At 40.5% G+C, this 63,692-nt stretch overlaps 4 protein-coding genes and 1 long non-coding RNA gene across 5 annotated transcripts; 4 read left to right on the top strand and 1 right to left on the bottom strand.

Moving 5' to 3' along the window:
- Positions 1-7,956: 7,956 nt before the first annotated feature.
- Positions 7,957-12,876, top strand: LOC148873801 (malate dehydrogenase, mitochondrial). The gene is made up of 6 exons (XM_088965982.1): positions 7,957-8,668; positions 8,772-8,940; positions 9,076-9,137; positions 9,227-9,348; positions 10,832-10,949; positions 12,456-12,876. The coding sequence occupies exons 1-6, from the start codon at positions 8,228-8,230 to the stop codon at positions 12,594-12,596; spliced, it is 1,053 nt and encodes a 350-aa protein (XP_088822108.1). The 5' UTR covers positions 7,957-8,227; the 3' UTR covers positions 12,597-12,876.
- Positions 12,877-19,831: 6,955 nt separating this feature from the next.
- LOC148873800 (GDSL esterase/lipase At1g28610-like) lies at positions 19,832-22,361 on the top strand. Its single transcript, XM_088942114.1, has 5 exons — positions 19,832-20,264; positions 20,365-20,583; positions 21,317-21,465; positions 21,561-21,837; positions 21,928-22,361. The coding sequence occupies exons 1-5, from the start codon at positions 20,000-20,002 to the stop codon at positions 22,191-22,193; spliced, it is 1,176 nt and encodes a 391-aa protein (XP_088798240.1). The 5' UTR covers positions 19,832-19,999; the 3' UTR covers positions 22,194-22,361.
- Positions 22,362-31,059: 8,698 nt separating this feature from the next.
- Positions 31,060-33,394, top strand: LOC148873799 (GDSL esterase/lipase At1g28570-like). Its single transcript, XM_088944242.1, has 4 exons — positions 31,060-31,395; positions 31,475-31,696; positions 31,890-32,038; positions 33,362-33,394. Exons 1-4 carry the CDS (start codon positions 31,137-31,139, stop codon positions 33,392-33,394), a joined length of 663 nt encoding a protein of 220 aa, XP_088800368.1. The 5' UTR covers positions 31,060-31,136.
- A 321-nt stretch (positions 33,395-33,715) lies between these two features.
- On the top strand, positions 33,716-35,671 carry LOC148873798 (uncharacterized). The gene is made up of 3 exons (XR_016105865.1): positions 33,716-33,778; positions 33,876-34,155; positions 35,255-35,671. It is a non-coding gene; the product is annotated as an uncharacterized LOC148873798 (long non-coding RNA).
- Positions 35,672-38,630: 2,959 nt separating this feature from the next.
- On the bottom strand, positions 38,631-40,320 carry LOC148873797 (phospholipase A1-IIgamma-like). The gene is made up of 2 exons (XM_088964998.1): positions 39,593-40,320; positions 38,631-39,476 (listed from the first exon to the last, which is right to left on the bottom strand). Exons 1-2 carry the CDS (start codon positions 40,175-40,177, stop codon positions 38,865-38,867), a joined length of 1,197 nt encoding a protein of 398 aa, XP_088821124.1. The 5' UTR covers positions 40,178-40,320; the 3' UTR covers positions 38,631-38,864.
- Positions 40,321-63,692: the final 23,372 nt, after the last annotated feature.

The raw sequence follows: 63,692 nt of genomic DNA, 5'->3' as shown, positions 1-63,692 counted from the left end.
CGTGGGACCCAAGCATTGATCTACACATCAGCCACATGGGTTCAGTCCAGCCTTTGTTACAAGGCCTGGCCGAATGCACTGTTAAAGACAGTACACCCCCTGAAACCCATCAAATGGGCTCTATGGGCCCAACACTTACCCTAAGTGGTCCCTGGGCCAAGCCACCTTGTAACACCTAGGGACTGTGGGCAGATGCAAGATTAGCCCATTAGGTATTATCCTCAATGGTCTTACACTTAACCTCTCAGCCCATAATGATCATACACTGCCCGACAAGAGAGGACCTCTCCCTCGGCTGCAAGGAATAGTGTTGCACTCTCCACTTATATGGATCCCGGGAATTAAAACCTTTTGCAAACCTTTTAGAAACCATAATATATATACTTTTATATCTCATATAAAATATACTTTGCAAAAACAAATCTCAACGATTGAAATCGGCTGCCGGCAGTCTTGGTTTCCATCAGTGAGAGTGCACCCCCGATCATTACCTTTGTCCGACAAAGGGGCTGATCCTGTCACTATGATCACCAACTCAGATGAATTCTCAGACTGTCCCAACATACCCAGGTTTTGACCCCCGCTAAGGATCTCACTGATTGGTACATCAAAGATAGCCCAATCCGACACCTAGTGTAGTATCATAATCGAGTCTAGGGGTCGGGTGTAACTTTCCAGTTTTGCCCATCAATCTCCAAGGTCCAGGGCAATACTGGAAATCTGGTCCAGTTCAAAGATTCAATTAATCCTACACTGTATGTGCCTAGGGTCTCACCCTGACAGCTGAGACAGGCCACCCCAACCGACTTGGTGGCACCACAGTGTCAGCCTTGTCAGGATAGGTCTCCCCAGACCGACCCACCGGCTGTGAACATTCTAAACTAACACGAGTCTCATTAAGTGTCCAGTTTAAGGGTATTACACAGAAACATACCAAGGGAACATGAATCAAATATGCACTTTTATTCATTTACAATAAACTCATAAAGTACATCATTCTGATTGAAGCTAAGGGCATACAAAACTGTCTAACACAGCTAGGGGCAGCATGACACTTATAGGTAGCTCAGCATAGGCAGCTCGCCACAAGCAGCTGGCCACTCCGCAGGCAGCCTGGCGTCTTATGAAGAGATCGCCACTTAGGGGCAGCTCGGCACTTATAGGTAGCTCGGCATAGGCAGCTCGCCACAGGAAGCTAACCACTCAGCAGGCAGCCTGGCGTCTTATGAAGAGCTCGCCACTTAGGGGCAGCTCAGCACTTACAGGTAGCTTGGCACTTAGGGGCAGCTCGACTTATCGCAGGAAGATCTCCTGCCTGACAACCGTACCTGACAGATCCGGAGACCTACGCCCACGTCTCTCGCTAGGCGGCGCCGTGCCTGCCAGTCCTGAGAGCTATCCCTTGACTGGTAGAGCCGTACTCTACAGCAGCTGCCTGCACCCGCCACCTCAGCTCTGGCAGTAATGGCTGCGACAGAGAGACAGAGGCGGTTACGCCTGACTTGATAGAGGCTGTTACGCCTGATTTGACAGGACACCACTATATAAGGATTCTGACCCCCAAAGACAAGGGGGAGAGAATGAAAAAATGGAGGTAATCCCTGCTCTCTAGCTCCCTCATTTCTCTCCAAGCTCCCTACAATCAGAATGCTAACTTAGGCATCGGAGAGTCCCCACCGGGAAAATACCCCCGAGTCCTCTGATTTAGTTCTCGCAGGCCCCTCAGCTCCTGCCGCCTACAAAGGAGAGGAGATCACCTCATGTAGAGGGTAATCGGGTCGCGCTACACTAGGGAGCTCCACCATCCTCTGAGTTACAGGCCGCCTAGGAGCATGTCAAATGACGAGTCCACCAAGGTAGCTCACCACCAGGGAGATCAGCATAGCTCTCCCCCGGGTAGTTCGCCATCAGGGAGCTCGACATAGCTCTCCCTAGCTCGGCATAGCTCGGACAGCTCGGCATAGCTCTCCCCAGCTCAGCATAGCTTTCCCCCAGGCAGTTCACCACCAGGGAGCTCCACCATCCTCTCCTGGGAGCAGGTCAAATGACGAGGTACTTAGCCAAAAAATAAAAAATTGGTACATGACCAGAAACGGTTACATCAATTGGCGCCGTTTGTGGTAAAACGCTACAAAAAACTAAGTTCTCATCCTACAAAAGCTAAGTTCTCATCTTACAAAAGCTAAGCCCTCTTCTCCTAGAAAGCTAAGTCCTCACTTTTTAGAAATTGAAGCTCTCGCTTTATAGTTTACATTTATGAACTCAAAGACTACGCAGGGAGCTAACAGACTAAGTTTACTTTCAATTCAGTTAAAGCCTCATCAGTCCTCTTCGCAAGGTCCCCCCTACAAAGATGAGCTCTTCGTGGCTTCCTCGGGAGTTTGCGGCCAACTAACTACATAGGCGCCCTTACTGGTCGAGCCTTCCAAGGCTCCCATGTGAGCTGGCGACCTAAAGTTAGTAGTGCTGCCCCCGAAGGTCGAGCTCCTAGTAGCTTCTTGTAGGAGTGGGTGACCGACATTACGAAGCCGATGCAGCGCAATCATAGCTCGACACCTGGTCAGCTCGGCACCTCACAGGCAGCTCAACACCTGGTCAGTTCGGCACCTCATAGGTAGCTCGACACCTGGTCAGCCCGACACTTCACAGGTAGCTCGGCACCTCACAGGCAAAGCCTACGGGCCACATTACTGCTTAAGACCCGGTCACCTCTTCAGCACGGGCAAAGTGAAAAAAGAGTGGACTACGAGTCACTCCCAAAAGCCTACGGGCCACATTACTACTTAAGACCCAGTCGCCTCTTCGGCACGGGCAAAGTCAAAAAAGAGTGGACTACGAGTCGCTCCCAAAGCCTACGGGCCACATTACTGCTTAAGACCCAGTCGCCTCTTCGGCATGGGCAAAGTCAAGAAGAGTGGACTACGAGTCGCTCCCAAAGCCTACGGGCCACACTATTGCTAAATACCCAGTCGCTTCCTCAGCATGAGCAAAATCAGCAAAAGTGAACTATAAGTTGCCCCTAGAGCCTAAGGGCTACACTACTGAACTGGCGGAGACCTCCTCACCTTATAGGCAACTCGCCATTGGCAGGCAGCTCGCCACATACAAGCAGCTTCCAAAGCCTAAGGAATTGGATCAACACTTACTAGCTCGTCGACTTACAGGCCAATGATGAGGGCGGACTTGGCTCTCCAGTGAAATTGTGACACCTGGCACCTCATGCAAACCAAGTGCAGCCTCTTGACAATTGGGCAGCTCGGCAGAGCTTGCCACAGCTTGCCACTTACAGACAACTCGGCATGGCTTGCCACAGGCAGCTTGGCAGAGCTCGCCACAAGCAGCTCGGCATAGCTCGGGGAGCTCGGTACAGTTAGGGACAGCTCGACACTTACAGGTAGATCGGCATAGGCAGCTCGCCACAGGCAGCTGGCCACTCCGCAGGCAGCCTGGCGTCTTACGAAGAGCTTGCCACTTAGGGGCAGCTCGACACTTACAGGTAGTTCGACATAGACAGCTCGCCAAGGCAGATGGCCACTCCGCAGGCAGCCTGGCGTCTTACGAAGAGCTCGCCACCTAGGGGCAGCTCGGCACTTATAGGTAGCTCGGCATAGGTAGCTCGGCACTTAGGGGCAGCTTGGCGTATCGCAGGAAGATCTCCTGCCTGGCAACCGTACCTGACAGATCCGGAGACCTGCACCCACGTCTCTCGCTAGGCGGCGTCGTGCCTGTCAGTCCTGAGAGTTGTCCCTTGATTGGCAGAGCCGTACTCTGCAGCAGCCGCCTGCACTCGCCACCTCAGCTCTGGCAGTAACGGTTGTGACAGAGAGACAGAGGCGGTTACGCCTGACTTAACAGAGGCTGTTATGCCTGATTTGACAGGACACCACTATATAAGGATTCCGACCCCCAAAGACAAGGGGAGAGAATGAAAAAATGGAGGTAATCCCTGCTCTCTAGCTCTCTCATTTCTCTCCAAGCTCCCTATAATCAGAATGCTAACTTAGGCATCGGAGAGTCCCCGTCGGGAAAACACCCCCGGGTCCTCTGATTCAGTTCTCGCAGGCCCCTCAGCTCCCGTCGCCTACAAAGGAGAGGAGATCACCTCATGCAGAGGGCAATCGAGTCGCGCTACACCAGGGAGCTCCACCATCCTCTGAGTTACAGGCCGCCTAGGAGCAGGTCAAATGACGAGTCCACCAAGGTAGCTCACCACCAGGGAGCTCAGCATAGCTCTCCCCCGGGTAGTTCGCCATCAGGGAGCTCGGCATAGCTCTCCCCAACTCAGCATAGCTCGGACAGCTCGACATAGCTCGGGCAGCTCGACATAGCTCGGGCAGCTCGACATATCTCTCCCCCAGGCAGTTCACCACCAGGGAGCTCCAGCATCCTCTCCTGGGAGCAGGTCAAATGACGAGGTACTTTGCCAAAAAATAAAAAATTGGTATGTGACCAGAAACGGTTACATCAGAAGGTTTATCTCTTCTTCTTTTTCAAGCGGAACATGAAGGAAAGTTGTAGGGCATTTCAATAACCTATTCTTCCCCAAAAATCTCTCACTTGTTTTTCGCTGATGATGTCATGCTTTTCCTCCAAGCTCATAGGGAAGAATTAGATAACCTAACCCAAATTCTTCTTAAATTTCAACAAGCCTCTAGTCAAATGATTAACTTGGAAAAATCTGGTGTCTTTTGTTGTAAAAATATCCATCCAATACATCAACGCATGATCAAGCGGAAATTACATATAGGCCCTCTAAATAAAAATTCTAAATATTTAGGCCTTCCTCTTTTTTGGTCACGTAATAAGCATGATAAAATCAACTATATTCTCGAAAATATGAAGGCCAAATTAAACAATTGGAGAGCCTCAGCAATTACCAGGCTAAGAAAAAAAATTTTGATCCAATAAGTGCTTCAAGCTATCCCTATTCACTCCATGAGTATTACTAAATTTCCCTAAAAAACTATAGATCATATGGATAAAATTATTAGAGATTTCTAATGGGGTGTATCTTCTTCTTGTAAACATCCTTATCGTTGGTGTTCTTGGAATACCCTCATTTTACCCAAGTTTTATGGAGGATTAGGTTATAAGAATTTAAATCTAATAAATCATGCCCTACTAAAAAAAGTAGCCTGGAAATAGTTAAATGAACAACACAAGTTTTGGGCCCAGTTATGGAAATCAAAATATCTTAAAAATCATAACATTATTCCCTATTCAATGGCCTCTATTGGGTCCATCTATTGGAAAGCTGTCTGTCTAAAGATTATGGAATTAGCCTCTGAAGTTGGTTATCTTGTGAATGAAAATTCAGATTTTATTGTCCATCGAGTTCCCTGGATTCAAATAAATTACCGGTTTCAATGAATACCCTTTCCTATAGCCCCTCAGTTTAGGAATATGAATATATCTTCCCTCATTTCTCTAGCACAGTGGAATACTAACTTAATTCATTCTCTATTTTCAAATGAGGAATTTAGGAATATCTTCAAAACACCTACCTTTCCCTCCAACAATGAGGTAAGTTGGATCTAGACTTGTCACTATTCTAGAAAATACATTGTCAAGGAGGAATACAAAAGCAAACAAAGATTCTCCTTCCAAACATTTCTGATGATCTTAAGCTTTGTTTATCTAAAATATGGCGTATTACTATTCCTCTCCATTATCAATGTTTGTTCTAGAGAATTATTAACAATTTTATTCCAATAAAGTCTTCTATATTTGTGGATTCTTCAGACAAATTCTGTGTATTATGCAATGAGGAAGAAGAATCTATCACTCATTTTTTTATCCATTGTCAATTTGCTCAAGCCATTTATTTGTAAATCCTTGGAACCTAAGATTACACAATATCTTTTCAAGATTCTTGGATCTCATGCCTAAAAAATTTATATAACCAACTCTCTAATAATAAATTTTTTCTTAAAATCTTAAGTTGGATAGCTATTGCTTGCTGCTATATATGGCATGCCAGGAACGAAAAATGTTTTAGGAACAAGCAATTTTTGCCACAGAAGATCCTCACTATTGTTAACCAAAATTTTCAACAGCCCATGGAGTTTTGTCATGAATCAAATCCAAATAGTTTTTTCCCTGAGAACCATAGAATACAATTATCCATTTCCAATGCTACTGAGCTAATTATATTCACTGATGTAGGGAAATCTCATATTCTCTTTTCAGTTTTGGCATTATTATACTAACTACAAATTTAACTTCCATCAAAGTTCTTGGAGGAAAAACTTCACAATCTACTTCTATTGACCAAGCTGAATTGTTTGCAATCATGTAGGTCTTAATAGAACTACAAAGTTGGAGTCAAAACAATATTTGCATTTGCTCAGATGCAAAACAAATTGTTCAAGCTTTACAAAAGACTATTGATCTTTCTTGGTTCTGCCACTGGTTTTTGTTGAGAACCAGGAACTTAATTTTCAATATGAACCTTAAATATTACTTTCAATTTTGTAAATAGAACTTTTAATGCCTCGACTCATAAGGTCTCCCAACAGGCAAAAATTCATCCATAGTCTTATTTTGAATTTCAACATTATTCTACTGGAATTCCTACAGTTGAGAACTTTGTAGATATTTTCTCTGTTTAATATATTTTGTTTAACTTTCAAAAAAAAAAAACCAAACTTATGTCAAATAATCTAATTTATCAACTCAAACCTAACCAAATTCCCATTCAACCTCTGCGAAATCCCCTCTATGACATCTATTCAGTGGTCAAATTTGATATTTTGATATTTGCCACATCACGAGGCCCACTCCAAAAATAACAAATTAACAAATTAACAACCAACGAGGGTTGTAGTTGTAGAGTAGAGTAATGAGGACCCAGTCCATAAGAAGAGTAACCCATTCCCCGTCAATAGACCTAGCAATTGGGTTGGGCAGATTGGGTTCGAGTTGGGTCCAGATGTTTTGGGTTGATATTGGGTCAGGTTGAATTTTGTGTTGTGTTGGCAAATGCTATACCTTAACCCTAAATATTTCGGTCAAGATTGATCCATGGGCAAGGTTCAAAGTATCAACATGTACTGACCCGTATCGGCTGATACATATTGTTTCAGGAGCTCCCGGATATGCCCCTATAGAGGGTGTATCAGAGTTCTGACCAGTTCAGGAGTGGAGGAGCCTTAAACCAGTTTTGAAAAAACATAAAAAAACAATATTGATATAGCCCAATACGCCCCTATCGACGTATCAGGCGTATCGATATTTTGAACCTTGCTCATGGATCAATTCAGGTTATCCCTAAAAATGATTGGGATTTTAAAAAATAAAGTATCATTAAAGGAATTAATATTAAAGATCTAAATATAAAATAAAAAAATTTAAACATTCAATAATTTAAAACGTAATATTAAAGAGTAAAGACTATATAATAAAGATTAAATAGTGAAAACTTCTCTCAATTAAACGTACCAATTAGATCAACCAATTGACCCATGACCAACCTAGCCCAGTTTTTTTCAGGTTGGGTCGGGTCAGGTCATTCCCCATTTGTCGCTGCGATGTTATGTGGATAGACGTCGGCCGAGTTCTTGTGGGAAGGGAGATCTGTTTTTTCAGTTATGTCACATGATCAATGGACCATGGTCCACCTGAAAGTAAAAGACTTGCGGTTGGGGTCGTGTCAACTGACGCATGCTGTGACGCTTTACTTTCTGAAAACACAGACCGATCATTATTTTTTATTCATGAGAGATATTCCGAATACACGGCTGAAGGGCTGTTAGAACGGTGTAATCACAATCTGTGAGCATTAAATCCGATTTCTAACACCCAGAGAGATGGAGCAATATATACTATGTATGGTCCTCGTGGAAGCAAAACCTGCTTTCTGAAGTTGATAATGATAGGTCCCACTACAGATTTCCATCAAACGACCCAAATGAACAAATATCTTATATCTATCTCGTGTTTAAGATGTACAAAATACATGCGATAGACACTGTAGTAAAATTAAGCGCAAGGGCCAAGGGGACGGAGTTGATGAGATGTTCTCTGTGTACGGCTAAGATAAACGTGGGCAGGAGATCTGAACTCCTTCGCCCTTCGTTGCTTTTTCTTTTACAAAAAGGCGCCTCTCTGATCTTTATTCAGTGATCCTGTGACTGAAATCTGTGATTCTTCTTCGTTCTTCTTCCCCCGCTCTCACTTTCTATCTCAAATCTCAACTGCAGCAAAGTAGTGGACGAAGGGAAGAAAGATGAGGACGTCGGTGTTGAGATCGGTGGCCGAAGCTGCCCTTAGAAACAGAAGCTCTTCATCTTCCTCTCATCTCCTTCGCCGATGCTATTCGTCCGAATCGGCCCCCGAGCGCAAGGTCGCGATCTTGGGTGCCGCCGGTGGGATCGGCCAGCCCCTCGCTCTCCTCATGAAGCTCAATCCCCTCGTCTCTAAGCTTTCCCTCTATGATATCGCCGGGACTCCTGGTGTCGCCGCCGATGTCAGCCACATCAACACCAGATCTGAGGTTGCTGGCTTCATGGGCGAGGACCAGCTCGGCCAGACTTTGGAGGGATCTGACATCGTCATCATTCCGGCCGGTGTTCCTAGGAAACCTGGCATGACCCGTGATGATCTCTTCAATATTAATGCCGGCATCGTCAAGTCTCTCTGCACTGCCATCGCTAAGTACTGCCCTAATGTGAGCTTCTTCTTTTCCTTCTTTTGTACACCGCGTTTTTTGTTATAAGTCTCTCTCTCTCTCTCTCTCTCTCTCTCTAATTCGTATAAATTTGATGGAACAGGCACTGGTTAACATGATTAGCAACCCTGTGAACTCAACGGTGCCGATTGCTGCCGAGGTTTTCAAGAAGGCGGGAACTTACGATGAGAAGAAGCTTTTTGGAGTCACTACCCTTGACGTTGTTAGGGCTAAGACCTTCTACGCCGGAAAGGCTAAGGTTCCCGTTTCCGGTAAGCTTCCCTGGGAGAAAAAAGGTGTCCTTTTAGTTGTTCTTGTCGTTTCAAAGGGCTTACTTAAAGTTTTTTGGATGTAGAAATAACTGTTCTTGGTTCGTTTTTTAAGCATTTTTCTTTTCTGATTTGCAGAGGTCAATGTCCCTGTCGTTGGTGGTCACGCTGGGATTACTATTCTCCCTCTTTTCTCTCAGGTACTTCCGTTTTTACTGTTTGGGTCTGTGTGTTTGTGTTTTAGAGGAAGTTGTCGTGTTCTAGTAACATTAGATATTAAAAATAATAGGCGACGCCAAAATCCAACTTGGCGGATGATGAGATTGCGGCTCTTACTAAAAGAACACAAGATGGGGGAACGGAGGTCGTGGAAGCAAAGGCTGGAAAGGGCTCTGCAACATTGTCAATGGCGTAAGTCATGGATTGAAAATATCGGTGGATGTTACCTTGTTTCATATTTTTCCTGTTTGGGATGCATGAAATAATTAGTATGGTCTGGCTGGTTGTGCTATTCCTTATAATATAGACATTGAACTATGGTATCGGAATTGAATTTGGGACCTATTTAGGCATTTGGTAAAATTAGTAATATTCTTTGCATCCAAAGACTTGTAGTGTGTATTCGGGTAATCTAACAAACATTATCATCAACTGAACTTAATCTGGAATTTCACTTCAGTGTCATGTTATATGAGCTTTCAGCTACTTCTGTGGCAAAACAAATTTTATTGCTATTTCTGAATTCTTAGTTTTTCCTTGCAAGGATTTTGAACAAGTTCTTATATAGGAATCCTATTCTGGTTGCCACATTCAGGCTTGTGTTCTTTCTTCTTACCTCAATATGATTCATTTGAGCTATTGATGTTTGTGGATTTGACTATGATACCCGGAAAACTTATAACCAATCAACTAGCATCATAAAAGTGGTAACCGGTCAGGTGGTTTTCTTCAAAATTCATGGGGGTTTTGATTGGTTAAATCTCTTCCCCAATATCATACCTTTCTGGCATCTTAGATTTTCCCTGATGTTTGCTTTGATTTATTGGAGATTTGAGAGGTAGGATAAACTTAAACTTGAACAAAGGAACCATGAATAAATTAAGTATTAGTATTCGTATTCTGTATGAATATGAATGACTCATTCCGATTTCAGCTATTTGATTAGGCGGAATGGGATTTTGATTCCCATTATTGGCAGAATGGCATTCCCCTATTTGAGTGAATGGCCATTATGGCCTCCACCGTGGGAATGAGAATCTCATTCCAGCTGACAAAAAAAAGCAAGTGACTTAAAAACCACCAAACCCTATTTTTCTTGATTACAGCCCTCCTTGGGAGTTGTGCATATCTTATGAAATTTGATTTTGATTCCTGTCTGAACCAAACAGGTGGAGGGAACAGCCAATTTTGATTTTGATTCATGGGGATTTCAATTCCAATTCTGATTCTGATTCCAACTGCAAACCAAACAGACCCTTAAACTTGCCTAATTTATGTAATCCAGTGTTTCCCTTATGGTGAAGATTTAAAATTGTTCACATAATATCCAAATGTCAACTAATTTTTGTCATCCCCCAAAAGTTGCTTGCATTGCTCATGAATTATCTGTTTGCTCTCACGCTTTCTTGAAATTGTGAAATTCACTTGGCTGACAAACTTATGTTATGTGGGGAATTGACTTTTGTCTCGTACATATTATTCAACCAATATTTTATACCTTTTGCATTCTCAACCCGTGGTGCTATCTGATTGAATTGAACCTTTTCTATTCTGTATATCATTCGTATTTTATGAACTTTCTTCATTTTCTGCATGCTACATCTGCCTTATCTATCCATTGGTAAGTTAGAAAATTACATACACTGTCTGAGAATAAGCCATCTTGTTTCTGCAGCTATGCTGGAGCCGTTTTTGCTGATGCTTGCTTGAAGGGACTTAATGGGGTTCCAGATGTTGTAGAGTGTTCCTTTGTGCAATCAAACGTCACCGAACTGCCTTTCTTTGCTTCTAAGGTGATTGAATTGATTTATCCTTTGTTTTTCAAATAGCTTTGTAGGGCTGTTATATGGACATTCAGACACGTCCGGGAGTCTGTCTTGGCAAGATGAAGAAACAAGGACTCGTGCAGAGCTAGCTGTCAATGGGTCTGGTCTGATTCAAATCATTGTTGACCCAATCCTGACACAAAGTAACTGCGCAGAACCAGCTACAAACAATATCCTATAGGGTCTGCAATTGGGATTACCTGGTCTGACCCAGTATGACCTGATTATAATTGGTAGCCATACTTTTAACCTGCAAGTAGATACTAATACTAAACTTAATTATTTGTTAAATTAACACATTTGGACATCATAATATGGTTGTTATTATGACTTTATAAGTATGTTATATACATATATGTGATTATATGATTATGTACATATAATTTGATTTGGGTTCTAATTGGTTTGGAGCAATCTAAGCCGTTCCTGGCTCAATTAAACTCGTGACACATAATGCAGAACCAGACTCTACATAATTGGGTTGGTTGGTTTTGGTCTGTAATGTCTGCCTGATCCATTGACAGCCGTAGACTCATGGTCACATCTATGGAAAGGTATAAACTAATAAAATAATCCATATTTTATTGAGTTTTAATGTTATTCTTTAGAAAAAGGTCTCCAAATTATTGTTGTTACTTGCTGACATTTAATAGGAAAAATGTCATTCTTTCTGTACATTAGCTGTTCATTTATGTTGAATATGTAGAAAAAGAAAAATGTCACATAGAAGCATCCTTTGAGAACATCATTATGTGGACACTTTATTTAGGAGAGTCTGTACAAAATGGCTTTGTGGAACACATCATTTTCTTATTTCATATGATGATTTTAAGTTTTCTAATTTACTTCTAATCATTGTTTCTTTTTTGGGTAATGGGGCTATGCAACAGGGGTATAGTTATTTGAATCTAGGACTCGATCCCCCTCAACCTGGGTGAAGGTAGGACAGCTGGGACTCGATCCTAGGAGTCCACTACAACCATCTGTAGACTTTGATGTCTGAATCATTGTTGGTTTTAGTTATTCGAACATCTAAAGTTGCATGTTAAATGAAATTAGAAGTTATGGAGAAGTGATGCCTTTTCTTTTGCTTTTGGCAAGGGAGGTTGGGGGGGGGGGGGGAGGGGAATGAGCTCTCACATTATAGACAGTTGCTTTGATTGTTGAATATGTACTTATCCTTTATTTTTCTTTTATTTTGTTTGGAGAAGAAAACAAATTATATAATAACTAAAGAAACACAAGGACACAACAAACCATGAAGCATAGAAACAACCATGTGACTGCCTTTGTTACTTAAAACCCCATTGCTACGGCAGTATGATCTGCACTGTTATCTTCTACCAACGGAAGAGAGATGAGAGTTTTATAATGCATGGGTGATATCTTAATGTTGCAATGTGGTGATGTGAGACCCTAATTTTTAGCTTCTGTTTATAAATTGTGATACAAATTTGTGCTCAATGCTTACAGGTGAGGCTTGGAAAGAATGGTGTGGAGGAAGTTCTTGGATTGGGTCCCCTCTCTGATTACGAGAAACAAGGCCTGGAAAGCCTAAAGCCTGAACTAAAAGCATCAATTGAAAAGGGAATCAAGTTTGCCAGTGCAAATTAGTTGAAAGTAATGCATGCACAAGCCGTGAAAGTAATACAATTTTGCAGTCAACTGTATTACATTGTTTACCCCATTCATGTTTTCCATTGTTTACATTTTGCTCTGTCTACCGGACTGGGAGACTGGGACTGGGACTGGGACTGGGACTGGTTCTCCCGCAGTTCGCTGCCATCATCGTTGCAGTTGGGAATTTGGAATTGCTGAGTTGGTATTAGATGCCTTAAGGGCCTGCCATAGGAAGAAACATTTTCTAATAAACATTAATTTACCTCTATTTAAATTTCTTGCTGTAGTGTAGGTGGCTTTCATTCTTTGTCTGAAGTCTGAACCCTGAAATGATCGTTTATTTGTTTTACTGGAGACAAATAAACGATAATGGAGACTTAAGACAAATTCGGTTGGAATCCGGATTTGGACCTCACAAAACTTGCAGCCGTGTATTTGGAACATCTCCCCGGGAATGAAATAAAATAAGATGTTCCAAATGCAAGTGCTGATCTCTGTGTAGTCTGGCTCTTGGTCTAGGCGAATCAATCCCTGGATCAAGTGATCAACAACACTGTAGCAAAAGTGGTTTGGCCTTGGCACCCCCAAGTCCCCCAACTAGACAATAGACTGGATTGAAGCACAAATTCAAGACTTGATCAAGTAGGCGTCTAGGTTGACGAAATCCAACTTCTACATGGACCTCCAATGAAAATTAAATTTGACTCTAGGGCTGTTACGGCAGATGCAAGTGCTCTCTTCTTCCTCCCCTCTCCTCTGAAGTCTGAACATAGAGACACAAATCTATCCCAGGAAACTCCAACCCATCATTCTGGCACTTGATCCCTCAAGCGGTCGTTTACACTTTACAGTTCACCACTCACAACAACCATTGAATGGTCGGATGGTTGTTGGTTGCTGTTGCCTGTCAATTATTCCATCTTTTTTCCAATTTCTGGAATAAAATTAAAACCAAACCATTGTATTCGTAATTACAGGCCAGACAGGTTGCTCATTTCTCTGGTTCTCCAGTTCTGAAATTGCATACTGTAGTCTATAGATCACTGCAGTTGCAGCAATGCCAACAAATTAAATGGCAGGGAATCAAGTATATTGGGGTCTCACTCATTGGAACAAATGCTACCATCCTTTGGGTGGGTCTACGGTCTACTACTGCTACCCCTTGTCACTAATCCCATCCACACTAGTTTTGTATTCTGTTGGACGAAGTGCCTCTTTTCACCGTTTTCTCTTGCCCGGCATTAAGCTGTTGTACACTTGCTTGTTTGTAGAAAGCATGGAGAAGAATAGCAAGACTTGCTAATCAAATACTAACATAAGGAAAAGCAATGAAACGGACTTTTTTTATTTTAAAAAACACAACATTTAGCTGAGAAAAGAGAACCTTTTTTCATGCCATTGAGCAGAGGGGTAGTAGAGGGAGACGAAAAACAACACTCAGGCTTTTTATTTTTTTTTTGTGTGTAAATTTTTGAAACCTCCCCTTAAGTTTCTGGTTGTTGTTGCAACCTCGACTGAAGTTTGGTAATTGTCATCACCTCCCCTGAACTTTTTGACATAGTTGCAAATAGACCCCCTCTATCGGAAACAAGGTTCAAAGTATCAGAAACGTAAGGTGTATCGTAAAGGTAATTTTAAGAGACGTGTCGAGATACGCTTTAGAAACGTATAGATATGGATGAAAAATCAAGATATGCATGGATATACTAGAAAAATCTTTAAAAATATGAATAACAATAAAAATGAGTTTTATGTGATTATAACTAAGTTATTTAAACATGAAAACCATTATTTAATGATTTATACAAAGTATAGGATATAATTAGTAACCATTGAAAAACAATAAAAGAACTAATTATAATTAGTAACCATTGAAAAACAATAAAAGAACTAAAATGTATATCTGTGTATATATGCTAATATTTATTAGTTAATATTTTTTAAGTCATTTATTAGTTAATATTTATTATATATAGATTTAGATAATATTTATTATGTAAACAAGTTAATATATACCTTAATTTTTAATAAATAAATATAATCTGTATTCATCTTATTATTATATAAATATTAATAATCAAATTTTAGCATTTGTTGGGAAACATCCACCAAGGCAAGAAAGATTACTTTAATATAAAAAAAATATGTTGTTTTAATAAGCAATTAAGGTTGGCATAATGGTTAATTAATTATTGTTGCAAGCAAATGGTTTGGGTTCTTAATTTGTTACCTTCGATTTGTGCTTTTTAATAAGTTATTTGACTTAAATAACATTTAATGACATATTAACTATCGTAATTAAAGGTAACTCAAATGAGCATTTAATTAAATAATATTAGCATTTAGTGACGTCTTAGACTTTAAGGCTTAGAGAGAGAGAAGAGATAAATTAAATTTAAATTTAAAATTGATAGGGAAATCAAATTCGACTGATAGTGTGTATCGAACCATTTAGGGTATGTGATCATACCCGAAACAGTCCGATATGAGGCTGATACATACCCAAATGGTCTAATACAAGGTCGATACGAATGAAAACATGCAAAACCATCTAATTATATATGTTTCGTGTATTGTAACTCTTCCAAAACGATACGTATCGGCCCGTATCGACCGATACATTGTCAAATTTAAAACCTTGGCTAGAAATCTATACTATATATAAAAGTGTGAATGTGAAACTTTGGACTAAAATTAACCTCTATTTATTTGTTTGAAAAAGGGTATAAAAGGATTTTATTATAGCTTTAATGCCAGCTTTAATGGCTATTAAAATGCCTATATTTGTGTATTTAATCCATTTCTAGTTATAAGAGTTGAAAATGTAACTTCAATTATTAGTTTATTACTTTCCACCTCATTTAATCCCCTCTTATTAAGTTTTATACTTAAGGTATTAAATCCTATTTTCTATTTTTAAATTCTATATTTTTAAATTATTTTTCACTAATAAATGCTACTAATTAGATCTATGTCAATATTTTTAACAATATAAACCCATATACTTTAAAATTGACTAAAAACCAAAACCAATTTTTATCCAAGTGGTGGCTAAGCAGTTCAACCATCTGAATCAAATTGATCAACCTACGAAGTCATAGTTAGGTAATAAACTTTTTAAAATAGAAATAAATATAGAAAATTATAAAAGAAAATGTAGAAAAAATAGGCACTTATGATATTTTTATTAATTAAATTAAAAAATAGGCATAATAAACATGAATTATTTTTATTGATAATGAAAATGAAATACATAATTTAGTACTGGCCAAAAATAAAATATAAAAATTAATAATAAATAGTTCAACTTTTGGGTTAAATGTGTTAACCTTTAATGCCATAAATAAATAATAAAATATAAAAGTACATAAATATAAAAAGCATTGAGGCACATGTATAATATCATGTATTTATCATATTAAACAAAAGTAAGTGTGATATATCCAAATTATTTTTACACACAAAAATACAAAAAAAATTGAACATGTCTATAATTCTATATTTACATTACTATTAAAAATATGAATCAAATTGTAAAACTTTCTTTTGACTAAAATACTTAATTTTGAATTTAGTCCCTATTTAATTGTAAAGTTTAAATTGTAAATTGAATTACTACTTTACACCTCATTTAATTCCCTCTATTTAAATCTTATATTTTTTCTGAAAAATGAACTAAAGAAAAAAAAAGATAGACCAAAAAGACAAAACATTATAAAAAGAAGAGCCTAACTAAGCAGGTGGGTCTGTCAATGATACTTGAAACTTTACAACTCGATCCAATTATCACATTTTGATGAGGTGTTTATGTAATCAGATTTGGATTTTGCAATCTACATTTGTTTTATAATAAAAAATATAAAAATATAAAATAAAATAAAAATACATAAAATTTATAGAAAATTTTGTATATACTATTACTATCATTATTATCATCTAGAATCGCCACATGCAAAGCACGTGCACGGTTACTAGTCTTATAAAAAGAGGCACTAAAATGTCTGAAATACCCATGCAATTACTTCTAACAAAAATGTTTGTTTTCCAAATATTTTCTTTGTATGAATCACTATCCAAACCCTTTCAATCTCTTTTCTGAAATTGATTTATTTTCCTAATTTGCTCTTCATATCAATCACTCAAAAGTAAACTACAACTTTAAATTCTCTTCTCTTTTAATGTTCATAAACTTTATATTGATTTCTTTTCAGTAAAAACAATATTTCCTGATTAGAATCTGATCCGATCTGAAGACCTGAACAGGGGAAATCCAAATCTGACAAAATAGGATCGGATCTCGGATCGGATCAGAATCTGATCCATTGCACCCCTAGTTGAAGGGCTTTGTAATGCTTTCTCATGTCGAACTGCATCTACTATATGCATCACCTGAGTTGGCACCATGTGGCTAGGCATTACTTGGGCATTAAATGAGGTGTGATGTGTATGCGTCGTGAGTTGGTGGTATTAGGTTGGCTTCGCTAGGCCCGATCGATTTGACTAGGTTGATTGGGCTTAGGTGAGCTTGGCTAGGCAGGCTTAGCAAGGCTAGGTTAGTTTGGCCAAGTTATCTAGGCTTGTGTGAGCTTGACTAGGTTGGTTCAACAAGGTTGATTGGGCCTAGGTGAGCTTGGCTAGGCTGGCTTGGTTCGACCGAGTTGATTGGGCTTATGTGAGCTCGACTAGGTTGGTTAGACCAAGCCAATTCGGCTTGGCTCTTGGCCTTCTAAGGTAATGGGAGGTCAATTGGCCACTTTGCCCCTCAGCCTTAGTGTCGCGCGACCATTTTTTATTGGTGGTCGGTTTTGGCTATATTAGTACTTATGTGATAAACATTCACCAAACATTGCAAGACAATACGTAATTAAAATAAGTATAAGTTGTTTGAGGAAAAACTTCCCCAAACACTGTTAGTACTTAAAAACAAGCAGTGCTTTTCCCTTCTTTTCTCGACCTTTTCCGTCATAACAAACACAACCTTATTGAATAAGTATTTGTGTGAACAAACACTTATTTCCCAAACATATGTGGTAATGGTGTTTGGTGGTTCAGTTCACCTTGTTTGAACCATAGACTCTCAACAATTCAAAACATCAAACAAACCCAGGTCGAAGAGTTAAGCCCTAAGATTAGAGGATCCATCTCCCGACATTAGGTATGTTTCATGCATTATTTTTATTTTATTTTTTCACCCTCTCTTCTTTTTCTTCCAAGTAATTAAGCTGGTTTCATGGCATTGGAGTGCAAAGATTTTCCAATTCTAATTCTAATGCAACCCAGACCATTATACATTTATATGCCTAGTTTGTTTGCATTGTGAATTTAATTACACCAGTGTAAAGTATCTAAATCAAATGGTAGGGGGGTCTGAGAAAACGAAACTGATTTATCTATACATCACAAGTAACTGTTCTAGAAATGTTGAACTTTTTAATGAAACCTTAGAATCCAAGTTGAACCCAGGATTTGTAGTTTGAATTTAAGGATATTCTACTTGCTAAGCATTACCACGTTTAAAAGAAGAAGTGATAATAACTTTTATCCCCCAAAGGATATTGATGAGGGATAATTTGGCCCTCCAGTGATGTCGTGTCATGTGGCACCTCTGAACCATTGTATAACACCTTGGTGCCATGTCGGCAGTGATGCGTCCTTACCAAGTCAGTCGGAAACACTTTGTATTCACCTCGAATCCACATCGGATGCACCTTAGATCTACCTCGGATGAACCTCAGATACATTTCAGATGCTCCTCAGATGTACCTTGGATACACCTCGGATGCACTTTGGCACCTTTTCTAGGAACTGAGGAAGGCATGGCATTATGTGATGTATGCACCTTGGCAGAGCAGACTGGCGACGTCCGCAGGATCAGACTAGGGACCTTGGCAATAAGGGCAACCTCCCGTCGAGACAAACATAGCTCACTCTGGTGTGGTGGGTTCTAACCCACTTTTCCACTATTTTCTCTCAGATCTGAGTTTGGAAAAGAGGCAGACATAGCTCACCAACGACAATCACTTTTCCACTATATATATATATATATATATATATAGTTCTATACTATTCCTAGCAATGATTTTTTTATGAAAATGTTAAAATCCAATTTATGCAAGTATAAATTGTGGTTAATTTTCTAGTATTTGGTTATGATTTTAGTTATTATTATTATTATTATTAGAAGAAGAAGAAGAAATTATTCTTTCAATTATTTATTGTATTTCCTTATATAAAATAAATGTTTAATATTGCAATGTGTGTGACACATAGGCCCATGTGTGTTTTGAGGGTAAGAATTGTCATTTGTATCCGTAATTCATAAATTATAAATAATTTTATTATGTGTATATATATTAATTAATTTAGACAAAGAAGGATATAAACTACAAAATAAAATAAACAAAATTTAAAATGAATATATATGTAATGAAGAGAAAATTTGTAAATTTTTTATAAAATGAAGTAAATTGTATGTATAATATAGATAGGCATGCATACATATACATATATTGTATTTATATACATAAATTTCTCGGCATTTAGTGTTTAAAACCTTGATCCAAAATCATTTTTTTTTTATTTTTCAAAAAGATCAAATTTCCGTTTTATGATTGCTGCCAAACAAGTAATAAATTATATCCGATAGTGGAGGCCGGAGGGCGACTTTTTCATGAGATGACCCGCAGGCCGCAGCGGTAGGTGAGACGAAGACATCTTGGTTATCTACCGGACCACCACCAACTCCGGCAAAAACATAGCCATGAAAAGCCGAGAGGCTAATAGCCAAAGGCAGTAGTAGTTGAGGATCAGAAGCCAAAGTGGGTAGTCGACTGCTCCAGAAACGGTTGTTAAATCGCCATACTCTCTACCCCTCACCAACCTCGTTCAAAGATCAAAGGTCTTCCTTCTATTTCTTTTTCTATTAATCCAGAAAATACTTATTAGGGTAATTGTATTTATTTATATTCTTTTATTTTTCATATAAATAATAAAAAAAACTATTGTTATATTTAAAAGAGTTAATTTTGTCCCATTTATCGGATAAGTGATATCTAAAAAAAATAAATTTTACGTAAACCCCACGTAAATATAAAAAAAAAGAATATGAATATCTTAATGAAAATCGAAACCCCAATCACCAACTTTCCCCTCTGAAATTCCAAACAAAGAACCGCCCAATCAAGCATGGTTTTAGGCTTTCATAAGCAAGGATGGAAGTTTCTTTTGATGGATTAGAAGTAATTAACAATTGACCAATGTTTGCTTCACGGGCATGGAGTCTGACGGAGCTTTCATTAAAAAAATAACAATTGGGTTGCTGAAACTGAAAGATTTTTAACTTATTTTGAACATTATAAGTAACTTTTGAGCTGTTCAAGGTTCTCTGTCTCTCTCTCATGGCTCGGCCTGCTCCCATTTCCATATGGAAGATCCTTCTGGTCGCCGTTTTCCTTGCATTGGCTAGTACTAATCAAGTGTTGAGCTGCTACACCTCCATCTTCAGCTTCGGTGACTCGCTCGCCGACACCGGGAACTTGCTCACCCTTCAAGCTCAAGAACATAAACCTTACTCCCGTATCAGCCGAGCCCCATATGGAGAGACATACTTTCATCGTCCCACCGGTCGTTCTTCTAACGGCCGTTTAGTTAACGATTTCATCGGTATATAACGAATTGATTTACTTGTGTTGGTTTATTTCTTAATTTCTTATTATGCTATTGTAATTAATATTTAATAATAGAGGTGGTGTTGATGATGCAGCTCAATCTCTTGGACTTCCATTCATACCACCATTTCTTCAACGTAATAACAGCCAACCTGTTCAACAAGGACTTAATTTCGCAGTTGTAGGAGCTACAGCTCTTGATGACAGCTTCTTGCGAGAGAGAGGTATCTTTAATCCAGACAGCAACAATTCTTTGGGAATTCAATTCCAGTGGTTCAAGCAAGTCTTGCCTTCTCTCTGCGACCCATCAACAAGTAAGTCATCATCAAATATTCTTTCCTTTCTCAACGACACTATAATTTGTGTTGTGATTAGTCAGTCGATCGGTGGAATTAGTAGCTAGTAATTAATGGGTTTCCATTGATATGGGGTTAAAATTTCCAACTAGCTGGCCTGATATTGAAACGGGTTGGGATTTGGGAAATGGGAATAGACAGATCCGTAGTCAGACTCGGTACAACCCTGAGGCGACCATGCAGCTATAGACTTGCTAGGTCCATGAGGAATTTCAAAATTGAATCTCCCCCCAGCTTTAATTTTAATCCAAATTGGGCACTTGGGATTCAAAAACCAGGTGGGCTTGGCGAGGTCGGATAAAAAATTGTCACTGCCGCTAAGACATATTAGCTTCAAGACCAACAATGGATTTCTCAGTTTGTAAAGACCTAAACTTGGGGCTCTGCAATTTAATTGGTGTTGGAGAAAATATCGGATCTGTTCTGATAAGAATGACTCCTCTGAGAGAAATCAATGAGGTCCGGTATTTTCTCCTATAATTGGTGACCAACCATCTTTCCCAAATAAGTGGGCTGATGATGGATGAGCCTTCTGCAACCAAGAACAAAGGAAAAATATAGTAGGTGAGTAGGGTAGACGTGGAAGATGATGATGTATATTTTAATGTCTCTACTTTTTAATTTTTTATACACGGCAGAGGACACTATTTGCCAAATTTGTTAGGTAATGTTGATATATATTGGTTCACAGATTGCCGTGAACTACTAGCGAGATCTCTGGTTCTCGCCGGAGAGATAGGAGGGAATGATTTCAATCATGCATTCTTTGAAGGAAAAAGCTTTCACGATATACGACCTTTGGTTCCTCTGGTCATTAATGCCATCACTTCCACCGTCCAGGTGAGTTGACACCATTAATTTTATATATATAGAAATAGAACCCCATTTCATTAATTCTACCAAAAAAAACAAAAAACTCCTTTGGGCGGTCACAGATGTTGATCGAGCAAGGTGCAGTAACGCTGCTGGTCCCCGGAAACCTCCCCATTGGTTGCTCGGCGGCCTACCTGACTCAGTTCCAAAGCCCAAACAAGGATGACTACGACCCTGAAACCGGGTGTCTGAAGTGGCTGAACGAATTCGCCCAGAAGTTCAACGATCATCTTGTGAAAGAGCTGGATGGGATGCGAGAGCTATATCCTCATGCCACCATCATCTATGCCGACTATTACAATGCCGCCATGCGTATATATCGATCTCCCAGCCAATACGGTCTGTGTTCTAGTCTGCTCCTGCTTCCTCCTCCTCCTAGCTACTGGCTACTGGGTTGTTAATGGTGGGGTTCATGATATGTTATTGCAGGATTTACAAACGGGGCTCTCACAGCATGCTGTGGAGGGGGAGGTCCATACAACTACGACCGGACAGCCATGTGTGGCGATGCTGGTTCGAGGACTTGCGAGGACCCATCATCGTATGTGAGCTGGGATGGTATTCACCTAACCGAAGCAGCCTACAGATTGATTGCCGAGGGTTTAATCAGAGGACCATATGCTGTTCCCAGCATCAAACATTCATGTGCATCACTACCTCAGATTCCCTTTGCTGATACTAGAAGGAGGAGATGAATCAGAAGACTACGATAAATCTATGATGCCCAGATTTGACCAATCAAGACCCACCTGTGATTTTTTATAAGGAACAATCAGGTCAAATAAATATAAATCCTCCTTTGTATGGTGAATAAATGTAAATAAAGGAACAATCCATGTAAATCCTGGTTTGCTTTTTCTTCACATTTGACCTTTGTTTTGTTTGTTTGCAATAAGTAAAACAGAAAGTAAAATAATATGGTCCTGATTTATACGAAGAGAAACAAAGGCGAGGGATAAGAGTTGAGAGTTCAGATCTGCTCTCAATAAGCTCTTCCAAATCTCCCAACTGACAATTACAGTCGCACATTAATTATTAGGAACATCTCCCTTGTTCCAGATGTGCGGCTGCGGCAGTGTTATTGAGAGCATTTTGTTGGTTGCTTATTCCTACTTGAGGGGGAATTATAATGGTTATTTATTTGGTGTGCAAATTTGGTCCCAATGCAAGGTCCCCAACGCACGTTACCAACAACCAATGCACACATACATTGGAAAGATCTTGTCATGATTGGGAAATTATCTTGTGGGGGGCTGATTTGAAATCAACCCCCCACAAATCAGCCCCCCCTCATGAAGGACAAGGGAGATGTTCGGTTGTTGGGATCACACATGAATTGATTTATTTGGGGGATTAAGGTATAAAGCATATTAATGTAGTCAGACTCAAATTAAGATAGAAGAAAAGTGGTGCAAAATTTGCATCAAGTTATAAATTAAAGAGGTTGATTGTGAATTTTGCAAATTGATTTCGTCCGGCTCAAAAAAACGTAGCTATATATAGAATTAGGCTTTCCATTGATACACGTAAGGAGCAAGGTTTAAAATTTTGATACGTATTGTGATGTATTGGTCGATACATATTGTATCGTAGGAGTCCGGGTGTAGTAGGCACGTTAAGTAAGTATAATGAGGTTATTGCACTTTTCGTCCAAATGTTTTTACTCCATTAGACAGGAATTATCTATTATTTTATTATTTTTATCAAAATAATTAAAAAAAAAAACAATGAAAAAGGAAAACCTAAACTTGTAGGGAGTTGGAACTCATTGGACTCTCTCCAACCTTTTGTCATTTAGGTTTCTCTCTCTGATTCCAACCTTCAACAACTACAACAAGTGAAGACCAACCTCCATATTCCTTTTGACTATTTTGTTAGACATGACAAAAATATTTTACCTACTTATTAAACATATGAAAATGAAAAGAAAGCATGAGTTTAACAAAAAAAAAAGTAAATTATAATAATAAGAAATAGTAAATAATATAGGCTACTATGGAAATGGTTTTTCTTGGACATTTTGTTTGAAAATTATAAATTCAAGTACACGATTTAATAAGTTTGATATAAAATAAAAATTGGTTTTATCTTAATATTAGATATGTTGAGGTAGAGGTGTAAAACGGGCAGCCCGCGCAAAGTGCTGGCCATGCCATGCTGGCCTGCATGCCAACTTGGGGGGTTGGCCTGGCATGGCCCACGGCCCAATCCCATGCAAGCTTGTGCCGTGCGATAGACTAGTCCGGCTCATGGTTCAAGACTTGGCCAAGGTCGGGCCGTGGACCAAGCCAAAGCTATTTTTGCCTATTTATTTAAAAATTTGAAAAAACTTAAAATTTTAATTTTATATGAATTTTGATGTATGTAATTGTTTATATATACAATAATTAAATAAATCAGTATAATAAAATTGAAAATAATTATTTATTTTATTAATATATTATATACTATATATTATTATATAATATATTATGTATTATATACATAAATAATATTTATGGGTTGTGTCACGGGCTAGGTCGTGTTGACACACGAGCCGTAGAAGGCATAGTCCACTCGGTCGTGCTATGTCGGCCCGGCTCGGCCTGTGGACCTAAAACCCTAGACCTAGCTTTGCATGGAAGATCATGTCGGACCTAGCACGGCCCGCGTACCACCCTATTGTGCCATGCCGAGCCGATCCAAAGTCGTGGCCCGGTCCAATTTACACCTCTACATTGAAGAAGAATGGAAAATTGGAGAACTCAATCTAGGCATAAGAAATATTCTCTGAAATTGTAACATGTAATGCTTTATAACAATATTAATTCTCTAAAATTAGAGCATTCACCAAAAATAAAAAGATTTTAAGTAAATTACTAGTTTTTGCAGAAATTGTTTATTTTAGGATATTTTATAATTAGCATAGATGAATTTTAATGCCTATGGTATTTGGCTTGTCATTTTTGTTTATTGAGAAAGACATAAACTATACAAAAAAAGACAAAAGACATAATTACTTTTAATAAAGAGTGAATCAATTTTTTAGGAATATGTATAAACTATTCTGACAAATTGATAGAGTGAATACAGGTGTTTCTAACTTACAAATTTACAATAATTGGTGTAGTTTTGTTGCCCTTTTGCTCTCTAAAAAACAACATCCATAGAAGTTCAGAACCCTCTTTATAATTGCAAACACAGCAAATGAGGAAGAAGATGGCTAGGAAAAGCTATGGTATGAAAGAACTCAGTTGTAGTTGTTGAAGGTGGGAATCAGAGAGAGAAATCTAAATGGAAAAAAGATTGGAGAGAGTCCAATGAGTTCTAACATGTTTAGGTTTTTCTTTTTCATTATTTTTATAATAGATAATTCTTGTCTAATGGAGTAAAAACGTTTGGATGAAAAGCGCATTAATTGGGACAGGTGCCACACGGCTATTAGGTGCTTACTCATTGTGCTTAGTTAACGTGCCTAGTACCTCTGGACCCCTACGATGACTTCTTGATACGCCCCTACAAGGGGTGTTTTGGGGTTGTGGATTGTAACCTCTTTACCCCATGTAAGGCTCTAATAGGGCTCTAGTATTGGAACATTTATGCTTGCCCACTATGTAGATTTCATGGTGGTGGAAAGACTGCTACTACTTGTATTGTTATTGGAGGAAGGTCGTAAGTCGGTGAAAGGTTCATCAGTGAAAGTTGTTATAATCTAAATAGCTGTCGTGACTTCTCTTCCACAAGTATAAATATGTATGGAGTAAAATATTGAAATACAAGAATCATTTTCTTCTTTGTTCATCTTTTTCGTCTATCATGTATTAGAGCCTTAACTACCAGATCCAAGAACTATGCTTCTGTGTTTTCTTTCTTTCTTGCGATCCTGACAATGTCGCCACTACCAGGTTGCGAGTAGGATTGCCATTCTTGTTTGAATCATCTCCATTCCTCTATTCCAAGATCGTTTGGAATTCCGCCATGGCTAGAGAAATTGATAAGACTCCTCCCTACTACATACATCCATCAGAGAAAACTATTCCAGGATCAATGTTAGTTTCTTGTCCCCTCACCAGAGAAAACTACTCCATGTGGCAACGAGTTATGCGGAATGCTTTACGAGCAAAAAGCAAATATAGTTTCATTGATGGATCACTTGGGAAACTAGACCTATCGACAAGTGAAGGGATGGCCTGGGAGAAGTCGTGATCTACATGAAAGTGTTACCTATGCAGACATGGTACAAGAAATCTGGCAGGACCTCGAGGAGAGGTTTTACCAAGGACATGGCCCAAGAATTTACCAATTCAAGTGTGATTTATCGTTACTCCGCCAAGGTGAGCTCTCGGTTGCATCTTACTATTTCTAATTGTACATGTGGTGTGAGCAAGGATTTTGCTGCAGAACGAGAAAACGATCACCTTTATCAATTCTTGATGGGGCTGATTGACTCATTTAACAACGTTTATCCTAGTATTTTGGCTTTGGAACTGCTTCCCAGCATCATTTGTGCCTACGCTCTCATTATCCAAGAAGAGAAGCACCAGGCATTAGTTTGTCAACAGGGTACCGTATCACCCGAAGCTGTGGCCTTCAATGTTTTTACTAAGAATGGAAACCGTGGCAACCTGCGCTCAAAATATAAGTGTGATCACTGTAAAGGGACTGACATTCTTCATGTCGGATCAGATCCGATCCAAAGATCTGATCGGATATGACCTATCAGTAAGTCGAATCTTCGGATCTCATCTGATCTGATTTGATTTCTTTTAAAATTAATAAATTATTAAAAGAAAAATAAAATATACTAACTTAAATAAAGTAAAAATAGAAAATACAAGTATTTTTTAATTATTTTTATCATATATATACATTTTTTTTATAAAAAAATAAATAATATAACAAATTTATAAAAATATAATATAAAAAATGTATTTATAAATAAAAAAATAACATAATCCAAATCCAATTTAATTTCTAATTGAATCCTATTATCCGATCCAATCCAAAGATCCAAACAGGATGATTCAAATTTAACCAAATACGCTCGAATCTCAATTCGGATCATGATCTGATCCATTTGCAGCCCTACGAAAGACCGCTGCTACGAACTTCATGTTTATCCGATTGGATGGGAGAAAGCAAAAACTAACTGAAAGCATAATATGGGTGCTTATGACCGTTTTCATTCTCAAATTGCGGCATGCACCATGACTGATACATCTGGAACAACACAATTTTCAACTGGTAGTCTCACACCAAATCAGTACGCTCAACTGTTACGGCTCCTGAATTTTGATGCCCAACACTTGGGTGCAACCAATATTTCTGGTAAGCTGCGTGACAGGCTATATTTTCTACAAACCACTCCTGTTTCGGCAACTCTCTCCATTAGAACTGAAGGTAGTTTTTCCACCTGGAACAGCAAACTCAGGCATGCATCACCGCATTAGATATATCTCCTCTCTAATGCTAGACTTTCTTCTTCAAATAAGAATTCTTGTGATGTTTGTTAACACGCCAAGAATACACATGTTCCTTTTCCAATAAGTTCATCGTGAGGGAGCCTATCATACTCCGTCTCACTTCAGGGCAAAGACATATAATCTTCTTGTTGCCTTTTGCAATATGATGCGAACTCAATTCAACTAGGTTGTAATGTCTGTTAGATCTGACAACAGGAAAGAGTTTTTTTTTTTTTTTTTTTGTTCCATGCAACAATTCTTAACAGACAATGACATTGTACATCAGTACACTTGTGTGAATTCCCCTTAACAGAATGGAATCATTGAGAGAAAACATCAACACCTTTTAGAGGTGGCTAGAGCATTAAGATTTCAGGATTCACTACCCATATCTTTCTGGGGAGAGTGTGTTCTCACAGTTGCATACATTATTAACTATCTTCCAGTTGTTCCTCTACAAGGTAAAACTCCATATGAACTCTTGTTTGGAAAGCCACTGACTAATGCTCATCTTAGAACCTTTGGGTGTTTATGATATGCCCAAAAACGTTCTTTGTCCAAGGATGAATTTAAGCCTTGGGCCACCCGTTGTGTCTTTATTGGGTATCCTTATGGCCAAAAGGGATATTGGGCCTATAATGCTAATATCGGCCACATCTTCACCTCCCTAGATGTAAACTTTTATGAGGACACCTTTCCATTTATTGATACCAAATTGCTATCTCATTGGTTCATCCAGATGACATGTTCAAATGTCATTATTAAAGGACTAGATGAGCCCACTACTGGTAAGCCTATTATTAATGAAAATCCCATCATTCTCACCACATATCCAACTTTGCCCATGTCTCGACCTCATCGAGTGTGCCGGCCACTTGCTCACTTCCAAGATTATGTTTGTCATGGGCCCATATCAGCAACAACCCCTCCTTATGAGCCTACAATTTATGCTCAGGCAGCCAAGGATCCAAGTTGGCATCAGTCCATGGATACCAAAACAGCAGCCCTTGAACACAATAAGACATGGTCTATAGTTGATTTACCTCCAAACAAGAAGTCCATTGAGTCCAAATGGATATACAGTTGAAATATAAATCCGATTGAACAATAGAGTGCTACAAAGTGCGCTTAATTGCTAAAGGTTACACCTAAGTTGAAGGCCTTGATTACCATGACATATATGCACCCATGGCAAAATTAGCAACACTTCATTGTCTTCTAACTCTTTCAGCCATTAAGGGATGGGAATTACATCAACTAGATGTAACCAATGCATTTTTGCATGACGATTTATCTGGAGAAATCTATATGAGTACTCTCCTGAGATTTCCTAGACAAGCCAAGAATAAAGTCTATCGGTTACACAAGTCCCTCTATGGGCTCAAATAGGCTTCTCATTGTTGGTTTGAGAAATTTGCTGGTGCATTTAAGGATATAAGTTTTAAGCAGTCAACAACTGATTACTCTTTATTCACTTCTCATTAGGGCTCCTCTTACCTTGTTGTACTTGCTTATGTGGATGATCTAGTTATCATCGGTAGTGATCCAACATGCATTGCTGACCTTAAATCACACTTTGATAGATGTTTTCATTGTTGTCTCCTCCACTATTTTCTGGGACATGAAGTCACACGGTCTTCTTCATGTATCTTTGTCTCACAATGCAAATATGCAATGAACATAGTTACAAACACTGGATTGATTGATTCCAAGCATGTTACTCATCCCATGTATCAGCAATGACATTTTGTGGATAATTCCAGTCCATTACTTGATGATCCAGCCCAATGCTGGAGGCTTGTTGGGCGACTTGATTATCTTACCATTACTTGCCCAGACTTGTCTTACCTAGTTCATGTGCTTACCCAGTTCATGATCACGCTGCCATGTGAGAACATCTCCAAGCTGCTAAGCATATCATTCGCTATGTCTCCATCATTACTCAATAAGGCATGTGACGGTGTCCACTCACAAGACGATCCACTACGAGATATGTTGGGGATCACTTCTTTCATGGAAGACCAAGAAGCAAGTGACGGTGTCTCGATCTTCAGCCGAAGTGGAATATGGTGCAATGGCGATGGCTACTAGTGAATTAATATGGCTTAAACAAGTCTTCATGACCTTGGATTTCCCCTACAACAGCCCATGCAACGTTTTGTGACAACCAAGCCACCATACAAATTGCTGCTAACCCTATATTTAACAACCGTACCAAACATGTTGGCATCAACTGTCATTTTGAACGCGAAGTCACGAATATGTTCAGCACAAGTACATTAAGCTATGCCATATTTCTACCAAACTCCAGCCTACTAACTTACTAAAGCGTTGGGTGCTAATTAGTTTCACTTTCTCTCTAGCAAGCTAGGTCTTTGTAGAGCTCCAAGTTGAGAAGTTGAGGGGGGTATTGGAACAAGGTCGTAAGTTGGTGAAAGCTTCACCGGAGAAGTTGTTATAACCGAATGGCTGACATGGCTTCCCTTCCATAAGTATATATATATATATATATATATATATATATATATATATATATATATATATATATATATATTGATCCCCAAACTTTACTCCAGGTGGAGGCCACCTCAAATTTTATTAACCATTATAAAATGGAAAATCAGAATATACAGGAGAGGACATAGTCCACCTTGTCCCATGCCTAATACAAAAAGCACTCATCACCACCCTCTCAAAATTCACCCTAACAAAGAAATTAAAAATTACAATCAGATTTAACCAATTTTCAGAATGGGAAGATTAACATAATCCTCATGCAACAGTTCTTTAAACTTTGGTGGGGTATGAAGTACGGAATTAAAAGTTGCATTGCTTTTCAAATTCACACCCACATTTGCAAAGTAATCTGCACACCTATTTCCTTCTCTCAACGAGTGACCAATAGAATACCTCATGTTACCAAGTATTTGTTTGATCTTCATATAAGTGTAGGCAATTGACCATGGGTGAGATGTTGCCCCGTAAATGATGCTGACTAACACCTCATTGTCACTCTCTATTTCTAATTCAGTGATTCCAAATTGGAGACAAAAGTCTAACCCATCTAGAAGAGCCAAAAACTCTGCTTGAATGGAGGAAGTATAGCCATAGAAATTATAGAAAGTAAAGCAAAAACCTCCCATGGAATCCCTAATAATTCCCCCTACTAGCACCATCTATATTTAATTTGTAATGATAATGGATTGGAAATTTCCCCGCTACCCATCTATTAGATGTTGAGGTTTTTCCTTCAAAAACTCTTTTGCATTTTTCAATCTAAATAATCCAAACAATGAGGCATGGGGTGATAGCTTTTAAATTGTCAACTTGAGAGCCAAATTTGCACCGACACCACCATGCTCTCACCCGATCACCAATATATTGTGAGGGATTAATGTGTATGTCAAATAAGCAAGAGAAGGAATTCCAAACTTTTTGAGCCATAATCCCGCCTGCAAACAAGTGATGAAAGGATTCAGTTCTATGGCTACCACAACAACAACATTTTGAAACCAAATTAACCCCACGCTTCGTGACTTTGTCATCAGTTGGAAGAGCACCATGCATAAAACGCCACATAAAAATAGGTATGCCTTTTTTCCAAACAGAGCTTTCCCAATCAATCATAGGAACACGACTTCTAACTAGCTCCCATGCTGAATTAAGAGAGAAGTGACCATTTATATTATAATTCCAAATTAACCGATCATCTTCAATGAAGCATTTAGCTTTCTTAATTTGATTAATGATACAAGGAGGGATATGTATGATGTAAAATATTGAAATACAAGAATCATTTTCTTCTTCCTTCGTCTCTGTCGTCTGTCAGTTGTGCTCAGGAAGACATGTTGGGGGACCGTAGCATGTGTGTTGTTATGAAGTGTTTCTATGTTAGGAATTTGTGAAGGCAAACAAGTGTATGTAGGAAACACCTATATATGTCAAGAAGTTAGTGCTACTATTCTAATGAAATTTTTTAAGGAAAATGGCATGAAAATAATATTTTGAAGACGTCAAAATTTGAACCAAACATTCATGTTAAGTTTGTTATACATACATAATGATTTTAATACATGAAATGAACTTCTCTTTTCTTGCTAACCACAAATAAACCCAGGAGTTACATGCTGGGTTTGGTTTTTGTTATGACTTGATTTGTTGTGGAATTGATTACTCTTCACCTAATCCTCCCATTCCATGGCTACGAACTTTCTGTTGCTGTCGAAATTCTCTGTCCTGGGTGTTCTCCTTGCTCTGGCTACAACCCATCCCACCTCATGCTCATGTCACTACACTTCGATCTTCAGCTTCGGCGATTCGCTCATCGACACCGGAAATCTACTCCGTTTACAACACAATAATGCATCGTTCGAGTGCTGGTTCCCTTACGGAATTACTTACTTCCATCATCCCACTGGGAGATGCTCCGACGGCCGCCTGATCATTCATTTCATCGGTATGTTCCTTGTGCCATTTTTCTTAAACATGGGCGAAAAACAGAGCTTCACCCATCTTCCTTTCTCTTGTGAATGCAGCTGAATATCTAGGACTCCCGTTCGTACCTCCATATCTGTCAAGAGGGAGCGGTGGCCAAGATTTCCGGCATGGAATGAATTTTGCGGTGGGAGGAGCTACAGCCCTGGACTATAACTTCAATGAACATGGGGGAACCCACGATTCCCGTATCAACAACTCTCTGGCAATTCAGCTCAGATGGTTCAAAGAGCTCTTGCCTTCTCTTTGTGATTCAGATTCAAGTAACTAGTCTGTTTCTCTATCTTTTCTCAAATTTCTGAACTGAAACAAACGCTTACTCATCCAATTCAGAAGAACGACCATTTAAACCCACTCATCATTTTCTCTTTTGTTCTTACCTCTTACTTGTATTGAACCCGGATTCCATAGTTTTTAATTCTTTAATTGATGTAATATTATTGTCACAATTCACAGAGTGCAGAGACTTGTTCAGTAGATCTCTGTTTATTGTGGGAGAGATCGGCGGAAATGACTATAGCCTTGCTTTGAACCGGGGAAGAAGCTTGGAGGAGATCAAATCCCTTGTTCCAAGAGTCATCAACAACATCTCGTCTGCAATCCAGGTGAGCCCTCAAAACCAAGGTAGTGAGGCAGGTCTGGCCGCCGGTCATTTAGTAAAACACTCCTTGTAAAACTTTTCCTATACTTTGCAACCAATTTACTTTCTATTAATAATCCTTTAGTATTTCTATCTAAAAATTGGTAACCCGACCATATAAACAAATTGGAAAATGTTTATGGGCATAAATCCATACTTTTTTATTCTGAAAATCTCCCTAAAACTTCATATCAAGCTTCAAGAAAGAAGCAAGGTTTGATTTTCAGATCTATCAAAAAAATGTTTGGTTTCAACGGAATAAAGAAGAAAGAACAATGGTATTCAAGTTTCTTCCTCAATAATCACACCTAGGGATGTAAATGGGTCAGATCGGAGTATATTCAATCCAATAGTATAAATAGTAAATCCAATCCAATTTGAAGATCTGGTCAGATCTAGCTCACAAATGTCAGATATCCAAATATTGATCCGATTCAATTTAATTTCTGGAAATTTTAAAAGACATGACAATATAAAGAAAAACAAAAAATAGAAGTGTTCCAACTACTTTCATCAAATATATATACATGTTTTTTTATATAAAAAAACTATAATATATATATATATATATATATATATATATGTAGGTGATCTGAATTCTCTTTGGTTTTCAATCAGGTCCTATTTATCCAATTCGATTAAAAACCTGATAGGGGAGATATCTAAAATTCCAAATCCAACAAAATATTATCGGACCAGATCATGATCTGATCCATTTGCACCCTAATAGCATGTCTTCCTTCTTCAAGCAACAAATTTTACTGAAAAGAGTTGTTGCCTACCTTTTATTAGGAACGAGAATGGCATTTCAATTTTTCTTTCTGTAGATTAAATTTGTTAGAAAAGATGTTAAAGTCAAAACTAATATTTTTCACTTCCATGAAATAAAATGTCAATTAAATAAATTGATTGCAAACTATAAGGGGTGTTTTAATGAAATAGAAATTATAGGGTATGTTTTAGTAAATCTATGAAACAATAAAGGTGTCTTATTAAATGACATTAAAGAAAATCAAAGTGGTGGGTGAGAGTGAATTTCTGAGAGTTCAAGCCCATAAACATAAATGTCATATACTCATGGCCCATTGTAGTGTCTGTTTGGCATCGATACTGTTGCTCTAGAAAACAGTGACACATTAGTGTCATGCTGGAAAAAAATGGTGTTCCAAGAAATGCCAATATGTTTAGAACCGTTTTTCTATAAAAAATGGTGCTCCAAGCCATGCCTTGGAAATTGAGAAGGCATGGTTTGGAGCAATGCTGAATTTGACGTTTTCTCAAATTGTAGCTTGTTGCTGCCAACGAGAACATGATGTGGTAGTGACGTGGACTTCCTATAATGGGTATCGGTGCTGAAAACAGATATGGAGCACTGGTACTAAACAAAAAGTATTGTTGTTGCTTCAAGAAACATCCTACCTAACAGCAATATTTTCAAACAGAAAAACAGACATCATTTTCTGAGAAAACGGTACTTCCAATCCACACATCTGCAGCATATTTTCTGTGGCATCGTTGTCAAACATATACATAATATATTGGTAGAGATCAAATTCACTGCTCACAAGACTGTTTATATTATTTTCACAGCCTTCTTATAGTTTGGTATTGAGAATATATGTGTATTTGTATGTTGCTTTTTCATGAAGAGATATTCCTACTAAAAGACTGCAAGGCACTGTACTAACAGTCTGAACACACTCTTGTGAGGACGAAATCCGATTTCATATTTGTGTAGAGAAGTCCGAAATTAGGTGGAGGATTTGTGAAAGTATGAAGTATTAATTCATTTGTTGGCGCAGATGTTTATCCAAGAAAATGGAGCAGTTACGCTCCTGGTTCCTGGACACCTCCCATACGGTTGTTTCCCGGTATTGCTGACGGATTTCCAAAGCCCGAATGAGGAGGACTACGAATCTGAAACGGGGTGCCTGAGATGGTTGAACCAACTTTCAGAATTCACCAACCATTTGCTACAAGAAGAAATCCATAGGCTGCGACACCTACATCCCCATGTCACCATCATCTACGCAGATCTCTACAATGCTGTCAAGGCCATTTTCCGCTCTCCTGACAAATTTGGTAAGACTCACTCTTTCTACTGAGTTTGAGTCTAGGGATGCAAACGAATCATATCAGATTCGAATCAGGGTATATTTCTGATTTGATATTATTAATGGTGGATTCGATTTCATTGGATCTGATAGTTTTTGAATCCTATCAATAAGTCGGATCTAATTCAATTTGACATATTTTCTTTAAAAGTTAATAAATTATTAAAAGAAAAATAAAATATAATAATTTAAATAAAGAAAAATAAAAAATACAAGTATTTCTTTTAATTCTTTTCATCATGTATATGTGATTTTATAAAAAAAAATGAATAATATAACAAATTTATAAAAATACGATATAAATAATATATTTATAAATAAATAAAATAGCATAATATATATATATATATATATATATATATGTGTGTGTGTGTGTGTGTGTGTGTGTGTGTATTATATATTTATATAAATAAATATATAACATATATTGGATGAGATTTTCTTGAATCAGATAGGAGATAATCCGAATTCAATCAAATAAAATCATGATCCAATCCATTTGCACCCCTATTTGGGTCTAAGGCTTTTTCAAAGTTTGCCATGTTTACAAGCATCAAGGATAGATGGAAGTGGACCCACTTGAAATGGAAAATTTATTTATTTGGGTTTCTCGTATATGTGTTATTTAGGGTCCCAATGGTGTCAATATATATAGGGTCTGGACTAGTTTTGGATTGGACTCGTTCAAATCAAAAACAATTTGAGCAGGTCGAACAAACCAAAGTATTTTTTGGATTGGAATGGAACTGATCCATTCATAATGGATTTATATTGGATTGGGTCAGATAGAACCAATATCCAGTCCATTGGTATAAGATAAGAGTATGAGTGTCAATGGACCAGGTTTAGGTTGAACCCAACCTAAATTAAAACCAATTTGAATAATTTAGACGGTTCAAACATTGAACTGAGCCAATCCAGAGTCCAGAGTGGTCCTAAGTATTCATCGGACTGGACCAATATTGGGTCCATAGACAGCCCTAGTTATATTGGTGAGTAGAGAGAGGCAAGCAATTAACAATTTTATGGGTTTAATTGTTTCACCTACTGCATCAATTGAATTGCAGGATTTCGAAAAGGAGCTCTTCTTCTGACTTGTTGTGGAGGTGAAGGTCCATATAGCTACAACAAGTCAATCCACTGTGGTGATCGGGGTGCCAAAGGTCCATATAACTACCATCACAGTATGGTAGTTGGGATGGCACCCATATGACAGAAGCGGTCTATAGGGTCATTGCCACCGGTTTAATGGAAGGACCATATGCCATCCCTCCCTTTAACCTATCCCATCTATTACCACTACTGCAGAATTCTGCTCATGTTTCCTATTAATTTTCACGAATATTTGATTGATGATCTTGTTTCCTTGTCATTATTAGCAAAAATTAAGAGTTAAAACCCATATTTAATTTGTAGACTTGTAGCACATCGACCATGGTCAAGTAACAAACTACCAGTAACAGTGTTTTTTTGTCTTTTCTTGAAACCCATATTTATAGCTATTACTTTTTTGTTCCTTATTTTTCATCCTTCTTTGCAGATGTCTTCATTGGTCGATCAGAGCAAGTTGTATGATTGAAATTATATAAAGCTCTCTGACAAAAAAAAAAAAAAAAAAAAAAAATCTAACATCCAGAGAGAAGCGATATCTTGTCAATGGCACTCTTTTTCTGAGTTCAAACTACCTTACATCCTTGCCATGTATTGGGAACATTTCCTAATGATGATATCATTATTTCTGGTATTATCACCGATAAATGTTTTTAATAAATTGTCGGGATGTGTTGTGGGACACTGTGGGGGGCTGATTTGATCTCTTTTTTTTATGGTTATTAGGCTAGGGATAACAATTTTGCCTATCCTCGCCAGGTATCCAATCTACCTGACGGAGAATTGAATCCTGCAACCAGCACTTCAAGGAAAAATGAGATATGGGACAAGTTATTTATGGTGTATAACACCCAAGAGTTCAAATCAGCCCCCCACAAGATTGCCCCCCCCCCCCTCACCACAATGTTCTATAGTACATCTCCACCATCTATTGGGAACATTTCCCGATGATGACATCATCATTTTTAGTATTATCATCGCAAAATATTCTTAATGCACGGCGAAGATGTACTGTGGGACATTGTGGGGGGCAATCTTATGGGGGGGCTGATTTGATCTCAACATAGAATACCAAAAAAGAACTCATCATCCCGCTTTCTTACTCACTTTTCTGCAGTACTCACGTGGTTACAGATTAACTAAAGTTCAGATCATCCGTCAACAAAATATATTTCAACACCCTCCCAATACATCTCAAGGTGAGATGTGCAGTGCATCCCAACTCGATTAAGCATGGTTCAATGCCCAGTCAACTAACTCAACTTCGTATTTAGATGCGAGTTCAGATCTGTGCCCGATAAAGTCCCACAGCACATTTTTGCCATGTATTGGAAACATCTTATGATGATGACATTATCATTTCTGGTATTATTATCGGGTAATATTCTCAATACATGGCAGGGATTACTGTGTGACATTGTGGGATGCAGACTCTCAACTGGTCTTCCCTGAGCGCCATTACTAATGAAAATTGAGCCTGGGTTGGCCAGGCTTTTATGATTATCTCTTCTTCACTTCCATTTAAAGTAGAGACTGCCATTAAATTAAATTTCAGTACACCGTTTGATTTGAAAGAAAGGGTAAAATAATATGTTCAAAGTTACCCTTTCTTTTAAACTAAACACAAACATAGCCTTTATTTCTTGAGACCAACTATGAGAAACATAACTTGGATGCATTATAGTTCAGTCTTCTTCAAAAATGAAGTTGCTGGATTGCATGTCCTAGGCGTCAACTCTGACCCAATCCAATCTAACTTCGAATTGGCATCTTTCAATCCTAACCCTCATGGGGTGTCAATTAGACCGAATTGGCCCAATCCAATATGAATCTATTACAGATCGACCAGGTCCAATCTAATATCAGATGAAAACTTTGGATCATTTTGGATAGGTCCAATTTAATGTCTAGACAGTCTAATATGTTCAAATTGGTTTTAATTTAAATTGGTTATAACCCAAATCTAGTCCATTGACACATCTATTCTTATCTTATATCAATGGATCAGATATTAGTTCAATCCAATATAAATCCATTAGGGATATGGACCAGGTCTACTCTAATCCAATAAATACTTTGGACCAGAAGTCTGGACTGGTCTGATTCAATATATCTTATTAGTACATCCAATCCGTCTAAATTGATTTTTATTTAGAGTCCAACCCAAATTCAATCCATTGACACCTTTACCCTCACCATGCCTTCGTCCTAATGCAACCATTTTCAGGATAGGTTCAGGCTTAACCTTCCCAAACCGCACCCTTCAGCAATAGATTACTTGATGAGCTGCCCACTTGCTTATTGCGGCTTCCAATCTTTACCATAACCTGCTCACCATCTCCTTAGTCTCCTTCCTGGAATTTCACCCTACTTCGTCACCCACACCAAGAATATAGCAGCCCACCAATGCATTTGTCATTAGCAATCCAGAAGGGAGAAGAGTTATTGCATACAGACCTGATCTGGACTTTCTTGAACCAAACCCAATAAATCCATCTTGTTTCAGTACTTAAATTGTAGTTTAGGCTGTGTTTGAAAACGATGCAAATGGAGTGTAAGTCCTGGTACAAGGTAAATTTGCACTCTGGTTCATTTTTGCCTGTATTTGGCAAAGACAGACCAATGCATATTTACATTGATAATAAGGCTCAGTTTGGAAAGAGCACAAATGCAAGTATGTACAGTGTAAATACATACGAAATAACACAAAATATAAGGTTCTGCACTCTACATGTTTGCATTTGTACTCCTTCCAAACTCAGCCTAAGATACATCAATAAAAAAGAAGTAAATTTGTATTCAAGTGAGCTTTTATTAAAAAAAAAAAAAGCATGTGTTTTATTGAAATTCATGTTTGCATCCATTACAACTAAAAGTTTATTTGGTAAGAAGATAAATTTGTCAGTACAAAACTAATCCAACTTTACAATTTATATGAACCATTTTACACTACATATTTACATTCACATTTATTTGCATCGTTTCCAAACAGACTTACTGTATAGAAACAAATTCAAACTCAAAATGATAGCAAAGAAGTAAGATACTTTATTGGGATTGCTCTGCAATAACTTGTGAAAGATAGTATTGAATGAACTAAAAACAATAGCTTATTGTGCAAAAGCATGGGTTTTACCTACTATGAGGTAATGCAATGACATCTTCACATATTTCTAATGGTATTTCTAAATGCAAAGATACTAAGGTAATTGTCCCTGGCGGTGCACATGGACCCTCACTAGTCACTAAGTACAGGTCCATTTCATTTGTCTACGCTACGATACAATTTCATATATATGCACTAGTTCAAATGTTTAGGAGTGCAAATCAAAAGAATGTAAATTCTGGTACACTTTTACTTCGGGTTTTACTTTTACACCTAAACAAACAAAATAATGTAAAAGTCCGGACAAAATAAAATAGAATTTGCGTTGAACTCATTTGCGCTCCTATACTTCTGCACCAATGCATTTTATAAACAAACCAGGCCAAACCAAAAAATCCAGTGAACAGTGGAATAGAGAATATATGGTTCTACTCAATGCAATGCAACGGTCAATTTAAGATTCAAAACTCTGGATAATCTTCCTCGTGGTCCATCAGCTTCCAGCTTCCGTCGTCCCCTTGAACCATCCCCTTATTCTTCTCGCACCACCACGACACCGGAACAAGATGTTCATCTTTCAATGCGTCCGTCGTTTTGTTCACAAGCGCAATATCACGCCCAACTTCCAACTTGAATCCTCCTTTAGCTCCTTGAGTTCCTGCAACTCCATGCAGATAGCACTCCAGGTTGTGCCAAAGCGATGGGTTTGCAGAAGCCTTTATGAATTTCGATTTCCGGAAGTCAATTGCCAACTCTTCTCCCACATCTGAATAGCCCAGAAGTGGGTAATTGGGTACCACATCCAAGGCGTTATGAACACGTAATAGTCGGAGGTTTTCCAGGCCGGAGAAGACTTCTTGGAAGTTGTCGTCTCCGACGCGGGGACTAGCAAACAGAATTGCTGTAACTAGACAGGCCCTGTGTGGATGGTTTCTGGGTTTGTTTAATCCATGAGCAACAATATCAGCTGCGTTCAATGTTCCGAGAGCTGCTCCCAGACTGTGGCCTGTTATGGTTATGCTGATCTCCTCGTCTTTGAATAATTCCACCAGTCTCCTGACCTCGCTCAGAACCTGAGATTTCATAATTCATACCAGAATTATCAATATTATAATTCATCTATCTTTTCTCCCCCTTAAACCAATCAATCTAAATCACAGTTGCATATCAGAAATTGAGATTTATTCACCTGGTCTCTAGCACTGGCCTTGTTGAATGGCGACCTTGGATCGTCAGAAGTGTAGATGGACAACCAACCCTGATGGACCTTAGGATCATTGGTGCCTCCCAGTATCTCAGAGGCCGAAACTAAGTTGAAGCTGAAATCGTCAACCCATTCCAAGTCCTCCACTGTACCTCTCCATGCAACCACAATGTCCCTCCTGCCTAATACAGCCTTCCCTTCATCTGTGGCCACTGCAACATAACCCATCCAGTTCGATTCCCGACTCCATGCCTCCCTTGACAACGATTTGATGATAAACGCTTCTGGGACTTCGATCCGGGATGTAGCGTACAGGAATTTGATTACCTGATACTTGAAAGGATTGGTTTTCGCTAGACCCACCTTGGAAAAGAAATCCGCCATTGCATACCTGCTGCTTCCGGCAAACTTGGAGGCTTTCTCAGTGATAAAGGTGTCATAAGTCGCCTGAGCCATTTCTCCATAGTGAATTATGTTTCGCCGGAGATCAATGTCTAGAGGATCCAAGAGATTCTTCCAATTTTCCTGGCCGTTAAGAAGCCTCCATCTTTTATCTATACTACCCATCATCTCCCTAACTTGAAATAACCAAATCAATGTATGTCTGGACTCTGGATGGGTAAGGTTTTTAAGTTGTTTGATCACACCATTTATATGTTCTAACTGCAACTTTGCTTGCTACGTCGGTAAAATCGTATTTGAGTGAGAGTAATATACTAGGATGGGTGACCTATGAAAAATCCTCGAACTTCAGTCCATGTCTTAAAGCAAGCACGGAAGGCGGACCTGCCAATGAAATTAAATGAACCATTTCCCGGTTGGGCAGAAGGACTGACCCAAGTCAAGATGAAACAAGAATCCAGTTTTTATGACTTAATTAGCTCTGTGTCATCCAAGGTTGGATCGGTGGCTGCTGGTGTAGGTGATCAAGTTGACCACTTTAACGGCTCCAAATTTCAATGCACATTCATGTCTACGATCAGACCAAACCATTTATGATCTCGGTCCTAATTCCTAGCCCATTGGGTTTTTACCCTAGAGCAAACGAGTCCGGATCTGGTCGTTTCAGTTGCACATCGAGACCTTCATGGGAGATATTCTCAATACACAGTGAGATGTGGGTTTGAGGAGAATATCCCATCACGCAGCAATGGCGTATGATTATTGCATCAGTTACCTAAGCCTAAGGATTGAATGCTGATATCTATGGAAACAGTATCAATATAACCCGTATGGGTAGAAACACTGATGTGAATCTTAGAACTTAAGGGTCCAATCGAAATCGTAACTAGAATCAGGACTTTTTAGAATCGGAATTGGGATAATATATTCTCATAATCTGTTTGGATTAAATGAATTCAAATTGAAATCAGATGGAATGGAATCTCATTCTCAAGTGAAAGAAGGTAATTGGCTATAGGGATTGCCATTCCACCTCGAATAAAAATAGAATTTCAATTCTGCCCGACCAAACAGTTCCGATTCCAAGCCCCTATTCCTGTGAACCAAACGGGGACATGACCGGTTGGTGGTTACTCGCTTTTACTCCATCCAAAACCAAGAATTAATTGGAAAGCATAAAACTTCCTTCTCGTTAGAACAAAAATAAAAAAGACAGAATATTATATATATTTCAGTTCTTAAAGGGCCTCATGAAGGAGTAACGTTTACGATCAGGATTGGTGGGTATTGGCCTCAACTCAAGTAAATCTATCTCCTCCAATTGGAATGGTCTGTTTGCATTTGAAGCTACGTCAGATGCTATTCCTTAATTTGTAAGACGCCCTATAGATCGAGAACCTACTTTTTTCTTCAAAAGAGAAAGGAAATCGATCAATTAGAAGTAGCTAAAGTGTTTTTCCTTTTTGCTTTTCTGGATAATAGCTTAAAGTGTTGTTGTATGCTCTTTGATCATCAAATACTGGCTGTTTTTCAGAGCAACGTTTAGAAGCTACGGCGCTGCTGACTTCTAAGGGATGGCATGCATTCACTTAAACGCACTAAAGCCAGCCTAATCCGCCACTACCCTGCACTCAGGGACTGTTTGGGAGGGTTTCAGCGTTAACTGAGCCGTCTTGGAAAAGCTACAGAGAAAATAGTTTCATTGGAAAGTTGATTTCTCAACTAATGTAAGCATATATATATATATATTTGGCATTATGGGCATTTCATCAAACATGGCTTCAGAGTTTTCTTTGTGGGATCTATCTTGCAATTCTACAAGTGAAAGTTGTTGTTTGCTCAAAAACATCTAATTTGGACTTGCTGGTTTTTCACCAAACATTTCTTGTAGGTTATTCAGATGGGATCTGATGGAGCGCGATCTGGCTGGTCTTAGCTGTCCGCTGCCTTGCTTCTGAACGGGGTAGCAGGGAACCTGAAACGGAAGAGATGGGAAAGCTCCGGGGGGAACCCAGTGTAGAGGCTCCGAAGCTCAAGTTAGAATCCTTCAAAAACAAGGTAATACCAGATAGCGCAAAGTTTGCATACCTCCGTTGTCGGGGGGCAGGGGGCTCTTATAGTCACTTCGTGTACTTGTCCCAAGGCCCTTGTCAGATCGGGTATGATTACCCTTGTGCTTGTCAACTCGGTCGTCGTCCTTTCTGCTGAGACAGAACCGTCACCGCCTAACTGTCTAACTGGAGATGGCGGCGTCAGTGGCGTGGCAGGTGGCCGTTTAGAGTGCTGCTGCCAAACGTCAGATCCCAAGTCAGTTAGGCGTGGCGCCCTCAGGCACGGACTTCCCTAGTGTCAGGCATGGTACGACTTGTTTGGCTTTGGTGCCCAGAAGATGATGCAAAGTGCTGAGCGAGGCGGTCTTGAGCTCGGAGGTATCTCGAACTGTTACAAGGTGGGTCAGTTCGGCGAAGTGTATCCCGAGCTGTTACAAGGGTCAGTTCGGCAAAGTCTATCCCGAGCTGTTACAAGGTGGGTCAGTTCGGCGAAGTGTATCCCGAGCTGTTGCAAGGTGGGTCAGTTCGGCGAAGTGTATCCCGAGCTGTTACAAGGTGGGTCAGTTCGGCGGTGTGTCCCCTTGTTCCCGCCTAGGCTTGGCCCCTTTTGCCGAGCTGTCGTTTCTGCCACGTGTCACATAATGAAGAGGTCGAGCCAAATCTTCCTTCATCAATTGCCCCCCACTCCTTGCGCCGAGGGTCTTGCCATGGTGCGGGGAGTTTTCACGAGGTAGCTGGTGGATTTGTCCCGTCCTTCAAACCTTCACTATACGAGACGCTTTTGCTAGGATTCTTTCAGTTTCCGAGGAGGCTAGGAACGTGTTTACTCAAGAACGCTGGTGGTTGTGACCGCGCATTTTAAATTTCAAACCAACTCATGCCGCTGGGACGTGACAACGGGTCATTTCAAAAAGGCATGCCACTGCTGTACGTTCACGATCGACTGTCAGGGAGACGTGCGGCGCGTCAGTTTCAAAAAGACGCATGTCGAAGCGACGTCGGTTTCAAAAGACGTGCGCCCGTCACGCCTCGACCTTAAGGGTTGTGCGGTTGGTAAGAACGTGGGCCGTCGGATCGTCTCCGGTCTGCACGGTCGATTCTTGGTTACTGTAGATATAAATAGTGGGGGACCCTGGTTGTTGTCACTTCTGCGGTTTGTCTATTGAGTTCGCGTCCAACCCTTCAGCTCGCGTCCAAGTCTTTTCCAGCTCGCGTCAAGGCTGGTTATACAGTTCACGGTTCTTTGGTATTTCTTCAAACCTTCCGGTGAGTACTTTTTGAATTCTTTTCCCCAATGTCTAGCTTTGATAGCTCAGACGATTCTTCGAGTAGGGCCGATGTAGGTTCCACCAACCGAGCCGTGTCCCCAGACTGCCTCAGTGATCCTGAGGTGGAGTTTGAGGACTACGAACCAGTAGGTCGAGTCGCTTCGGGCAGTTTGGCATCTACCTCTCGCCGAGGTCGGATGCTAGACCGGTTTGGCCCTTCGACCATGACGCCTGAGGGGCTTCAATCCATACTTCTGTCTTATAATCTTCCTGGGGGGTACACATATTTTATTCCTTCGGGTAGCTTTCCTTGGGAACACGATCCCGACGAGATCGTGATTTTTCGAGAGCAGCTTGCTGCAGGGTTGCGACTTCCTTTCCATCCCCTTCTCGTCGAAGTTATAAACCACTTCGGTGTCACCATTGGCCAGCTTCATCCGAACTCTATTTGGAACCTGGTGGGGACAATTTCCCTTTTTTGCGAGCAGAACTTTCCCTTAGACTTAGAGATATTCTCCTCTATCTTGATGCTCAAGAGACAGGCGGGTTCTCTTCCTGGGGGGAGACGGGCGTATTACCTTTCTCCTCACCAGGGTTTCAAGTTTCTGCACGATCTTCCTAATAAGGTCTCGGCTTGGAAGCGGGACTACTTCGGCGAGCGAAGTGCACAAGGATGGCCCTTTCAGACCGGGTGGGGTGAGGCCGCTCCCGATTTGGGCGTAACTCTTGATAAAGAGACGGTGAAGGGTCTACGGCAATGGGCACGGCAAGGCTTAAAGTGCCACCACTACTTAACGGAGGCTAAGCTTTTTGCAACCGGCCTGAGTTTGGGTAGGTTTCTGGCTCTGCGGTTTTTTTTTTTTTTTTTGATGTCGAACTCGTTTCTGTAGGTGTGATGGATGCGGAGAGAACTCGTGGGGGGCGTTTGTTCCAAGGTATGAAGAGGAGGAAGTGGGTCGCCAAGCGAACTCGTAACGAGCTGCCCCTGGATGAGGAGCCCCAAGCTCCAGACCATACGCCAGAGGATCTGCCCAGGGAGCCCGAAGTGACTCCACCGATGCACGAAACTGCCGGGGCGCCTTACGCTGAAACCACTCATACGGGCGCTCCTGCGTACTCAAGTGCTCCTGCTCACTCTGGGTCTGCTCATATGCGGGCTGGGCCCTCAAGCTCGGGAGCTCAAGGGGAGTTTAGGAGCGTGTTGACGCCGAACTACGCTCTTTAGAAGAGTAGGGACGCTACTTTCCCCGAGGAGGTCGCAGCGTGGACCGATCTTCCCTTGAATCAGGTCGCTTGCCGCGTCGTAACACATGCCATGGTGGTAAGTTAGATTGTCTTCCTTTTTTATTCTGTTGCTTCTGCTGTCATTTTGCTCACTTGTTTCTTTTGGTAGGTGAATTCTTCGATTCATGCCTTGGCGGCCCAAGTGGAGAGGAGCTCGCGACAGGCGCGAACTGCTGAGGCTGCCGCTCATGCTACTGAAGAAGCCTTCCGTGCTGCAAAGGCAAATACCCGGGCTGCTGAGGCGGCTGCTTATGCTGCTGAAAATGCTGCTCGCATCGTGGTGGCCAGACAGGCGAGGTCTCAGCGTGACGCCGAGGCCATGGGGGTAGTTGTCAAGCATATGGCGGACTTGAAGTTGGATTTGCAGCATCAAGTCGAGTATCTTCAGGAGGACATTAGGGAGAGAACACAGATTTTTTCCCAAGGCATTGAAGACTCCAAGAAGAAGGCAGTTGAAGACTACATTGCCTCCCCGCGTTTTGACGATCTGATGGTGGACTCTTACAGGAGGGGGTTCAAGTTGAGCCGGTGGATGATCCGGAATACCTACCCTGACCTCGATGTAAGTGCCATAACCACTTCGCGTATAACTCAGGAGATGGCCAATGCTGCCGATGGCGAGCCGGACTCTGAAGGAGAGGCAGGGCCTTCGGGTGTTGTTGAAGTGCCTTCCGATGGCGAAGAAGTGGCTCCGGGCATGTAAAAATTTTTTTTTTTTGCTAGTGTACTGTTTCTTGCAATGGAGTGTCTTTTTCCCCTTGCTCATCTTCCCCGAGCTGTTTCTTTGCCGGGTTTTTAAATTTCCGTGTCCTTTTATGCCGCGAACTGATTTTTGCCGAGCTGATAATGTGCTAAAGTTCCTCGGCTTGCCTTGTGGCACATGGCCTGATTTCGTCCACTTCGCTAGGTGGTTTATAGGTAGTATCGCCTCAAGTTCACGATGTTCCACGTTCGGGGTACTCGTTTGCCTTCCAAGGTTTCGAGTTCGTATGCGCCCCCGAGCGCTGTTTTTACTTTATGGGCCCTTCCCAATTAGGTCCAAGCTTGCCGACACCGGGTTTGGGCACCATAATCTTACGGAGGACCAGGTCGCCGATTCGAAAACTTCGTTGCTTTACTCTGCTATTGTAGTAGCGAGCTACCTACTGCTGGTATGCCGCTGTTCGGATGTGCGCGAGGTCCCTTACCTCGTCCAGTAGGTCGAGGTTGGTGCGTAACTCATCTCCGTTCGTCCGATCGTCGTATGTTTCTAATCGCAACGTTGGTATTTCAATTTCCGTCGGGATCACCGCTTCAGTGCCGTAGGTGAGGTTGAAGGGGGTTTCTCCCGTGGCTGCTTTTTCAGTCGTTCGGTGAGCCCATAAGACACTTGGTAGCTCTTCGGCCCACAATCCCTTAGCACGATCCAGACATGCTTTCAGTCCGCGCAGGATGGCTCTGTTCATCACTTTCGTCTGGCCGTTTGCCTGTGGGTGCGCGACTGACGTGAAATTTTGCCGAATCCCCATGTCCTGGCACCACTCTTGGAACTTGATATCCTCGAACTGTTTGCCGTTGTCGGAGATTAGAACCCGAGGTAATCTGAACCGACATACTATGTTCTTCCAAAAGAAGTTCTGTATGTTTTGAGCCGTAATAGTTGCCAGAGGTTCAGCTTCTATCCACTTTGTAAAGTAATCTACTGCAACAACTAAGAATTTTCTTCCGCCTGTTGCTGGTGGGAATGGCCCTAGGAGGTCGATGCCCCATTGTGCAAAGGGCCACGGGCTGGCGAGGTATTTGAGGTCGGAGGCAGGTTGATGGTGGATGTTAGCGTGCTTCTGACACTTGTCGCATTTTATGACGAGCTCGACAGCTTCTGCCTTCATCGTTGGCCAGTAGTATCCTTGTCGAAGTACTTTTTGGGCGAGTGCTTTGCCCCCCAAGTGTCCGCCGCACAGGCCTTCATGAGTGTCGCGGAGTACAAACTCGGCTTCGGTAGGTCGCAGGCACCGCAAATAGAGGAGCGTGTACGACCGTCGGTATAACCGTTCGTCTATTATGACATATTTGGCCGCCTGGCGCTGCACCCTCTTGGCCGCATTGCGTTCTGCAGGGAGGGTTCCGTCTATCAGGAAGCTCACGAGTGGATCGATCCAGCTCGGCTCTACTTCTAAAATGGGAGCGACCTCCTCTGTCCCCCCGAGAATACTAGGCCGAGGTAAGTCCTCTATGTACACAGTTCTCATATTGTTGTGACTCGTGCTGGCTAACCGGGACAGGGCGTCGGCCTCAGTGTTTTCGGACCTCGAGATTTGCCTGATGATGTGTGACCGGAAGTTGAGCAGGGCTTCTTTTACTTTGGCCAAATATGCGATCATGGATAGATCGCGTGCTTCGTATTCGCCGGTAACTTGGTTTACTACGAGCTGAGAATCGCTGCAGATGACCAAGTGTTTTGCCTTAACCTTTCGCGCTAGGTCCAGCCCGGCGATCAGTGCTTCGTACTCTGCCTCGTTGTTGGATGTCGCGAACTCAAAGCATAGTGCGTACTCTACTTTTGTGCCGCTCGGGCCGCACAAGACTATTCCAGCTCCGTTGCCCTGTCAGTTCGAGGAACCATCCACGTGAAGGATCCAGGGCTCCTCATCCCAATTCGCTCTTCGCCTGATCAGGAGAGATGCCACACTAAGTGCTACTTCACGGGGTTCAAACTCTATGGGCTCAGGAGCTCCGGGTTCGGCGCAAATGGGGACCTTGGGCTCGACCTGTGGGGCTTCGTGGATGAAAGTGCACTCGGCGATAAAATCTGCCAAAGCTTGGGCCTTGATAGCGGTTCTCGGTTTGTATTGGAGGTCGTACTCGCTGAGTTCGATGGCCCATTTCGTCAGTCGACCAGAGACTTCGGGTTTGAGTAAAACTTGTCTAAGAGGTTTGTCAGTTAGGACGATGACAGTGTGAGCCTGGAAGTACGGGCGGTGTTTCCGAGCTGCTATTACTAGGGCGTATGCTAGTTTTTATATCTCCGGGTACCTTGCCTCTGCTCCCTGCAAAATTTTACTAACATAATATATGGGTCGTTGGACCCGGTCTGTTTCCTTTATTAGTACCGAACCGACCGCCTCGTCGCTCACCGAGAGGTACAGTTGTAAGACCTCGCCCACCTCGGGCCGGGTTAAGGTTGGCACACTAGCGAGGTAACCTTTTAGTTTGTCGAACGCGAACTGGCAGTCCTAGGTCCATTCGAACCCTTTGCCTTTGACTGCCTTGAAGAAGGGTAGGCAGCGGTCTGCTGACTTAGATAAGAAGCGGCTTAGAGCGGCTATGCGGCCGTTTAGCCTCTGAACCTCTTTTACTTTCCAAGGTGGTTTCATATCTAGAATGGCTTTTATTTTGTCCGGGTTGGCCTCAATACCGCGCCGATTGACAATGTAGCCTAGGAACTTGCCCGAGGTGACGCCGAAGACACACTTGTTGGGATTCAACTTCATGCTAAAGTGATGCAAGATTTGGAAAACAGAATCTAAGTCTTGTATTAACTCTTGTGAAAACTGAGTCTTGACGACCATTTCGTCTACATAGCACTCTATCTTCGTACCAATCAGGGGCCGAAATAGCTTATTTACAAGTCTTTGGAAAGTTGCCCCGGCGTTTTTTAGTCCGAAGGGCATGACTTTGTAGCAATACAGGCCGAACTCGGTTATGAAGCTGGTTTTTTCCTCATCGGATGGGTCCATCCTAACTCGGTTGTAGCCCGAGTAGGCGTCCAGGAAGCTTAGCAACTCATTTCCCGAGGTCGCGTCCACTAGGCGGTCAATTCTGGGGAGGGGGAAGCAATCTTTCAGGCAAGCTCAGTTCAGGTCGGTATAGTTGACGCACATGCGCCACTTGCCGCTTGCCTTTTTTACCAACACCGGGTTGGCCACCCAGCTCGGGTAGTGGACTTCCCTTATGAAGTTTGCTGCGAGGAGCTTCTCAACCTCCTCGTCGACCGCTCTCCAGCGTTCTAGGGCTAAGTTGCGTTTCTTCTGTCTAACGGGTCTGACTACAAGGTCAGTATTAAGTTTGTGAGTTATCAGTCCGGGGCTAATGCCGGGCATGTCGGCCATGGACCAGGCAAAAATATCTAAATTTTGAAGTAAAAAACTCACCAGTTCGGCTCGTAGGGGGTCTTCGATGGAAGCTCCGATGCTTAGTGTGCGAGCTGGGTCCGTAGCTGAAGTCGGGATTACGACTGTTTCTTCCGTGGGCGAAGCTCGCTCCTCACCTTGCTCCGCCGGCCGCTCCAGCTCGAGGTCGTCGGCCGCCTTGGTTTTTCCCTTTAGGGCGGCAACGTAGCACTTGCAGGACTCGAGCTGGTCGCCCCGCGCTACCCCTATACCGAAGTCCATAGGGAACTTCATGGCCAAATAGTAGGTGGAGACCGCCGTCCGTAGGACATGCGTGATCGGCCGCCCTTTTATGGCATTGTATGGGGAGGGGGTCGCGACTACCAGGAAATCATGGTTGAGTCTGACCGCACAAGGCCATGTGCCGACTTCCACAGGGACAGTTACTTTTCCGAGGGGCCTAACTTCCTCTCCGCTGAAACCTACTAGGGGAGTGTTCGCGGGCTTCAGCTCGCTCCTCTTTAACTGCAGCTGGTCAAATGCCGATTTGAAGAGGATGCCCGCTGAGCTGCCCGAGTCTACGAGTATGCGCCTGACCTCGAAGTCGCTGATCCTTAGCTTAATGACAAGCGCGTCATCATGGGGGTAGTGGACTCCTCGCGCGTCGTCCTCCGTGAAAAAGATTGGTTATTCGGTCTTTGGTCTCTTTGGGGGGTTCCTTTCTTCGAGGGCCGCTTCGCGAACTGAAGTCCGAGCTACTGCCGAGGTACACCCCACTACCACCGATCCTCCCACTATTACATGGATGGTTCCCCGAACTGGCCTCTCTTCCGGAGGCTGCTTCTGCAACGGTTCGGCAGGTCTGTTGCTAGACTCGGGTGCATCCTTTTCGTGCTCCCCTTGCCGACCTGCTTTATTGTTATTGTTGTGCTGTACAAAGTTTCTCAAGTATCCGCGATGGATGAGTCCCTCTATCTCGTCCCGGAGGTTATTACACTATTCGGTGCTATGACCATGGTCTCTATGGAAACTACAATACAAATTCTTGTTTCTATCGTTTGGATTTCCCTTCAGGCAAGGTGGCCACTTAACGTACGGAGCGTCTTTGATTGTCATTAAGATCTCTGTCCGCCTCGTGTTTAACGGCGTGTAGTCCGTCCGAACTGCTAGGGGGCTCGGAAGGACTGGTTCGGCTTTGGCTCCCGGGTCGGGTTTTTTCTATTCACCGGGTTGGAGAGCTTGCCTTCTCTCTTTCTTTTCTTGTTCCCGCCTTCGGTTTGTTGGTTGATTTCTTCCTCTGTCCTCATGAACTTATCCGCGAGTTTGAGGAATTCGGCCACGGTCGCGGGCTGGTTGGCCACCATGTGCCATTTGAACTCTTTGTGCGTCACCCCTCTTTTAGCTGCCGCGAGCTGCACTGCGGGGTCCAACCGCGGTATTTGCAAGCATGCTTCGTTGAACCGCTTGATGTAGCCCTGAATAGATTCTCCTTCTCTTTGGACCACTCCGAAGATGCTTTCCTCTGTTCTGGGGCACCGTCGGCTGGTGACGAAGTGTGTGGTGAAGACTTGCACGAACTGGGCCCAGCACTTTATCGACCCGGGGGCCAGGTTCCTGTACCAAGTGCGGGCTACCCCCCCGAGGGTGGTGGTAAAGGCCATGCACATGCACGATTCGCTAGCCCTGGCAAGGTGCATTTGCGACTGAAAGGCGTCAACGTGGTCGTTGGGGTCGAAGGACCCGTCGTACTTGTCCAGAGGTGGGAGCTTGAAGTCTCTGGGTAAGGGGACTGCCAGGAGTTCCGATGCGAGGGGGGAAGGAACGGAGAGAGCCGGGGTAGCCCCTACCTCGTCCGAGCTCGTGGCTTTGCCTCTGAATTCCGACAAGGCGCGGGTGGCGGTTTGGCGACTTCGCCGGCGCCTTCGCCGTTGAGCGGGCCTTGTGCTAGCGCTGCTGGCCTCCGTGTTACCGAGCTTGATGGGCCCGAAGTGCTGGTAGTCTACCACCAGGGCGCTGAATCAGTTTTCGGTGAGCGGGAGCTCGGGCTTGGAGCGCCGGGGTGCCGACCTCGCGGGTGAGGTTCCCGACCCACCCGCGGGTTGCGAGGCGGGGATGACATTTTTCTCTCTTCAGCCTGGGGATGAGGCCTGGCTGTTGGGGTGGTTCTGGGGCCGGGAGGCCTTCGCCTGGCGGGGGCGCCCATCCTGCGGGGAGGCCTTGACCGGCCTCGGAGCAAGGTGGCGAGGTGGAAGTAGTGGTTGGTTCAGTGGCAGTTGGGGGAACTGCTGTTGGAACTGCTGTTGATAGTTATACTGGGAGATGTTGTGCAGCACTTGGTGCTGGTGAAGCTGGTGTTGCTGGAACTGTTGCATTTGGGCTTGCATTGCCCGCATGCACTGCATCAGGTCCTCCAATCGGTCTTGGCTAGCTGCCAGGGGGACGGCAGTTGGTTCAGTGAAGGTTGTCTCAATGGGGAGAGGAAATGGGACGTTTGTGGTAGGAGGGTTTACGGGTGCCACTGCTTGTGGCGTGTTCAGGATGGGGATCCCATCCGCCGAAAGGGGGATGGTGAACTGTCCAACGCACACTACGGGGACCTGAAGTTGCTCCCCGGTGGCGTTTGTCTCCGTGCCACGTCTGGTGTTGCTGGAGGAGGCCATGAGTGTTGGGTTTTTTGAAGAAAAAAGGGGGTATCGAAGTTTGGAGGGAGGCTTTTTGAAGCGTTTTCCCACAGACGATGCCAATTGATGGAGCGCAATCCAGCTGGTCTTAGCTGTCCGCTGCCTTGCTTCTGAACGGGGTAGCAGGGAACCTAAAACGGAAGAGATGGGAAAACTCCGGGGGGAACCCGGTGTAGAAGCTTCGAAGCTCAAGTTAGAATCCTTCAAAAACAAGGTAATACCAGATAGCGCAAAGTTTGCATACCTCCGTTGTCGGGGGGCAGGGGGCTCTTATAGTCACTTCGTGTACTCGTTCCGAGGCCCTTGTCAGATCGGGTATGATTACCCTTGTGCTTGTCAACTCGACTGTCGTCCTTTCTGCTGAGACAGAACCTTCACTGCCTAACCGTCTAACTGGAGATGGCGGCGTCAGTGGCGGTGGCAGGTGGCTGTTTAGAGTGCTGCTGCCAAACGTCAGATCCCAAGTCAGTTAGGCATGGCACCCTCGGGCACGGACTTCCCTAGTGTCAGGCATGGTACGACTTGTTTGGCTTTGGTGCCCAGAAGATGATGCGAAGTGCTGAGCGAGGCGGTCTTGAGCTCGGAGGTATCCCGAACTGTTACAAGGTGGGTCAGTTCGGCGAAGTGTATCACGAGCTGTTACAAGGTGGGTCAGTTCGGCGAAGTCTATCCCGAGCTGTTACAAGGTGGGTCAGTTCGGCGAAGTGTATCCCAAGTTGTTACAAGGTGGGTCAGTTCGGCGAAGTGTATCCCGAGCTGTTACAAGGGTCAGTTCGGCGAAGTCTATCCCGAGCTGTTACGAGGTGGGTCAGTTCGGCGAAGTGTATCCCGAGCTGTTGCAAGGTGGGTCAGTTCGGCGAAGTGTATCCCGAGCTGTTACAAGGTGGATCAGTTCGACGGTGTGTCCCCTTGTTCCCGCCTAGGCTTGGCCCCTTTTGCCGAACTGTCGTTTCTACCACGTATCACATAATGAAGAGGTCGGGCCAAATCTTCCTTCATCAGGATCCACCTCACAAAGCCAAAAGCTTCCACGGGAATGCCCTTTCATTTTGGAAGGGCTGAAGCACAGAGGCTCCTGACTTTCTGAGGTGGGCCTCAGACAGACAACCTATAAGCTAAATCTGGAGAGCCCAATTCCAAATCAGCCGTCAGTCATTTGAAGGACGGTTTGCTTCAGGGTCTTTCCAATAGCTTGTCAAGATTGCTTAAAGACTCCACGTGGCAAGTTAAACAAACAGCAAAGATCTAATTGAAGGTTCTTGTTCATATACGCAGTTTATGGACTGGATCCAACAAAAAACTGTGCATATTTGTCTTGTCATGCGAGCCTGTATTACCTTGTCCCTAGTGGTTAATCCAATCAATACCAAACAATAGGCCCAGTACCAAGCCCAGGTAGTCCAAATAAATGAATAATATGTGGACCACGTAGCTTGTTTTGCTTGCCTGGTCCAGTTGCAGTCTTAGGATGAAACAGATTACTGTAATTTTGTATTGAAAAGTATAATCATAATTCTTACTTTTGCTAAATGCTTTACTCATGAAAAGTGAAAAATCACCAATGACTTTAATTTCTAAGGAATCAATATTTAGAGACGTGTAAATACTTGTTAATGGTCACTTTTCACTAGAACCTCATTTTATTGATGCAAAATAAAAAAAAAAATTATAGCATTAATATGTGGAGGACAATATGAAACCCAAGCTCAATGTGGCTCACAAAGGAAAAAACCTTGATTGGGGTTTGGGAATTTTTTGTTAGCCTGAGAATGAGATGTCTTTTCAATTAAGATGAACATAATTTCGAAATTAGCACAATAGGAATAGGTTATGATGTGTAAACTGATACTCCACATATATGTAGTTCATTTATCCCAAGGGTTGCCTGGATTTGTCCATATCATCATCCATTGGTTTGGGTCCCCATGGGGAGAGGATTAGTTTAGTGGGGTTAGAATGGGTCGTGCCCAAGTCCAACAACCCACCCGTCTTCAAAAAAATCTCTTATTCCAAACTCTTCTGCTTTATTTTAATAATAAAACCCATAGCTTAATTCAGTAACTTAGCTAATTGAACCTGATTTGGCTAATCTAGTCTCATTATTTGTCAAAGTGAGATCATTTCAATCTTGATAGATGAATGATCATTTCAATCTAGTCTCATCTAATGTCTCAACACAGACATATATGATGACCTGTCCGTGACTACCGACCAGCATGTCATAGGAAAAAGCAAACAAGTTCACGGGCATTGCCAACTTGTCACCCGAGAGAGAGAGAGAGAGAGAGAGAGAGAGAGAGCACATATGAATGTATCATCATCCCTCAATCTCAGTCCAACTAACCCTAAGGGTTGCTATTAGACAAGGACACATCTATGCATCTCTTGTAGCAACTGCAATATGAAGGAAATAATTAAGGGAATCCCTTACCTAAATATAAAAGCCCCTTTGTCTTTTGCAATATAATGGGTTACTGTCTTGTCCTTCATGTTCTGTTACCCTTCTTCTTGGATCAGTGGACCCAAGTGCTCTCCTCTAGTGTTCATCTACCATGCACAAATGTATACGTACAGCAGTTGGTTCACCTGGCAACTGAAAGTATCTAATCAAATTAAAGGGTTGGCCCAAGCCAGCTGTGTGCTAGTGCTACTCCAACGACTGAATGGTTTTCTAGACTCTACTAAACTCCATATGCATGGCCGCATGGGAGCTGGATTTCCAGAGGATTTTTTAATGAGTAAGGTTGCTCCATCCCCTTTGGCCTTTATGTCTTCAAAAGCTTAACCAAATTCCCTGGAAAGCGCCAAGAGATTTGCTTCTACGCATTTGGACTTTTGCATCAATCAATCGAAACTCACCCACTATTCACTCTGCTGTCTCTCCTACATCTCTGCATTTGGGTTTTACCAACTTTGTTTCACCAATAACGCTCCACCTTAATTCTAAGTTTCATATATAGATCGTTGCGCTGGGTTATGTTTAATAATCATACATTCCACATTCAAGTTTATCAGACTTTAATTTGGCGTCCTATCCGGCCTCTTCAATTATGCAAGCCGGCCAGTCTGTGCAACTCTCTGGTCTCCGCTCTCCCCCTTCATCGGGTCAAGAATTGCTCGATAGATACAAATCCGACTTTTTAGGAATGTTAGGGTGCATTTGGTGGGGGGAAGTAGGGGGTCTGGAATTGGAATAAGAATGATCCAACCTTTAGAATCAGAATTAGAGATGGTAACAAGAAGATTTTGTATATTCTAAAATTTATTCATTTCCTTAAAACTTGTAATGGGTTGTTGATTTTCAGAATCCAAAATCTACCCGCATTTTAGAGTAGGGTGATTTTTGTCTATAATTTCCTCTCATTTTCTGTTATATATAAGTAATAAATGACATAGACAAACATTAAAATTTCTAATTATTTGATTGATACATATAAAAAACTCAAATTATCAATTATTCTTAATAAAATTCAATATCTAATACATAAAGTTCACATACTTAAATTCGTCTCCACCCCAATTGGGAGTCTGAATCTCCTATCCACATGAGATCGCAACAACAGGTGGACAACATTTCATGCTCTGATATGGTATTATGCATGGGGAGATATTCCTGATGCAGGGAAGTAGTGTTTTGTGGGTAGGTGTGGGCAGAGTTGCAGTGGATAGGAGATTCAAAGTCCCCAATGAAACCTGATCCTATTCTTAATGGAATGGTATTTCCCATTTTAGACAATGATCATTTTCTCCCTCTCCCTTGGAAATGATAATCCATTCTAGCTATTTCCAATTCCAATTCTTATGGAACCAAATAGGTTAAGTGGAGAATGTATTTATGTAAACCTATGGTCCAATTTGACATCCAATCCAACTATGTCGGATCTGGATGATGTATTTAGATTATCAGATTGGATTCCGAATCTCGTTCAATTATAATACTTATTGACTTTAAAAAGTAAACTTTATATGATTATATTTAAAATTATAAAAAATATATTTTATATGTTATATTATATATGAATTTATATATATATTAAATTTAGTATGTTATATTTTCATTAATTTATTACATATAAAAGTTAAAAAATAATTAACTTTTAATCTTTTTGCATTTGAAAAATAAATAAAAGTGGAATTGGATTAAATCTAAATCTAAATTCCAATTTTCCTAAATCTCATCCTATTACATCCCTATCTATTCTATTCCGATTTGGATTACAAACCAAACGAATCCAAATAGAAAGCGAGGAAAGGGTTGGTGATAGGGCTGTTCATAAGAAGGCCCAACCCGACCAACCCGGATCGATCCAATCCGAGTCGATTGGGTTTTCATCAGCACGGGTTGGTTTCGGGTTGGGCAAATTCCTAAACCGATGATTCGGCTCGGTTTTGGTTTTCACACGAGAAAACTGAAACCGACTTAGTTCCTAGTTCAAACATGAGGTTCCAAAGCCCATTAGACCACCTAGTTTTTGAATGGTTGCAAGAAACTTTGGATTAGTGAATAGTGATTAATGAACAACTTTTGTGATTAACTTTTCATTTAAATCTTATCATAGGAGATGGCTGAAATGATGTACAATTTATTATTGTTTTTAAAATTAGCAAGATTTTATCACAGGGATGAACTTAGAACCGAAACCGACCCAACCCGACTCAAACTGATCAGGTTGGTTTTTCTTAACACTGAATCGGTTTCGGTTTTTATGTCAAGTAACCCAACCCAATCGAATCAATTGAAAAACTACACCCAACCCGACCCGTGAAAAGCTCTAATTGGTGAGTGGGATCTGGGATAAGGGATGTAATTACCTCTCTTTATAATAACAAAAGCCATCGTAACGGTCCATCTAGCTTGGAGAAATTAAATAAATAAACGGGAATAAGGCATGCCTACCGTACACAAACCAAAACTAGCTTTGGTGGCAGCCCTGCATGTCTGTTTGGCTAATGGTTTAAAATTTTCGATTCCCTGCTGCACACAAACGGGACGTAATTAAGGAGCCCATACCTGGACAATATTGTTTGTTGGGGCCCAACAGCAGAGGCTGTTGAGACAGCTTTTGGGCTGGACACATTCAGGGCAGTTTATCAATTCACGCCCATAATAAAAATAAATTTAGATATAATTGTTAATTTATCCATCCTCGTGGCATTCTCAGAAAGTTTTTCCGCCCATACCCATTTATTATTCTCCGTGTCCAACACCACCCTGGCACAGAAACATAACACTTCCCAATGTAGATTGTCAGCAATGGATACCTCTCCTCAGTCCTCATTTAATTCTGTCAGAATTTGTGACTGTGATTCCGCTCACAGTCACAACTCACAAGTTTCTTTAAATATAAAAAATGGCTCTCAATTTTAAATATTGCACACAATGAACGCCTGAGACAATTTTAAGTCTCCCTGCTAGAATAGCGACACCATTTGCTGAGTCATCCATCATGTGGCAAAATTTGACAATTCATAGAGAAAGAGTCCGAATCTGCTCATCACAAAAGCCCATCTCACACGGACCTCACAGTACACAGTGGGTAGGTCCGAGTGAGGTGCACTCGGTGAGGAGTATATCCTGATTCTTAGGCCTTGTTCACATTTCAGTAACTTATTTATCCCGGTAATTCACTAACCCAAGTAATTATTTTTCAAGAAAGATTTACCTAGATAAGTGTATTTATCCATGTAAATAAGGCAATGGTCATTTTATTTACGAAAATCCATTATTATAAGGGCAATTTGTGTCCCTTTCATTGGCAACTTTCCTCACAGTGGAAAAGTTATTTATTCACCTAAGAGATGGGATAAATTTACCCTGGTCCCCACATAAATCTGAAAAAAAAGATAGGATTTTTGGTCAATGAGAATCAAAATCCCATTGACCAATTTTTCCCTTTTTCAAAATCCAAAAAAAGAATGCCCCCTTAAAAAAAAGACTTACATTAAGGTTATGTCTGCTTTGAAAGAAAATGTAAGAAAAGGTAAGAAAACCTTTACAAATCTTGTATTAGTTCTTCTGTTTTTTCCTTCATTTTCTTATCTTTTCCTTCAAATCAAATAGCCTGATGTTCCAATGGCCAAATCATTTACTGAGTCATTCTTTCATGTGGAAAATTTGGTAAGTCATTAAGAAAAGAGGCCTAATCAATCTATCAGCATTAATTCACCTCTTAGATTAAAGCAGATGCTACACCCTTGACATTTATCCACCAAAATCCATTGCATTCAATAACCAACCCACAAAAAAAAGAAAAAAAAAATCATTAGATATATAGATACTGAAGTTACAAACCTCTAAAACAATTAAACCTTCATCTTGTTGAAAGCTACGAATCAGATGATTGTGGTTCAGTAAGGGGCCAATCACATGGTAAGGTGTATCGAACCAACCATTAGGTTGTTTGGCAGATTTGGACTTTTGTTAGTACAAGTTGGGATCTGGTTGTTAAGTAGATTTCAGATTTATGAGAGAAATGCAACCTATCATGGGAGAGACCCCCTCATAGGATCAATATTAGACCTGTTAATGGGTCAGGTCTGATTTGGAACAGGCTGTACCAGTTCCAAATCGATTATTAAGCGGTTCCATATGACAGGCCGAATAACTATCCCAAATCGATTATTACGTCTGATCCAATTAGATTTTATATCTATAATTAACTATGGTAATAACAATTTAAAATTTTACTTTTGATAACATAACCTTCACAATAATCATTATATTGATAAAACAAGTACTTTAACAAAAATTATCTTATACACAACCTATTAAATTTATCCTTTGAGACGTAAAAATATTATAGAACTAATAAGAAAATAAGGAGGTTTTATATAAAAAATTTTGACCAATCAATTGGAATCATAAACATGGTAGCCAATCAGGTGTTTTTTTATCAAAATTCATGGGTGGGTTTTGATTGGTCAAAACTTTTACCATACCATATCTTTTCTGCATCATAGATTTTTCCCTTTATATTTTATTAACTATATAATCGGTTTAGAACAGCTAAACCAGTCCAATCCAATTATTAATTAGGACAAAACCACATAACTAGAATCCACATAACTGATTTGGTTGGTTCAGTTTGGTCAGGTAGGTCTGACCCATTGACAGCTCTATTCAATATCTTATGGCTACCTCCTTTTATTTAAACATAAAATGGTTGAAATAAAGTTTTCAGCTGAATTATTTTATGGCGTTATAACAGATAAGGGCAACTTTAAGGTCCTAATATCAATAAAAGTAATATTTTAAAAAAAATCAAAAATAGATTAACTTCTTAAAAATAATATCAATTAAGGACAAAATATTGTTCATCTTCTTTCTCTTGCAATCTATTCATCAATGCCGCCGCCTCCGGCAACGCCTCTGCCTATCTCCTCCCACCTCCGGTAACGTTGTTGGAGGTGGGTGGAGGCAAAATCGGAGGCGACGCTAGTGGTCATTCCTTTGAACAACGCTGCCACCTCCGCCCACCAGTGCCATCGCCTCCACCTCTGCCTTCACCCACTTCTAGCAATGTTGTCGGAGGTGGAGGCGGAGGTGGGCGGATGGCGGTGCAAGAGAAGAAGATGAACAGTGTTTTTGCCCTTAATTAATATTATTTTTAAAAAATTAACCTATTTTTTATTTTTTTTAAATATTACTTTTATTGATATTAAAGCCCAAAAGTTGCCCTTATCTACTATAATCCCTTATTTTATCCTTTTTACCCCCTTTTTAGTTAAACCTTGCCATTTATAAAACAAAGCATGAGGGGTGGAAATAATAGTTTGAAACATTTTAGTTGGAAAAAAATTGTATTAGAACAGTCATAAGTGTTAAGCACTAAAGGTCCATTAGAATGTAGGAATAAGGGTCTGAAATCGGAATCAAAATGGCCAATTATTTGATTGGGTGAAATCAGACCATTTCCGTTCTTGATAGAATATGGCATTCCCCCATTTTAAAAAATGGTCGTTCCCCATGACAGCCCTGTCTGTAGTTATTATTATAAAATAACCTTTAAGACACCCTTTTGTTTTTAAGACGAACACTTCAAATGTGGTAGGTCCACCGGACTAATGATCTGTTTAAGCTGATTTTGTAATCTATTACTTTATCAACAAAGATGGACTTATTATGAGTCAAAACTCCATTGCAATTGGATGGTGGGGGCATTTTTGGAAAGCTACATACAAAGATGCGTGCATGTCACTACTCTTCATCAACTTGGTGAAATGGTAAAATTTCACCCTTTTTTCTAACTCAAGGAGTGGCAATCAAGTAAGATCGAGCTCTATCCAAAACCCCTATCACCTTAAATTTTTTTTTTTTTTTTATCATAAATAAAAATTTTGGTAGATAATAAATAAGATAATATTAATTAAAATGTTTAATTTGTCAATATTTAAAAAATAGTTTTTTTTTTATTTTTTTATTAGAGTTATATTATCAGATTTTAAAATTTAAGTTATTATCTAAATAAACAAATATAATTTTCAATGTAATTGGGTCTATCGGGTCAGGACCCAACAGACCCGACTATTAATCAGGAATTCAGGATGGTTCTAGACCTGTGGTATTGTCTTGACTAATAATCGACTTGAAATTAATTCTAGCCAGATCAGACTCAGACCCAACCTATTGACAGCACTATTCTTTAATTCCCATAAATAATCCTAAAAGACAACTCTACTGATGAAATGGTCGGTGAAGCGCCTAGACATCTCATCTTTAATTTGGTCTTGTATTCTTGTGTATGGTTTTCAAAATCATATCAGACAAGACGGTTGGATCAGAAAAACCGGGAACTGATTAAGTGATCGGTTCCGTTTCTCCCAAAAATCAGATTTTCTTCAAAAATTGTTGATTTTAGTCAATAAACTGTAGAATTGGGCGGTTAATTATTTGAATCGTTCGAATGGTTTTGACTATTTTTTATTTAATTTTTTTAAACCTTTTTTTTGTCAGAACTAATCCAACATTCAATTCAAACAGTCAAACCATTCGACCCAATAATCAAACCCCTGGCTCGTTCGATCTCTGGATCGATTTTAAAAACCATGCTCTTGTATACACGTGATATGTACGTAGATGTTCTGTCTCTGCTTCGTTAGCTTATTGTTTAATTTAGAGGTAGAACTATTGTGCCTCGGGAGTAAGGTTGACACAATACGTTGCATATATTGTATTGGCCACCAGCTAATACATCTTTTCTTAAGCCTAATCCTAACACAGTACGATTCATATATTGTTGGAATCGGAATGGACCACTCTTATTTCGATTCAAAACTTCTATTCCTCCAAATCAAATAGACCCTAAGTGTGATTTTAATGAGGACCACATTTTTAACATTAAGCCAAACCTAAGGTATGACCCATCAACTTTTTGTTTTTTTTTTGTTTGTGTGTGAATAGAAGAATTCATTAAGACACAGCATCGGGACCAAACAAAAAACAAACACAAACTAGACTACTTAATTAAAAAACTAGTAAGAAAACTCAAGGTATGACCCATCAACTTGAACCATGCATGAATGGTTCAATAATGGTGCGAGGGGATGAAGGAAACAAAAGCAGACTAGTGCGTGTATATCAAAGTGCAGGGAGATGACAGAAGCAGATGCCGACCAGTGGATCCAACAGAGAGGACTGTCTGAATTGGAATTAGCCACTTCACTTTTCCAGTCCATAGCCTTAATGATATCATATCATGCATGTACCGGTCTTTAATTTTTTTTTCCCACTTTGGTTTCAGTCATTGGAATTTTCAGATTAAATAACTCTCTTTGTATGGGAAATAGGGATTTTGTTTAGCCTATTGTGATTTGAGGGTCTGCCTATTATGGTATGGTATACCTCTCTAATAGAGACATGTGGACCTTTTTGGGCCCACTGTCCACTGGGTCACCACCTCTCTGCCTATTATTCTTTTCGTGTACTGCTTACAAGTGCGCGTCATACAAGGCAATGTGGACAATTGAGCCACTACAGGTGGGCTCCCACAAGCAGCTCCAGATGAGAATATATCCATAAACAAACAAAAAATGAAAATAAAAGAACTCCCATCCTTATTATGTTTTGTTTTGGTTTTTTGAGGAACAACCTTTATTATGTTGATTGTGGAATGGGCATAATAATTATAATAAATAAACAATATAAGCCAATATTGAATCCTGTAAGCGGTAGTACTCATATGTTACATTATTGATATGATATGGGTAATGTTGTAATTAAGACTCCGACCAGACCAGATTCTTTTTTTTTTTTTTTTCTTTTTTTGCCAAAAGAGCAGATGGTTGAAGTAGTGACGCAGTGACCGTTCTGGCCACAACTAAATAACAATTTTCAAGGGCTCAAGTACTTGTCTAACCAAACAAACCGTAACCCAGCATTTTGGTTTAATTTTCGATCCGAGTGACCGAGTCATAACATAATTTTTACTTTTTCAATTTTATTTTTCTGGTAGAATATAAGAAAAAGGTAGGCACAGAGGGTGGTAGCCAAACCTCGGAGAGGGAGACCCCAGAAAAGGGCCCATTCGTTTATTGGATTTTGAGAGGAGGCCCGGCAAGTTTGTTATTGAGATTTTGGTTACTATTGATCAATGTATTTTTTTTTTTTCAGATTTATATAAGTTTTATAGAAAATTTATTTTTTCTATGTACTTCACCTAACATTTGGATGTAATAAAATTATCTCTTTAAATAATGATTTTTTATGGTTAAGATGATTATTGTCTTATTTACCTAGAAAATAATAGAGCATGGATAAATACAGCTACCCACATTATATTTATGCATTAACAAATGAAAGACTATGCATACTTACATTGATGTGAAAGTACATCAATAAAAAATAAGTAAATTTGCATTCAAGTGGGCTTTTGATAAAAAAAAAAAAAAGTTTATGCTTTATTAGAATTAATGTTTGCATCCATTATAACTAAAAGTCTGTTTGGTAAGAAGATAAATTTGTTAGTGCAAAACTAATTCAATTTTACAATTTATATGAACTGTTTTACACTCTACATATTTGCATCACTTCCAAACGCAGCCTTAGAAAATACTTATCCAGATAAATAACTTCCCAAAAAATGAACCGGATCTAAGATACATGAAATATCACTCAACCAAATTTAACTAGAACTCAATTTTTCTAGTCTCATTTGCAATCCAATCGGCACCTTGATTAGCTTTATGGGAAATTTTAATCCTCATTTGTCTCTCTCTCACTTCAAGCAATCTTTGACAATATATATGCTCAATGATTCATGGGGAGACCTGTGTTTGCTGAAAAAAAGCCAGTCCATACCCAATCCAAGCATTACTCTAACCACACTTCAATGCAAGAAGAGTTTCCTTCCCTACCTGCTAGATATTCAGTAACATCGATGCAAGAAGCATTACTCCAATCTGTTTTTAACCAATCACCACACGACCAATTGACACATGACCATCATCTCCCTTAGAAGATGTCATTAAGAGTAGGAGGTTTAGAAGTAGAATACTAAGGTGGTGTTCAAGACCATGGTCATCTCGTGGATGGTTGTTTTGCTCCACACCAAGGAATGGTCAAGGCATTCGGTTGGTTTTGGACAGAACTGATCGACAATATATCATGGATTAGCCCCGTCCACAACCCGAAATCTCAACAATGCATATATTTCATGGATATGGTCGGTCCACAACATTTTCACACACTATTATACAACTGCACTACATACTTTTCTTTCTTTTTAACCGTTGGAAATTCTCCACTACTGGGCATTGCAAGCGCAAGCCTGACACTACTTAATTTTGTAAACATTAATTTAAAATATTAATTTTTAAAAATTTAAATCTTTTTAATTTTTTAATTTTATAATAATAATTTTTAATGTTTTATCAATAAAATAATAATTATTTAAGTTAAAAATATTATTTTTTTAAATGTTATTTCTAGCACAAGCTCAATGGCACTCCTTCTCCACTCTTTTTTTTCATTTGTTTAAATATTAATTTTTTATTTTTTATCAATAAAATAATATTTGTATTTTATTTATCAATAAAATAAATATTAATTTTATTAACATTGTTTAAATGTTAAAAATTAATATTTATCGGTGCCTTTTCCAATTTATTTATCATATAAAATGCAAAAGTTAGACATTTATAATCGACTATTTTGATCACTTCATAAATTGTATATGAGATACATAGAATCAAAAGGTAAAATGTTGAACCATACCTATAAAACGTCACTATGAATGTGGATTGATCCATTCCACATGGTTCGTCCACAATTTAGAATAATTGTTAACTATAGTATGGTGTATATTGATCCTCAC

Source organism: Nelumbo lutea, chromosome 1 (genome assembly GCF_056320005.1).
Source record: "Nelumbo lutea isolate HS-2025 chromosome 1, American lotus-T2T, whole genome shotgun sequence".
NCBI lineage: Eukaryota > Viridiplantae > Streptophyta > Magnoliopsida > Proteales > Nelumbonaceae > Nelumbo > Nelumbo lutea.
The sequence above is the reverse complement of the archived record's forward strand: the minus strand, read 5'-3'. Positions and strand labels throughout refer to the sequence as shown.

Bases quoted from the DNA above. Each gene is read 5' to 3' on its own strand.
- LOC148873801 (XM_088965982.1), top strand. From the start codon at position 8,228: ATGAGGACGTCGGTGTTGAGATCGGTGGCCGAAGCTGCCCTTAGAAAC. The intron at 8,941-9,075 runs GTAAGCTTCCCT...TCTGATTTGCAG, and splicing joins GGCTAAGGTTCCCGTTTCCG to AGGTCAATGTCCCTGTCGTT. The intron at 9,138-9,226 runs GTACTTCCGTTT...TAAAAATAATAG, and splicing joins TTCTCCCTCTTTTCTCTCAG to GCGACGCCAAAATCCAACTT.
- LOC148873800 (XM_088942114.1), top strand. From the start codon at position 20,000: ATGGCTCGGCCTGCTCCCATTTCCATATGGAAGATCCTTCTGGTCGCC. The intron at 20,265-20,364 runs GTATATAACGAA...TTGATGATGCAG, and splicing joins TTTAGTTAACGATTTCATCG to CTCAATCTCTTGGACTTCCA. The intron at 20,584-21,316 runs GTAAGTCATCAT...ATTGGTTCACAG, and splicing joins TCTCTGCGACCCATCAACAA to ATTGCCGTGAACTACTAGCG.
- LOC148873799 (XM_088944242.1), top strand. From the start codon at position 31,137: ATGGCTACGAACTTTCTGTTGCTGTCGAAATTCTCTGTCCTGGGTGTT. The intron at 31,396-31,474 runs GTATGTTCCTTG...TTGTGAATGCAG, and splicing joins CCTGATCATTCATTTCATCG to CTGAATATCTAGGACTCCCG. The intron at 32,039-33,361 runs GTGAGCCCTCAA...CTCAAATTGTAG, and splicing joins ACATCTCGTCTGCAATCCAG to CTTGTTGCTGCCAACGAGAA.
- LOC148873797 (XM_088964998.1), bottom strand. From the start codon at position 40,177: ATGATGGGTAGTATAGATAAAAGATGGAGGCTTCTTAACGGCCAGGAA. The intron at 39,477-39,592 runs GTGAATAAATCT...ATGAAATCTCAG, and splicing joins AGGCCAGTGCTAGAGACCAG to GTTCTGAGCGAGGTCAGGAG.